Below are 51,115 nucleotides of genomic sequence, written 5' to 3'. Positions count from 1 at the left end.
CCTCAATTTTTGTCTTGTTTTTTTTTTTTTTCTGTTTTGAAGGAATTTTGTTGGGACGATTTATGATGTTTAACCATTTATTTTTCAAATATAACCCCGTGCTATTATCCCTCTCTTTTTTAACGAAATAATGTTCCATAACAAAACTCACCAAAGTTATCAGGTTTGAAATGTGAAGACTTGACATGTGTTTTGTCTTTAAAAGGCTTACCAGTGACGCTAGAATAAAATCAAGTTTAAAAAATACATTATGAAGTTTGAGAGGAGTTATCAAAGGTACCAGGGTTATAATTTAGTAGGCCAGACGGGCGTTTCGTCTTCATAAGACTCATCAGTGACGCTCATATCAAAATATTTATAAAGCCAAGCATTGAGAAAAAATAATCCCAAAAGGTTTTGCAAAATATAGCTAATGTAATGAGGTGGTATGGGCTACATTTATAACAATGCAGAAACTTTCAAAGATATAATAAATATTTGAAAGTTGATTTGTCAGGTAATGTTTTACAGGTACTTGGGAAATGATAGATCAAAAATATTGATGAACTTATGTGTGGCATTAATTCTGTCGTATATACTATTCTTAGCAGGCATAACACGAACAGAAAATAAAGTAAGAAAACTAGGAGAGTAGTCATATAATATATAACTGGTTATACATGTGATTCAAAACTGAAAAAGAGGAAATAAAGGCAACAGTAGTATACCGCTGTTCAAAACTCATAATTCCATGGACAAAAAACAAAATCGGGGTAACAAACTAAAACCGAGGGAAACGCATTAAATATAAGAGGAGAACAACGACACAACACTAAAATGTAACAAACACAGAAACTTGCAGAAAAACATCGCAAATTAATATTCAAAATCATTAATCGAAGCCGGACAGAAGTCTTCGAACAGAAAGCTGGTTTAATTCAACATCCCGAGTGACTTAGTCAATACAGTTGTTAATTCAAATACATATTTTAATCATAAGTGTTCGTATCTGTCAACTACCAAATAGTGACCACATTTTTGCTCATATTTAATAGTTTTAAGTAATTTCTCATATTCGAAACATAGAATGTACTAATACCATTCCACTGGCTGTTTGGCAACAACTTCTCGTGAGGAAACTCCGACATATATTATGCCGATAATTTAAACGTTATTAAGAACAGGAAGATGTCGATTGTATTGCTTTTCTATCTTCAAACATTGGCCACATTATTACATTGTACATGTAGATATTTTGTAATGCTTTTGTTTATGATCTTATTTATAGGTAGTATGCACAGCAATCGCAGTTGCTATGCACTATATTTTCCTGACAGACTTTGCTCTGATGCTTGCTGAAGGTATTCAGATAGTTAGAATGGTAATCATTGTTTTCCCAACCAAATCTATAGTTCATAAACTGTTACCTGCATGTTGGAGTAAGTATTGAAGCCATCTACATATCCATTTCGAATTAAAATGGCAAATCTACCAAAATTATAATTGTTTCTGATCCGGAAATAAGATAAGCAAATCAATTACTATTTTTTTTTTCATTAAATAAATAACAAAAAAAATGGATGACTCATTTGCTATGTCCTATGGAACTTTGCTATTTCATAAACATTGTAGGTACTAAAAGTGTATTGCATACATTTATCTATTTATCTTTTTATTATTATTACAAGAGAAATATCCTAGCTCTTAGTCAGTGTATGACAGGCATCATTACAACAAAATTAAAATCATAAAAAACAGGAAACCTAAACGGGGTGCTTTAAAACATCAAAATTAAAAAGCATGACGCAAATCACGCAGAAGTCCTTATAAAAATGGTGTAAATGCAACGGATGTGTACTATTTTGCCCAATCCGGATTGAAATCTTTACTGTGTAAACAAACTTATAAAGATGGTTAGTAAGTTTCACTATATTCGAGGGGATGTTATTTTATTCCAGTTGTACCTGCTTGTATAGTTGGAATTTCTGCCGTAGTGACTAAACTAAAGGGATATGGCAATGAACAGTTGTACGTATTTATCGGTTTTTATCAATTTGTGCTTTATACAAAGTCCTATGCTAGAAAATTGGCATATATAATGTTTCAAAAATATTTGTAAATAAGAAAATGTTATAAGTATATGATGATGAAAATGACGTGCACATACTGCTGATTTGAGTGCAGTGGCAAATTAATCGCATACCATGGGTGACAACATGTCTATGTGGATATACAATTATGAAACTATTTTCGATTTAACCGATATGCAACGCAAGATTTCCGACTCGCACGGTTGATGTCCGATTTTTTTCTCATACCAAAATACTTATCCATACTCGCTGCTACCGGTCTTTGAATCTACTTAGACAAATTAGAGTATGTCAGCAACGATAAATAAAGGTAAAATTAAGGATAAAAACCGCTCTTGTTTCTTTTTGAATGTAAACAACTTCTGTCGATTTTACTGTTTTTTTTTTATGGATATAACATTCTTATATTGATTAATTCGTGCAATTCTATCCAACTGATAAATATTCCATATTAAGTAAACTGTAGATCAGAAATTGTTCTAAAAAAAAACCATTCTGTACCAAATTCAGCCACAAACTAGCATTCTTGCAATTAACAGTGATTTTCCATCAAACACAGTAATTGTATGCGTTCGAAGCGTTTACTACACCTACATACACCAGAAACACTTTCGTTCATCCATTTTTCTGTGTCCCCTTTCTAAGAGTTTGTAAAATAATAGAAGAATACACAAAGAAATGCAATCATGATCCATATGATGATTGTTTTGATCAATGCAGTTGTTGGTTAACCCTTGAATCTTACCTCATCTGGGCTTTCATTGTACCAGCGCTACTTGTTATTTTGGTATGTGTGGATGTATTTCAATACGATAACATTACAGGTTCATGAATATCATGAAAACTTATAAATTGTAGATGTGACATTAGATAATATTGCTCAACAGTTACTGAACTTCCGTTTTGACATTTTTTGATTTATTTATTATAACGATTGGTTACAACTGTTCGACTTCATTATCGAATTGCAAAATGACTCTTAACACATTTTAAAAAAAATACGAACATAGCTTGTATGCAATAACAAATATCACAGAAAAAAATTTACAACAACATACAAACAACACAAAAAGCCGAAAAAAAACGAAATTACCAATTCAGAAAAATTAAAGATTGAGTAACAATGAGTTATGCACCAAAAAAAACTAAAATCAAATTCTCAGGAGGAAAACCTTTTTTTTTTTGTTAATTATGTTTTCTCAAATAAAATTTCAATTTTCGTCTTCAATATCGCATTTTTTCAGGTTAATTTCATTATCATCATCATTACGGTAAATAAAATGATGACTAGTAGAGGGTTGGCTGCAAAAACACTTAAAGTGAAATCTAAGTAAGTTTGTTATTGGAAGTAAACTTATAAGCATTTTTTATTACCGTTAAAGTTGATATCATCATAATATCGAATCAGTATAATACAGCATGAGTGGTTATTCAACCTCTCAAACGATCATTTCAATATAATGATGACTTAAATTTCCGAACAATATATTATTCAGTCATTTTTAGTATTTCCGTCAATGTTCGGACTTTTTCCGGTGGTAAATTTAGTACGATTAGTCTGCAGTTACGATATAACTGTTTATTATCTTTTTAGACAATACTTTATGAAAAAAGCTTACAGGTAAATCACAACTACTAATCAATCAATACATAGTTCTAAAAGATACATCCAGTCTATTATCTGAGCAGTACTGAAAATATTTGAAAGCCATAGCAGAAAGTTGACAAATTTTATGAAAACTTTATGCTCTCTTTTCATAGGATCGGCTTGAAAAGTGTCTGTGTCATCTTGCCGTTGTTTGGAGTAACGTGGGTACTAGGAGCTTATTCTGTGAATGATGATCTGGTCATTTTCCAATACCTATTTGCAATTTTCAACTCGCTTCAGGTACTGAATACTTTAGATCACGCTGTAAAATGCATATAAACTAAATAAGAACCAATTTCTATAATTTTAATTAAAACAATTTGAATCTCATGTTTTACAATTAGAATATATTCGAAGGTTTATAAACATCAAATTGATTAATTTATTCTATATCATAAATTGATGGAGAGGCGTTATATAAAAAAAAAACATTTCAAACCCAGAAGTCGAACACGAAATGTAATAAAAATGCAAAATCGATGTAAAGACACCAAACTACGGAAGCGTATTAGCGCCACACATTTTTTTTTTTTTTTTTTATTTTTCTTCCTATGTTTGCGTTATAACGCAAACCTTTGCGATATAACGCAAACCTTTGCGTTATAACGCAAAGGTTTGTTTTATCTTATTTCTTATTTAAGATTCAAAGGAAACAGTAGTTTTTAATGGAGGAGGTTGGATATAATAAAATTGATCACCTTTGCAGTAATTGCAAAGTAAACTGCTTGAATAATTAGATCATATCAATGACTAATAATGAGCAGAATAATATAAGAAGATGTGGTATGAGTGCCAATAAGAAAACTCTCCATCTAAGTCACTATTCGTAAAAGTAAACCATCATAGGCCGAATTACGGTCTTCAACACGGAGCATTGGCTCACACTAAACAACAAACTATAAAGGTCCCCAAAAACGATATCCAAGTTACTACTAGTATATATATTACAAAGAAAATTGAGTAAATTGAGGTTATACCTAAGAAAAAAATCAACTGTGTAAAGTAGGTTACATTCAAACAAGCTACCCTTTGGCAATAAATGTATAGAATGAAGATGTTTTATTAATAAAATTATGTTCTCTCTATTCAAATTGTTACCCAAGCATCTTAAAAATACTTCATTATATTGAAATGAAAATTCAATGACTTTCTATCAAAGAATCTTGATCATATTCTGAGATTTAAAAAAAATGTTTCCTTATTAATAATTCATTTTAAAGCAGAAAGATCATTTTGTCTATTTGACTTGGAGGTTTCACAATTGTATGACATTATTTTTGATCTTTCAATTTTGATATGACTATATACTATATCTATTTTCTTGTTAAATTATATACTTTTCTGATGCACAAATCAGTCTTAATTTATGTATAATTGCACTTCAATTATTCCATTATTCCTATGCATATTTATTATAATGATTTGGCCTTGTATGTATGTTTCTTTTTTTATCTACTAGTAAATCACATCCGAAATGAATGACAGACGGACATATATACAAAACTTAATGAATAATTGAAATAAAGATGTTTGCGTTATAAGGTTTGCGTTATATCGCAAAGGTTTGCGTTATAACGCAAAAGGTTTAACGCAAACCTTGCGTTATATCGCAAAGGTTTGCGTTATAACGCAAACATAAGAAGAAAAATAAAAAAAAATGTGTGGCGCTAATACGCTTCCGTACCAAACAGTCAACAAAACTCAAGAAATAAAACTTACGGAATTACAAAAACGAACCAAACAAAAGTTGGAAGTGATGAAAAATGCTACAAAATGGGATTTGGTGATAAGTCTAATTTGATGTTTCATGACAATTGCACATTTGATGAGAAGAAAACGAAATTTTGGAAAAAACAATACAAACAGTGTCTTTGCTATCTGCGAAATATATATGTATATAATGTGATCAGAAACTTGTGATGGCAAGTTGTTAAATATTTTTCTTGAAAGCTTTTGTGTAAGAAGTCACCTTCAATTACAGGAATCATAATACGAAACAAAACCTGTATAATACCGTCTGCGCTGAAATACATGTGTATATCGGACATATATCGGGGCCTCCAAGATGTTGATGAAGTGAACAATTCATCTACAAATCGATTTTTTATCGAAAACTTACAATTAGTACCTTGTCAACAGTTTAAACATTTGACATATCAGTATACTGCTGTTCCACAATCACAAATGAATTTCTCTGATACAAATTAGAGTGACAAACCAAAACTATGGAAAACGCAGGTCTCGCCTCTATTGTTTAAATGCCTAAGACAAGTATAAGGTTTTATGAGAACAAACAGTGTATTACCAGCAAAAAAAATCTTTTAAGATGATAAAGAGATTTATGTTGGTATCAATATCAACAAACACGAATAAAATAATTCATTGCACGTGTTGAGTTAGGAAACTGTTTTATTGTAAAATAGCTGTATTATAATTTTGTTACATATAGTCTACAGTTTTTAATAACCTTTTTATAGGGTCTTTTCATATGTGTGTTCCACTGTTTCCTGAATAAACAGGTATGTATCTTAACTTTAGAATGAAATAACACCAAGCCATGGCTATCATAAACTATTTTTAGTCATATATGTAGTTAAGTACGTTACAGACTGAATCTTTTAATTCCAATAACAATTAAAAACATAATTTGTTTAAACATTATAAACGACCAATTAATCTTACCGCATTCTAAAGGAGTATTTACGTCTTCATGCACGCTGCTAGCCAAATACCTGGAAGATTCCTCTTTTAAGTTAATTGGTATTGCTTTACCAATTATATCAAAAATATGAACTAGCACAGGTGCACCATATGCTATCGGGTAATAGAGGATGAGCATTCTCTACTCCATATACGACACACGTCGTGTTCAACTTATTTGATATGATCATTATAAATATCATATATTATAAAGCATTACACATCTGAAATTTTATCGATAGATGTTCTGAAATTGTCAGTCGCCTTGGTTGTGTATTTTTTCTAATCATGCAACTAATTTTGATGTAAAGGTTAGACAAGGCTACCAACAATATCAGAGACGACGACACGCAAATCGCATGGATTCGAAACATTCTACTGATTTTAGTAATTTGGTAAGTATATACATGTAGAAATTAGATTTAACAACAGTGAAAACAAACTGGATCATAACTATTCCATGAATACAAGTCTTCTGTATATCTTAATATACAGCAGCTTACAAGCCTGTTTATTATTACGCAGTTTAAATATATATGTCTTTTAATTGGTACAACAGTTCTAAAGTAAAAATAACTTTTTTGTTTGGTCCATATATTTGTCTTCATTTATAAAAAATGACACTTCCTCTGGTTTTTTTTCAATCACAAAAGTCGATGGAATCGCCGCCGATCGTTAATTAACTTGCGATGCAATATAATAATCTGTATTAAAATGATTTTGTCTATGGTGAACTGGTTTTCACCATTTATATACTTATAGATGTATAACTGGAAACTTAAATTTAACGTTGAGGACAGTAACTATTGTATGTAGTAGTTATAGTGGTGTATGCTATCTGAATCTTTAGAAAATCTTGATAAGGTTTTCAGCATTTTGATATTTGCATAAAGTGTGTTTATAACTGCAAATCAGCAAATAGGTTTTTTCATTCCTATTTGAACTTATTTAGATCTAATTTCGATGCCGTTGCAATTTACATGTTAGCATTGTGCTGACGCTTCAATAATTTGTTTGTAATAGTAAAATAAACTCTCATGGAAGCGTATCCCGGCTCATTTTTTTTAACAATATTGTCAGATATCGAAAAGAAAAAAATATACTGCACCGTTTTAAGAATGGAACACTTTGTAATATTTGGAAATCTTGTGTATTGTTTTAAAAGTCAAAATTTTGCTCGTAATATTTTCCGTTACAAAAACAAGTACAGGTATTAGTGATTTTGTTTTTAAAATACGTAGCCCCGACAATATCAAAAGCAAAATATCGCTATACTTTCATCAGTACTTTTTAGGGAGAATTCCATTTCAATAATACAATATAATATAACAATAAGAAGATGTGGTATGATTGCTGATGAGACAACCCTCCACAAGACACTAAATAACACATACTATTTAATATAGGACACCGTACGGCTTTCAATAATTAGAAAATCTCAAACCGCATAGTGAAAGATACCGAAATAAAAAATGTTTAACAATTCAAACGAGAAAACTAACAGTTCGATTTATATTTATATTGATCAGCTTACTTTCTTTCCTACTTAAGTATAAATTATACTATTTTTTCCATGTAGGACCGTCCAAAATCCCGACTTAGCATCAACGACAATGTTCGGGCATAGAAGAAATAAAATGAGAGAATATACAAGCCAATAAAGAAGTCAAAACTTTTATATTTGATAATAAGTGAAACCATTCAGCTTATTTGCACGATGAATATAAGGATGTTATACCAAATAACATATTGGTTTTGTACATGATATTTGTAAAACTAGTTGCTAGCTTGAATATTTTATTTATTGTTGTGTTTTGTTATATTGTTCGGATTCACTAAAAAATAAATTAAAGTATGGACTTTGATATTGATGCTATCTAAAAGTTTGAATGATATATTTTTTGTCTTGTTATATCTTTCATTCAATTTTCAAATGTATCCAATGTGGTTAATTCAATTCTTTTTATAAAATTATTTCAGTCAATTCATTCGTTTTTTATGTTATGTTCGATCTCTTTCCAAAAGGATTTCTTTTTTGTGTCTTCAGCAAGTTCAATGTCGACAATATTTGTCTTTCATATAAAAGTTTTAACACAGAACTACATCTAAAATTATATAAAATTGAGCATGGAAATGGTGAATTTGTCAAAGAGACAACACCCCTACCAAAGAGTAGAAAACAGCCAATGGGTCTTCAAAGCAGCGAGAAAATCCCGATATTTTTATGCTTTGTAAAGAATATTACCATGAAATATGGGATGTAAACTACCTGAACGTACACTGTATATGATGTATGCATGTTAATGTATATTTACGAATGATGTCCTTGTACCGATGAAAACAGTTGGTAAATGGTTTGACTAGTTTGTGATATCGAAAACCCTGGTGTAATAATTTTTCAGTAACATCTCTTTTATCATACATTTTGGTATTAGGCTTCCCATGAAAGATATGGATATTAAGAGCCACGAAAGGGCAGTGTTCATTGTTAGTATTTAATTTATTTAAATTCAGTTCTGCAGGTTAATTCTCGTTTGTGTATATACTGAAATCGTCATTATTGAGAGCTCATATAAATGTTTAGTATCCCCTTAAATAGTTATCAAAGGAACCAGGCTTATAATTTAGTACGCCAGATGCGCGTTTTGTCTACCTAAAACTCATCAGTGACGATCATATCAAAATATTTATAAAGCCAAACAAGTTGAAGAGCATTGAGGATCCAAAATTCCAAAAAATTGTGCCAAAAATGGCTAAGGTAATCTATGCCTGGGATAAGAAAATCCTTAGTTTGTCGAAAAATTCAAAGTTTTGTAAACAGGAAATTTATAAAAATGACCACATTATTGATATTAATGACAACACCGAAGTGTTAACTACCGGGCTGGTGTAACCTTTGGGGACGAAACGTCCACCAACAGTGGCATCGACCCAGTGGTTTAAAAAGGTATCAGACTTATAATAACACCCTTCAATACTATTGTTACTATGCCAATTCGAAACGTAAATTTTTTCTCAAACAATATTTAAGATATAATAGTAGAATTATTAATACACATCACACAATCGGTGTTCAAGTTTTTTTACGCCCAAACACATGCGTTGTAGTAGAAAGTCACCATTTAATCTGAATTTTATCTTTCATATGCTTAAGAAAATCAGATAGTCGTTTTCCTAGTTACACCTTTGTGAAATCATGCCGGCTCTCTATAGTAAATTCAAAATAAAGAAGTGAATCAATTATTGAAATATAACTGGATAAATCTCGTTTCTCTTTCAATTTCTTTTCAAGCATACATGAGACGCTGCTGAGCTGCCTCAGGAATCCCCGTCCCGGTCACCACTAATAATTAAAAAAAAATACAGTAATATCTGAAGCGAAAACGTTTATTGTTAATTGAATTCTTGCTAGTATTTTGACGACAATCGTCATCTGAAATTATATAAGACGTTGTTAAAAGTAAAATCACAAAACATTATATTCCAAGAAAAATTAAATCCGGAAAGTCCCTAATCAAATGACAAAATGAAATGATAAAACACATCAAACGAATGGACAACAACTGTTTTTATCCTGACATGGTACAGGCACTTTCAAATGTAGAAAAGGGTTGATTGAACCTGATTATATAGCGCTAAACCTGTCACTTGTATGACAGTCGCATCAAATTTCATTTAACCATTTATATAAAAATATATGACCAACTTCAATCTTATACAGCAAAATCTATTCACTTGTATAGCTCGAATTTTTTTTTTTATTGAGTTCCTTTTTCTTACACTATGTTATCATAGACTGAAGATGACTCACTCACTTCCTTAGGGACTTTTTATTCTTGACAATAAAAAAATTAAATCTTGTAAATAAAGTAAAGAAGACTTGGTATGATTTCCAATGATACAACTCGTCAAAAGAGATCAAATGACATAGATATTAACAGATATAGATCACCGTACGGCATTCAGCAATGAACAAAGCCTATACCGCAAAGGTCTCTAAATCTCAGAAATGTTAAACAATCCATACGAGAAAACTATTTAATATACCAAACAAAAAACATGCTCCTTACGTGGGACAGTCGCATTCATGTACATACAGAATGTTTCCATTTTTCCCTTTAACCAATAACATATCTTTAAAAAATCAATAGCTCTATATAACAGGAGCAAAGACATAATTAGATTAAATCTTTCATCGATATTCATCCCAAGTAAGGAGCATGTTGTGCAGTAGTTATCCTTAGGTCATGTCTCTCTTCTTTTTTGTCGTAAAATGTTTTGTAATAAATCCGTTTGTTTCCTACTTGTTTTGTCAAGGCATTTTTTATTTTTTTCTCATTGTTAAAAGCCGTATAGTTGCCTTAAATTGCTTACATCCATTTGACATGAACTTAGGTGGATAGTTGTCTCATGATGGCAATCATACCACATCTCCTTATTTTTTAACAACATAAGTTCAAGTGAAAAAACATGTAAATGCCAACACAATACTGGTCTCCTGCAAAACATAAATGATTAAATATTCCACAAATATCAAATTGGAAGAACACTTGACCTTGGTGAGTTTGTTTCTCTCCAAAAGCCATGTATATTGCGGGAGGAAATGTGAAAAGCAAACTAATCACAGTGGGGAAACGTCGTAAACGGATGTGTTGGTGCAGTATTAGGGAACAGTTTTGGTAGTTTGTCAAATTTCATTGTTGAAATATACAATTTATTGTGCATGGTATAATACAGGTTGAATTTAAAAGAAAAATAGGAAACTTACTATTATATAAAATAAGAAAATGGAAGAAATGATTGTTTAGGAGGAAACATACCTGAATTTATCTTTAATTAATTGTTCACAAACAAGAAAGTATATCACATTGCATTGATTCAACATGTTCCAAATAATCAATTGCAGCAACCAGAAATGTATGAGGAAAATACGGGAAAAACGGTTTAAAATACATTGTGTATAATACCATGAATACCGAATACATATTTTTTTTTCTAACATACACATCAGATAAACATGTTATATATCCAATATAAACGTAAACATACACGACTGATAAAGACTACGTAGCGTAACAAAATAATTATGATAATTATGAACAGCCAATTGAAGTTAAATTATAAGTGTATGGTTTGTCTACATAGTGTTGTAAAATGATTAACCTCTACAATGCAGTATTTATAACCTAGGAGACAGGTCCATGTATATCTGCGTCCATTCGTTTTTCGTTTTGAAATATCAAAAACAAAAAATAAAAAACGAAAGTGTTTTTATTTTTCGTTTTTGATTTCTTAAAAACCAAAATGAAAAACGAAAGTGTTTTCATTTTTCGTTTTTGATTTCTTAAAAACCAAAATGAAAAACAAAAGTGTTTTCGTTTTTCGTTTTTTATTTCACAAAACGAAAAACGAAAAACAAAAGTATTTTCATTTTTCATTTTTGATTTCTCAAAAACTAAAATCGAAAAATGAAAGTGTTTTCATTTTTCATTTTTGATTTCACAAAAACAAAAAACGAAAAACGAAAAACGAAAGTGTGTTCAATTTATCTTCCCCACACTGTTTTTAATTGTCATTCAAAAAATGACAATGTTGGCATTTGTCATTCATTAAAGGTGCTTCAGATAATGAAATTATAACAATGTTGTCGATTTTTGTTACATACCAAAAGGGTGAACATAAAGTTTTGTATATAATTTTAATTATTTCTCGATTTATAATGTAAAATGTTTTCTTTTCTTGATGTACAGTCATTGATAGTAAATGTTGCTTATGCAAACACTCCGGTATTCATTCAACATAATGTAGACAAAATAGACCGCATGACTTCTGAATTGAACTACGGTGATAAAGTAATCAAAGACTTTCAAATTACCTTGTTTATATCTTTGATAAAGAATTAATTATTATATTTAAATATTAAACGAATCACAAATTTAAATTGTACAATATAATATCATATAAAGGTGGTACAAATAAATAGACAACATCACACTAACAAGGGAGGTAACTACTTTTAAAACTGACACGAAAACTAGCCCGGTCGTTAAAGTATACATGCACAGTGGTTGTGAGATCAATACTACTTAATCGAAGATAATGTCGACGGATGCAAAAGTCTTTAACAATCTGAACAATATGGGTGGGTGAACTTTACTTTTAAGTTTAGAAAGGTCGATCCAAGATTATTAGAATTGAATACCAAGGTCCATCTGCCAGTATTTTACGAACATCGAGGACGATAATGTATTTTGCTTGATCAATTGATTAAAAAACAAATTTCTGCAATTTCACAATTCAAACGGGGATATTAAAGCATTCAATTATTTTGCCATTTGGAGCCTATTCGGTATTAGTTTTGCTTATTTGTGAAGACTATAAGGTGATATTAACTAGAGGCCGTTGATGGGGGATATTGGAATTGAGAATAGTGGACAAAAATATAAATGATAGAGACAATGGACCAAGAAATAAATCAAATAGCTAGAATAATGGTGTTAAAATGTAATGTAGTTTGTCTCTGGGAGATTGTTATTGGTTATTATACGGTTTCTCTTTATTTCTATGTCTATTAATTAAGAAGCGTGCTTTCATTATTTGCCAACATATTACTTATTTTGCAAACTACCATAGATTTCAGGTAATTGTTCTGCATAAAACCACATTGGAGTCCCTGCATTTTTTTTTTTCAAGTGGACCTCAGTTACCCAACCTATCCCATCATTACATAAAAGTTAATAAACAAATTTCTACGGCAATACTTTTGTCCGCACAATGTGTAAAGGGGAGCTGGGAAGCTGGATAAAAAAAAACAAGGTTGCTGTTTGGCTTATTTTTTCAAAGATAGGTCCAAAGTTGGGGTCGAACACCCAGCCCCACCTTTACCGAAAATGTAATAAAAATTGTCCCCACTAGGTGCAAAGGGAAGCTGGGTAGCTGAGGTCTACAGTAGAAAAATCCAGGTTGTTGTTCTGCTTAGTTTTTTTTTCTAAAGTAGGTCTAAAGTTGAGGTCGGATACCCTACCCAACCCTTACCGGACAGTTAATAAAAAAAATCTGCGGCAATACTTTTTTCTGCACTAGGTGAGAACGTAAGTTAGAGATCTAGGGCCTACTTGATCAAAATTACAAGTTAATTTATAACACGGATTAATCTTTTTTAGCTAATAAATAATGTTCTTGCCCACCATACTTCGAATACAAAAAAATAAATCTTTTGTCCAATCATATTTAAGCGGAATCCACTAGTTCAGAGGTAGAATGTTTTGTAAAAACAGTTTTGTGTGGCAAAAAGTTAAAGGTTTCTTTTAATGCAGAATAATTATTATTCAGTTTCATGAGCTATTTGACAGGATGCCGATAATAAGGAAAGTATTTCACACAATAGTGCAATTTTGCCATCATTTAAAAAAAAATCATTATTATTTACGATTCTATAAACACTCAAAAGTGTTGACTATTTAAAACGTAAAGCGGGCAGTACGCTGTGTAATATATCGAAAGCGATTGATTTGATAATATAGTGGTTATTTATTAATTAAAACATTTGAAGTACATTTGAGTCTTATGCAACATTTGTGTTTATACAAATATTTGAAAACTGGCTGCTACCGACTGGCTGATTGAGCCTGGTCTCACAAACTCCGCATTTTCATTACAGCTGATTACATAGAGTGTGTAGACAAAGGTTATATCTTTTGTTTGCTTGCTTGTTAGCTGAACTGTGAAGTCATTATTAGGTAAGGTATACTACCCTCCTGTAGAAGGATCCTAGTCCTACAGACAGATTGATTGGTTATCTGTCGAACTAGCCTACTCTGAAAGGAGGGTAGTTTACCTAATCGAATAATACAAGCAAGCTAACCAAGGATGCTACCTTTGCCTACACACTCAATGCAATCGGCTGTAACTTCTTTACATAAAAGGTTGCAACACCTTGCCAAATTATTGGGTTCCAATAAACGTTTGGAAAATGAAGTCAATGTGCTTTCCCATAGGGTTTTATGCAGAACAATTACCGGAAATCTATTATGGAAGCTTGCGAAAACAATATCAAAATCGAAATCTAACTGAACAATGAAGTTACTCACATTAAAAAAGGTTGAGACATTGAAGGCCAAATAAGTTTTCATATTTCATATTCTTGCCTGTCTTATTTTAATCAGACGGTCATTACAAAGAAATTTAATATTAAGACAAAAATTACTGTAGAGTTTCATTGGTGAAATTAACACTACGATACAAATAAAGGATTCTCAAATGATAATGACTTTGCTTGAAGTAAAATGATCAATCAATCAATCAATCGATTGATCAATCAATAAAATTGAGAATGGAAACAAAAAATGTGTAAAAGAGACAACAGCCTAACCAAAGAGCACAGCCGAAGGCCACCAATGGGTCTTCAACACAACGAGAAAATCCCTCAACCAGAGGCGGGCTTCAGCTGGTCTCTAAATAAAAATATATACTAGTAATGTGAAAATGGACGTCACACTTAACTTAGAAAAAAAAAACACACAAAAAACTAACAAAGACCGGATTCTCCTGACTTGGGACAGGCGCAAAAATGCGGCGGGGTTAAGCATGCTTTGTGAGATCTCAACCCTCCAACTATTCAACTAATGTAAAATAAACAAACACACACAAATATGTACAGAAAAACTCAGTTTAAAAGAAATCCGAGTCCGATGTCAGAAAAGTAAACAAAAGAAACTACGCAAAATAAATATGATTCATAAATTGCCAAAGAACTACTAGCCGTAACTGACATGCCAGCCCCAGACCCCCATTAAACATATCGAAATGACATATAGATATAAGAAGATATGGTATGAGTGCCAATGAGACAACTCTCCATCCAAGTCACAGTTTGTAAAAGTAAACTATTATAGGTCAAAGTACCCTCTTCAACACGATTCCTTGGCTCACACCGAATAGCAAGTTATAAAGATCCCCAAAAATGACTAGTGTAAAACCATTCAAACGGGAAAACCAACGGTCTAAACTATGTAAAAAACGAGAAGCGAGAACCACATCAACAAACGACAACTACTGTTTTTGTGTGTGATTATTTACTAGACCAAATATTTTATGATTTTTTATTATCTAGGACTGTATTTTTGATTAATGATTGATTACCAAGTTTAATAAAAACCTAGTGTGTGTATAGCAAACATATTAACTTTGGCTTGAAAGACGTTTATTTGTTTTTGCCTCGGCCAAATTGATAAGAATAAAATCCTAAGATTGAACGCGTTCGTTCAATAATCTTATTAAAATTCATATCTATATTAATGTTCTCATACACATAAGTATAACGAAATCAGAGATATACCTTTTTATTAGATTAGTTCGTCTAATTTACAAATTTAGTATTTTTATCTGAACTAAATTTACTAACTTCTTTAATAAAGAATTTGAATAAGAATATGTCCATAGTACATAAATGACCCACTAGAACTATCATTTTCCATGTCTAGTGGACCGTGAAATTGAGGGTCAAAACTCTATATTTGGCATTAAAATTAAAAAGATCATATGATAGAGAATATGTGTACTGAGTTTTGGGAGAAATATGAAGACCTACTCAAATCCAATCTATTAGAAAAATCGAGTTATTACAGAAGAGTGTCCACCATGCACTTGCACTGTACTATTATTAATATAGTAAAATAGAATGATATACAAATGGATGAAAATCATATATACAAGATGTAGTAACTGTAATATACAAATATTAATATAACATATACAAACAAACCAGAATGTACTGATTTGTATCACTACAATATACTACAGGACATATACAAGATATTACGTTGAAGTTGATTCCCTGTCATTTATTCACCATACACGCAAGAACTTGTCTCAGAAAGAAAATTTTATCTGTATATTAACCTCACTTTCAGGTATAGAGATGTGATATTTTTTTCTGAAACAAGTGCTGGTGACAATCCAAAAGAACTTGCAGTCATTCGATGTTCAGTACTTCAGTACTTTGATTGTTTGAAAACGATGTATAAATACCCTGCCACATTCGGTATGTGTTTTTGTTAGATGTTTTTTTTTTTTCATCTGTTTTGTATCGATCTCATGCGTTAAGCCCTTTTCCGATGATTTGTATAGTTTGTTCTTATGCTGTGCTGTAACAAACTGTTTCAGGTTCAGGGGAGGAGTGAGCACTCACAAACATGTTAAACTCCGCCATATATTGCATGTGCCTGTTCCAACTCAGGAGCATGTAGTTCAGTGGTTGTCGTTTGTTGATGTCTTCATATTTGTTTTTCGTAATTTATGTTGTTTTGAAATAGGCCGTTATTTTTCTCAATTGAACTGTTTCATATTTTTCATTTCATGGACTATTGTAGCCGACAATACCGTATGTTTTTTTCTCATTGTTGAAGGTTATATGGTTGCTTGTATATAACTGCTTACATCCACTACATTTGAACTTTGTGGGATACATGTAGTTGACTCATTTGCAATAATACCATATCTCCTTCTTAAAAAGTTGAGGGGGGGGGGTGTATTTCTTTGGAAAGTTTCAATGTTTTTCTCCCAGGTCACCCAGTTTGAATAGAATATTTTGACATTTTGCTGTGCTCTTGGATTTGAATTAAGAGCCAACCAGAGCTCACGGCCTGTTGGTGGGTAGTTGATGACTTTGGTAAGCTCTGGATGTCTTTTTGAGTATTACATACATGTACGGTGATTTGGTGATGTCTTCATGTCATGCATTGTCCCATTACTTTATATAGACAGCTTATCAGTCAACCTGATCTATCAAAGTAGCTCTCCTAGCCTTTTGTACAGTCAGACGATAAACAAGATATAAACTGACTTAGCTTGGTATATACATGTATATTTAATATACTCATATAAATATAAAAAAGAAGATGTGGTATGATTGTCAATGAGACAACTCTCCACAAGAGTCCAAAATAACACAGAAATTAACAACTATAAGTCACCGTACGGCCTTCAACAATGAGCAAAGCCCATACCACATAGTAAGCTATAAAAGGGCCTGAAATAACAATGCAAAACAATTCAAACAAGAAAACTAACGGCCTAATTTATGTACAAAAATTGAATGAAAAACAAAAATGTAACACATAAACAAACGACAACCACTGAATAACGGGCTCTTGACTTGGGACAGGCACATACATTTAGAATGTGGCGGGGTTAAACATTTTAGCGGGATCCAAAATTCAAGTCAAATTGATATTTTAAAACAACATAAAAATAAAAAAGTGTAAAAAAAAATTATTTTAATAATTGTTGAAAATATTATTGTGTTTGTGAGTGGAAAACTGCTTGAAATTGTAGAAATATTCGAAAGTAGCTCTCTCGTTTTGTTCTGCAGCTACGTTAAAGGAACACCAATCAAGTAATCGATCTTTATGACTATGGATTCAATATTCAATGGTATAAAATATCATGTTCTGCTTGTCGTACACTCAATAATACTTAAGTTGGAATAGATCTACGAAGACTCAAAAACGGGCATGTGTGGTTTGGCAATTGTACATTTGTACATGCCCACGGCACAGATGTCCAGATATTGCTCGGAAGATGTTTTGAGAAGTTACGATGCTACCGGACATGGAAAATTAAACTGTTACAGTATATTACAGAACACAAAACTGGCTATCTTTGCTGTAAACACAAGTTAAAGCTGACAAGGGTTACATTAAAGCTAAAAATCCCAATCCCACGGCATCAAATAATTTTAAAAAAACATATGACCTAGGCCTTTAGCATTGGAGGGCTAAAACTAGCATTGAGCCGTATCCAGGTTTTAAATAGAAAATAAAGAGATGTGGAGTAAATGTACACGGGACAAAATCGCACACAATATATAGAAAAAATACAAATTATTAATGAACAGGGCTTTTATTCCTGCTCTTCATCTTGAAAGTAGCGGGAGGGTCTTCAACGAGGAACCGGACCATTGATACTCATTATACAAAAGTAACATGGGTTAGTGCATCGGACTACAAAAACAGAAGTTCCTGGTTCCATCCCCGTTCCGGGGAGAACATTGCCTTTCCACTATTAATAAATATGTTTAAACTAACAATAGCCACACACTTGACTATGTAGACTACATTGTTTTTTCTTCATCCTACATATGTATTTTGATATTGCTTCTACATGTAAATACTAAAAGTCTTACACTGGATCTATATATTTTGCTCCGAGACCAGAACATAATAAAATAAATAAGACAAAACTTGCGCTTTAGATTAAGAAAAGGTCCGAAAATTTTGTAAAATTTTTTCCAGTTCTTCCGGGGTCCTTGAGCCTTTCCCTCGCCAAAATATAGTTTGCTTTATTTGTAATAGAGGCTAGTTACGCTTCTATATTATCATCTTATATCAACCTCTCCAAACTTAAAAGTTAAGATCACGCATCCTTAGTGTTTAAATTGATAAAGACTTTTGCATCCGTCGACATTTTCTTCGATTAAAATAATATTGATCTGACAACCGCTGTTCATGTATACTTTAACGACCGGGCTAGTTTTCTTGTTAGTTTTAAAAGTAGTTACCTCCCTTGTTAGTGTGATGTTGTCATCAATCTATTTATTTATACCACCTTTGTATAATATTATATTGCACAATTTAAAATTGTGATTCGTTTAATATTTAAATATAATAATTAATTCTTTATCAAAGATATAAACAAGGTAATTTGAAAGTCTTTGATTACTTTATCACCGTAGTTCAATTCAGAAGTCATGCGGTCTATTTTGTCTACATTATGTTGAATGAATACCGGAGTGTTTGCATAAGCAACATTTACTATCAATGACTGTACATCAAGAAAAGAAAACATTTTACATTATAAATCGAGAAATAATTAAAATTATATACAAAACTTTATGTTCACCCTTTTGGTATGTAACAAAAATCGACAACATTGTTATAATTTCATTGTCTGAAGCACCTTTAAATGAATGACAAATGACAACATTGTCATTTTTTGAATGACAATTAAAAACAATGTGGGGAAGATAAATTGAACACACTTTCGTTTTTCGTTTTTCGTTTTTTATTTTTGTGAAATCAAAAATGAAAAATGAAAACACTTTCATTTTTCGATTTTAGTTTTTGAGAAATCAAAAATGAAAAATGAAAATACTTTTGTTTTTCGTTTTTCGTTTTGTGAAATCAAAAACGAAAAACGAAAACACTTTTGTTTTTCATTTTGGTTTTTAAGAAATCAAAAACGAAAAATGAAAACACTTTCGTTTTTCATTTTGGTTTTTAAGAAATCAAAAACGAAAAATAAAAACACTTTCGTTTTTTTGTTTTTTGTTTTTGATATTTCAAAACGAAAAACGAATGGACGCAGATATACACGGACCGAGACACATCCAAATACGTGTTTAGACACTTGCTTACTATTGTTAATGCACTATTAGTTCATGACACTTTTTTAGGAGTAGAACAAGAAGTTAAAGTCGCTTTTTAAATTGATAATGTTACAGTTATGCGTACTAAATGGAGAAATTTCAATTCAGCAGATTCAAATGTCCTTAGTCTAGTCTTAGGTAAACAAAAAAACATTATGATTTCTGACACCATGTAATTCAATAGCAACTAGTCTTATCAAAGATTAGCGATATAGCCATATTGACGTTTAATCAGTTTACCGTCCTTTTTTAACAAATGTATATTCACATGATATGTTCATGACATTTATGTATTTGTGTATTTGATTTATTACAAAATGTTTTAAGATATGAAAGTGTAGGTCAAATTTCACTGACGTACTGTAATAGTACGTATTTGAAAGGCTGGATGTCTTTGGTTCTTTAATTTTCAAATGATACAACAGGTTTCATGTCTTTTTGAAAATCAATTTGTCGTATTGTTTTAATAAAACAAAACGTTTAGGAACTTTTGGTCCTCAATGCTCTTCAACGTCGTACTTTATTTGGCCATTTAAATATTTTTTTATTCGAGCGTCACTGATGTCTTTTGTAGACAAAACGCGCGTCTGGCGTAAATAAGAAATTTTTATCCTGGTATATATGATGAGTTTATTCGATTGTATGTTCTATTTTAATATTGTTCATATATTTATATCAACAAATAAAAGTTTACATAAAGGCGAGAGGTTTGGCTAGTCGCAAAACCAGGTTCAACCTACCATTTTGCACTAAAAATGTCCTGTACCAACTTAGGAAAATGGCAGTTGTTTTCTTATAGTTCGTTGCTCTGTGTGTTGCATTGTCGTTTTTTTTTTTCTTGCACTTCAGTGTTTCTGTTGTTTTGTTGTTTTCCTTTAAAAATTAATGCGTTTCCTCTAATAGTCACACTTAAAAGTTGCACAGTACGATATCATGAATCATGGAATGACATATTATAACTGAATTGACCAAATGTATTTTGTTTTTTTAAATTTCAGCTTCATTAGTATAATCATAAGTTGAATTTATCTGTATACTTTAAAACGACTATACAATCAAGGGTAGAGCGATTATATTGACATTTCAAATTGATGTTTGATTACAGTGTGCTATGTCTTTAAATTAGGGGAAATTCTTATTTAACTACCAATCTTGCTTGACTCAAATCATATGGCTCTATGCAATAAGATCGATGATACAGTATTATAGACTTTTAAGTCTGTATAAACCTAAACTGTAAACGCGTGATCAGCAGATAATGTAATTAGTAACCTGTTGCATTTACATTGTTTAAATGAAGGTCAAATTTCTCTGGTATACTTAATTACGGTACATACATTTACAGGTCAATGATTATATGTCTTTTTAAATTGTTAAGACGTCTTTTTTAAGTAAATTGTATTAAATCGATATAACTTCAAATTGTTAGTTGGCATTATTTAAAGCTAAATTAAAAACGATTGCACTGACATATTTCAATATGATCACAATGTTTACAATAATTTATCTCTAACTGAGTTGTATAACAAACTTTTGTTGTTTGAAATGATAGTCATAAAAGTAATCAAATATGTTTTTAGTACATGTAGTATTTCAATTTATAGTACATGTAGTAAGGAAATATCATTATAAAACACATTATATAACAATCATTTTAAAACTTGAATTATCATTGCATTATAATATTTTGTTTAATTCTAGCAAACATATCTGAATAAGCCTAGGCATAATGATATAAGAACAAAATCAGATTATTTAGGTTTTTAGTTTTTTTGGGAAGTGTTGCCTTTTCCGGTCCACAACTGTCTACCTAAGGGGCCTTCTACAGTATCCGAATATTATGAATCAAGAATATGATTATTTTTGAAGCATATAACACAATTGATGGTATTCTTATATATTAAGATGAAAATATATCCATTTTTTTTGTATTGTCAAAACAAATTCAAATGGAGTTATTATGCGAAACAAGTATATGATAATTGACCGAATCCTTTCATAAATAGTCATTGAGAAAGTATAAGAAATTCGAAGCTTTGCGAAAATAAATTATAGTTGGCACCTAGGTTTGATTGTGTATGTCATTTGTAAGTTTGAATTATAACATATTCTGATTATAATCATTGTCTCACCCTGAGAGTTTTTACATTGTCACGCAAATTACTTTTAGACCATGGAAGTGAGAACACAAAAGATTAACGTGTAATGGAGATTTATGTAGTTTGCTACTAATTAGACATTCAATACACGGTCATTAGACCATAGGTTAACGTGACGAAACATTTATAGTTCATTCAGTGTTACTGCTCAGATAAAAAAAAAAACTTCGAAATGTTTTTGAAAGGCTTTATCTTTGTTTATATAATATTTGCTAATATGAAAAAATGTGCAACAACACATTTCAGAGGTGGGACGATATCATGGAAATATTTGTATACATCAAATGAGGTAGATATAAGTAAAGTATAAGGAACGCAGGAATGTACTGTGTTTGAAGTTGCATAATTGATTGAATAAAAATAGGTGTTCATTACTTTTCATGTTATCATAGTTATAATAATAGTAATCTTAATCTATATACTACTAGTATGCGGTTATTGCATGAATATTACAATGCATATTATTTTGAGTATAATTTATACGTATTTTATATTGCACTGGTAGCGAAAACAAAACATCTTCTAAGAAAGATCGTATTCACCAATATTCTTGTAATCATCGTTAAAAGTAAAGCAAAGTTAAACAAACTCTTTCATTCTTTTTTTTTTTTTTTTTATTCACCAATGACGTCAAAACTTTGAAGCTATATTTGTACTATCGTCATGTCTTAGTATATTGCATACGAGTTTGTAATTACCTACATTGAGAAATATTACGTTGCTATAGCATAATCACAGTTACCTTATTATTACTATTATGATGATTATTATTATTTGTTATTATTATTATTATTATTATTATTATTATTATTATTATTATTATTATTATTATTATTATTATTATTGATCAGTATTATAATTTTATCATTATTTTTATATAGTTATACTAGAAATATAATGATAGTTTTGTCTATCATTAAAGTTATCAATTTCATTTCTATGTTATCTCATTTTTAGTAATATTTAATTAAAAAAAACATAAGTGCCGATCTTAATATTTATTTGGTTAATATTTCTTATTGCAATATTAATGTATCATTATTTTATTTTGAAACGTGTTCATGTCTATTTTTGATTAATATGTTCATGGACATTTAAATGTATTCACTTTTGCATAAAGATTGATAAATTTTATCGAAAACAACACACCTGCGTCAAGTGTTCAGTTTTGCTTCAACGTTAGCTTTATGGGAAAAAAATCGGTATTTTTTGTCAAAACCTTTAATTGTTGCACATGATTATACACTTCAATTGATGTTGTAATTGATGCAAAGCACATAGAACATAAGATAATTTGTGTATAACCTGCATATTTTATTATCAAATTAGCGGTTTTTAAAAACTTTCTTCCCTAAGGTAGAAATCACATACAGGCTAACGTTTCGTAGAGGAGCATTTGAGAGGCATGAGTGTAATGACAGTACTATTATAAATGGAGATCTAGTTACAGGAGAAGGTTCCCTACAGTGTATTTCTGGGTGTAGTAATATTGCTACCATAGTGCCATCAATGAATTATTACTGTACTGATTATAGTGTTGATGAAGACTGGACTTCTGGACAAGATAGTACGACATATACCTTTTCAGCAACAACAACCAATGTTTTTCACTTTGGGTATTATTTATTCATTTCAGTTTTGACGTAATCTTATATTTTAAAACATGTTATGAATGTGTCATTTATTAATCGAAAATCCGATTTTGTAAAATTGATGTATAGCGAAAAGATAAGAGAGACGAAAGACACAAATGGGGACATGCAAACTCATAAGTCGAAAATAAACTGATAATACTAAGACCAAAAAATACATCATAGAAATGAGCAATACAAACCCCACCAAAACTGGGGATGAGGTAAGATTGAGAAGATCCAGTTCCATTTAAAAAAATTAAGTTAAAACAAACATGCTTTTTATTATTTATTAATGTTTACGCTAACCTTAAATTGTATACATAGGTATCAAGCCTGTTGCTGGATAACACTTGTGGAAGCAAATGACGGTGATACAACATCTGCATATTGGTCCTTATTGACAACTGCAAACCTTACTACACGTATCGACACAGGAAAGATTAATATTTCTCCGATATCTGCCATGCAGCCTATACTTCGTTTAAAGCAAGGATGTTCTTATTCAATTAAGATACCAGGTATATATGATCATAATATTTTTTGTCAATAATCGAATTAAATATTTTTTGTAAATAAAATAAAAGAGAACCCGATGGTCTAGTGGGCTAAGTAGATCTCTTGGATTGTGAGTTCGTATCCACTCACATGTCGTACGAGATATTACGTTTTACGGAAGTCATGATATACATTTTACTTCATCCCTATTTTTTTAGTGGCAGATGATGACGGGGATATTGTCAGATGCCGCTGGTCGACAAAATCACCGGACGACGAGTGTGGAGAAGTCTGCAACACATTGAGTACATCAATAATAAACGAGGTAGGTAACCAATTATGTTTACGATTAACTGGTGTCATATATATATATATAGTTAAAGCTTAACTTACTTTAGACGAGGACATTCATTCCCAAGCAAATTACTGTTGGAAAACATTAGAAATCATAATCTACTATAAATAGGGTCAAATGTTGAACTTTTTCTCATAATAAGAATGGTAAACAGAAACCATATAGGAATATTCTGTTTAATCGTATAGAGACTGATAAGATCAGAATAAATATCATAACATAAATATTGAGGCTACTAACAGGCTTTTGGGTGGCTAAGACCGGACCTTGGACAAAAACTAAACATAAAAAAAGATGTGGTATGACTGCCAACGAGACAACTCTCCACAAGAAACCAAAATGACACAGAAATTAAAAACTATAGGTCATTGTATGACTTTCAACAATGAGCAAAACCCATATCGCATTGTCAGCTATAAAAGGCCCCGAAATGACAATGTAAAACAATTCAAACTTAGACTCTTTAGGAATTTATTCGTGGTTATCATATGTAAAACATGTAGTAGAAGAAACTGATATGGATATGGACAATTTAAAGAAATATTCATAACAAAAGATAGCTAAAATTATAGATTAAAGCATTTTTACGAAAAGCTAGTTGATAATAAAATATCAGATATAAAGGATAAAAGCAAATTCACTAATTATAAACACGTGACACTTACAAATACAGAAGATAAACATGATAAATATCTAACTTGCTCAAAAAATAAATTTTAGAAAAAAATGACGAAATTTAGAATAACTGACCATAAAAGGAGAGATACCTTAAAATGCGAAGAGAAGAAAGATATTGCAAAAACTGCAAACAAATTGAAGATGAAATCCATTTTTTATATTGTAATAGTTACTCCAATAATTGAAAAGTTTACTTTGATTTTTTGATCAATGAGAATATGAACTTTTTATATTACATGACATATAAAACAGTATATATATACTCAGCCCAAAATCACACATTCAGGTAAATAACCTAGGATCTATTTTAAAAATAGACTTCATTTTCTGATGTTGTGTCACATACTATGAATATGTAGTTTTATGACCATAAAATATTTGAACGGAATATACTAAATTTGATGCATCAGACGTATATACTTCTTACGTGATTCGATATGTCACTTTTTTAGAATATCACAACAGTTCTTAAATATGCAAATAGTGTAACGAATTTGTGCTTGCTTTAAACTTGTAGGACGATTGCGTCCTGCAATATACTGCTAGTGGATCAACAGGTTGGTATGCGGTTGCCTTACAAATTGAGGATTATGCAACTTCCATCGACACGAAACCAATGAGCAGTGTTGCATTACAGTTTATGATTTATGTTTTAAATTCAACTGAATTATGCGACGATGCACCAAATGTATTGAATCTTATGAACGACAACGGTACAGTAGCTTCCATTGCGCTAAATTCATCTTTTTTCCAAACGATAATAGCTGACAGTGGATCTACTAGCGTTAGGTATTGTATGTCCAAGTCAAAACAAAATACTCATAATCAATGGTTTGTCTCATCATTTGTTCACATTTCTTCTAGTTTTCCTTTAACTATAGCAATATAGTATGTTTATATGTTGATTTTACAATAATGTTTCCTATCTACGGTAGTAAGTTAAGACAAGCTATGTAAAAACAGAAACTGAATACTTTAACAAAAACTTATATCGTTCGTACAGCTTTTCAGTTTTGTGGCTGTTGTTTTCTTTTAATCTTAGGGTGTCAAGTCGTGAGATACCTTTTCTGTCATCACTTAGCATTCGTTTTATTTCTTAATAATGCCTTCTTACTTTTTCATGCTTAAAAAAACCAAGAGATTCATAGAAACGTTTCAAATGTTTGCTTTACCTTGCTTTAGTAAACTATAAGGCTAATTCTGAAACAGATTGTACAAAACTAAATAAAAGAGATGTGTTACAAGACCTTCTCGGTTTATATCAATATGCATCGTAAAGCAATCAAACATACGTACAAAATTATGACACAAAAACCATGGTCAATAATATTTTTTATGAAAACTAGGGATGAGCGATTTCAATGATTCGAAGGCTTATCAAAAATATTAACATCTAGTTTGCTGTTCGCAGACAGAATGGGTATAAAGTTGTTTTTTTTTTTTTTTTTATCTCTTTCAGTTTTCCAGCGATCTCGAAATCCGGAATTCACGTTTTTTAATGATTTATTTAATTTTGTCAATAACATCAGTCAAGAAATGATATATAATCATCAATATTGATTTAAATGATTGTTTTACTGCAGTATATCCGAAATAACAACAGTATCGCCTATTGGAATGATTAAAACTCACTTATTACCATACGGTTCATCAGGAACTCAGTGGCACATTAATGTAACATGGACACCTTCTGAGAGTCAAACGGGAAGTCATATATTTTGCTACACAGCCGTAAATAATTTTGGGTGAGTTTATTTTATGAGCAAAACAGAGTTAACAATAATTAGATAATATAATGTAGATCATTATGAACAAACCGGCCTTTAACACGTTGACATGCTCAATGGGTATCCAATTTTATAACTAGGGACAAAACAATTATATTTGTTTTTAAAGGATATAGCTGACATCATTTCAGGTTCATGGTCTTTCGAATATTTAAACCATATCACAATTTAGTTTTGTGACTTAGGGTTTATGAATTTGCAATACAATACTAAAATGTATCAAACCGAACGAAATATATTTTTTTTGTTTTTTTTTATAGACAAGCATCTATCCCGACGTGTACAACAATCGAAGTGGATGGTAAGCCAATATATAGAAATTAATATATTTTAACTTTTTTTTTTCTTTATTTAGACTAAATACCAATATGCCAAGTTCTATTTGTAGATTTATAAGAGCTATTGAACTTGTTATTGAATGATAATTCAGTATTCATGCCAGGCAGTGTGCTCAGCGCTAGAAAGAAAACATATATATATATACTTGTTTAATGTATTAAAGTTATAAGGTCGTCAATACACATTATAATTTTAGGAAAATGAATGGGTCTATTATTACCATTGCTTCACCAATCTTAATAGACCAAAATGTGACAAAAACCTCATACCTCCGTGACAAAAATGTTGTTGTCCACGCAGATAAAGCCTCAAACAAAATCGTATATGTGTGTAAATCACATTACATAAACTGCTTGATAAATAAACTAGGTATTGTCGATTCACTTGAAAACTCAATATATACCCTCACTACACTTACAACAGAGAAAATCCTAGATAAACACAGGTATTGAGTCTGTTTAACACAAAACATTACGACTGAGATTGATCGTAAGTATACTGCATTATTCGTAACTTACGATCAATCTTAGTCGTATATTTTTTGGTGAAACCGACTACTGGTTCTTTTGGATATCAACAAAAGATTAAGAACTGGGTCATCTATCACTGTATTGGATACCCAAACTACGTAAGTGTGCTTGCAAACAACGTTATATTGATCGTCTACAAGTGCTCCAAAAAAACTCTTTCTATACCATAAACATTAATTTTATCAAAAATAAAATCCATGTTTCAACGTTGTTGTGAAATTCTAGAGGTGGCGTGAATCAGTTATGGATACTAAAAATTCAAAAGGTCGTTTTGAGTACACATATATCAAATCTCTTTCCTCATTCAATAGTATTAAAACATTTTACACTAGTATTCCCATTTCAAAGCTGAAAGACAAATTGAAACAGTTGTTCCTACTTTATTTCATAAAATAAATGTCCAACCTAGATACAAGTATCTTGTCTAAGGGATGGAAAATACTACTTTGAAAAACATCACTCTGATTCTAATATCAAATTTTCTGAAACTGACATTGTAATGATTATCTACATGTTTGATTTCTTGATTGACACCATATTTTTTTACGTTTAGAGGACTTTTTCGCCACAACCAAGCGGATTTCGTGTTAGAATACACTGTGACCCTATTCTTGTGAACTTGTTCCTTTATTTATTAACTGCTGACTTCAAACAGGAAGTTAGCAGTATCGTTTAACTTTTGCTTATACATATGATGTTCTCTTATATATGCAGCAATATTCAAGGAGTGCCTGCATACAGAGTGTATATCCCCCAGTTGATACGATATTTCAGGGCTTGTATTTACTATCGTGATTTCCTTGGTAGTGGATTGCAACTCACAAGGAAACTGGTGAAATTGAAACTTCGTTAGTTTTACGGACGCACTCACGAATTGGTTGAACGTTATAGAATATCCGTTTAACAGATGGTAACATATACGTTCCTAGTGTTATAACTTTAATCATGTTACCTTTTCCAGAATGTTACCTACCGCATTAGACAAAATGTTAGACTTATTACCGGATTTGCAATAACATTATCAACATGGCGGGTGTCACATGTTAAAGTACCAGTCTTGTATTACAACTCCAGTTTCCGGTGCATGTCAAAACATGGAGGGAAACAAAATAGTGCATTTTTTTCTGAATTTTTTTCTGAGCTCAATTTTTTCTGCTTGATTATAGGTTTATGCTGAATTGAAACATATATATAGACCTTAAAAAAATCTTGCATTTTTTGGAGGATATCAATCCAGGAAAGTGGAAGGATATCATATTTACTGGAAGTGGTGCGGCCTAGTAAAAACATCAAACAGAAAGTAGAAAAAAAATGTTTACACTTCAGTATACGTAACTTTTTATTCTTCGTGGCAAGACCCACCTTTTTTTCGATTAAATCACAATTTTACATTAGTACATACATGATATGAACATGAAAAATTTTTTCTGTGTAGCATTTTTTATTTTTTTATTTTCAAAGATTAACTGTTTTGTATGTAAGCCTATGGAGCAGTCAATTACAAGACTGCAACCTTAAGCAGAATCTGCTTACATATCCGGAGAATCTGAGATCCTAGCTTTTGGTGGGGTTCGTCTTTAGTTTTCTTTATTGTATTCTTTTTTAGTATTGTTTGTCTGTTGTCCTTGTTTTCGCCATGCCGTTGTCGTTTTTTTTTTTACATATGGGTCTAAATGTCCCTCTGGTATCTTTCGCCCCTCTTTAGTAGAATTATGTTAAGCCGAAGAACCGAAAATTAGTGTACTAGTATATTTTTTACTTGTTTTTGTTTAAAATAATCATATTATGGTTATTACCTGTGAAGCATTGATTGCTACATTAAAATTAATATAGACATATTATACTATATCAATGTTTCTTTTGTTTTATATGACCTCGAAGTCATGTTGGTAATGATTTGCACATTAGCGGTTCTTAATGCTAATAAAACTCTTTCCTTTAATTTAATTGACTGAAAAGTTTGAGTGAAAACCAATAAGAAACTGTACACTTTTAAATCTTATGTAATGAATAATAATATCATACCTTATCACTCCAGTATTTAGATTCCGTTTCGAGATTTTCATTGCCATGAGCACAATGTGTTGAAGAAAAAAAAAACAGTTCCGCTGTACTTTTCTTTGAGGAAACATGAACGTACATAGTTTCATTTTTGTTTGTAGTTTGATTACACTTCTTTTAAACTTGTAGAAACATGTCTTTATGCATGTTATATTCTGATAGCATTTTAAATACGTTTTATTTGTGTGCTTAATTAAAAGAGAACTAGTGGGATATGCTCATATACAGGATAGTATAGATGTACATTTAAACGTAATATGTGTGCTGATTTTGTTTTGTAGACAAAATATTGACATTATATACTATTTCTATGTCTTTTAAAATCATGATATATTTTTAGCAAGTTATAAGCACACGTCTTATTCTTATATTTATTTTTAAAAAGTCATCATAAACCTACAGTGTATGTACTAGAATGCATTTTTGTTTTAATTATTAGATGTTGATGACTGTGCTAGCAATCCGTGCAAACAAGGGGGAACTTGTAATAATCATGTCTCCAGATATTCTTGTACATGTCCACTTTCACATACTGGAAAACAGTGTGAAACAGGTATGTGTTACATTCACTTTGTCTTAAATAGCTGATGTTTTCCTTTAACATTGCATACGTAAGGGTTGATTTATCCTACTTTGTAAACAATCACTCGGATTAAAAAAATATTTCTCTCAAAACGGACACCTCTCGTTATTGTAAAAACTAGATGCGTCTTTTGTAGAGGAAACGCGCGTCAGACGCGAATTCAAAATGTCGATCTTGATATCTATGTTGGGTTTATTTTCAGCATTGTCGTTCATTTATATATTATTACTCGTTTGTTTTAATTGCCAATTTCTTTGTCGGGGTGACATGTGACAATGATGAACAGTGTGTAACTGTCCAATTTTCCATACACGAAATCATTGTGAAAAAGGCACATTCAATTTTTTTTTCTTCTAGTTTTTGTTAGTTAATGACAATATTCATATAAAAGAACAGTGTATTAACATTGTTTAAATGCTTAATAACTGTAGAAACATTTAGTTATCACAAATGCCAACGGGACAGTGTTTCAGTTAAATCAAACACTACATATCCTATCGATGGCTCTTCTTGTTTCTTGTGTATATAAGCAATAATCAAAATCTGTTATCTTTTAACAATTTATTGCTTCTTATTACTAGAAATAGATTTTTGTCAAGGCGTACCCTGTCAGAACGGCGGCACATGCATTGATGGCTTGTTTACCTACACGTGTAATTGTGCAGAGTATCATACTGGTGTTCATTGTGAAACAGGTAAATACGTACATTTTAAATTTGAAAAGATGTAATGTATTACCTTATCTGTATTTGACAGAATTTTTAGGAATTTTGGTCCTGAATTCTCTTCAACTTCGTATTTTAAATGGTCTTCTTTACTTTTTTTATTCGAGCTTCACTGATGAGTCTTTTGTAGAAGAAAACGTGCATCTGGCGTGAATATTTTTTTATCTTGGTATCTGTGATGAGTTTATTGTTCCAATTGCACATTTTCTGTCAGAAAGATGGATTTTATTTTAAAATCATATCCTCAAAAATGTTACTAGTTTTCTTATAAAGTATAATTTTAACTTTAAACACATTTAGTAAGAAAAGTCGTGCACGATATGTGCCATTAAGACAAATCTGCATTTATATTATTACCCATGTATATAGTAATTACAAAGCCTCTTGAAATATACTAAATGAATATATATTTTGGGAGTCACATTATTCCATAACGTTTCCCTTGTTCCATAACGTTTCCCTTGTTTTAGAAGTACTGAACGTTTTGCATATATCAAAACTACAAAAATAAAATCAAAAAAGTATCATAATATGCAACTTGTATACAAGATAAATGAAATGCCCCAAAATCAATAGCCATGTACGTTAATATAGTTCCTCTCTATCATTTTGTTGTTTAGTTTGTATAGTATTATATGATATTTGTTAAAGATGACAATTATGAATTACAATTTATCATTTTCTTTGGCACTAGATAAGATATGAAATCGTTCAGATATAATATTATTTCATGTGGCTGTTATAATTAAAATAAAGAATTTGCAACAATGACATTCAGTACATTAAAGAGGTTTAGAAACTAGAAAAAGTTAGTTTACGTTACAATTACCATATATTGTTTCGACTGATATAGTATTCTTTTTCTAGAATTTAACAACCAATGTTAAACTGCTACTGAACTTAACAAGGTTACACATATTTGTATGTGTTTTTTCTTTTGCATCTCGTAAATGTTAAAGTTTGTATGATGTGTGCTCTTACAACAGTGAAAAAAAAAACTCTTTAACATTCATATGACAAAGCTACCTAATAGTAATTTAAACTATTTGTGGATTTTTTTTTTTTTTTTTAGGTTTTAAATGAGTAGATACAAGAACATGTGGTATGAGTGCGAATGAGAAAACCAACGGTACAATCTATATAAAAAAGGGAGAAACATTTATGAACCACACAAATAAACGACTACCACTGAACATCAAGTTCTTGGCTTAGGACAGGTGCAATCAAATGCAACAGGTTTAAACGATTAAATAGGTACCAACCTTCACTCTTACATGAAACAAAGTATAAAATTTCAACATAGAAAGACACAGTATAAAAAGTAATTGAAATGGCTTAACTTAATCAAAAGAAGCTCTTTATTTAAATTAAGTCATGTTCAGACGTTTCACTTCCAGTCAATTAAATGTGTTTCAGTCAATACTCAGACTGTACAGTAGCTGCTATTGACATATAAACATTATACTGCATTGACTACAAGGTAAACTTATCCGTTTTATTTCTTCTTAACAAATAAAAAAAAAAACACACCAATTTTTTATTACTTGTGCTTATTATACATGTTATAGATACAAAATTATGTGACGGAATATCATGTGGAAATGGAGGCACGTGTCTTGATGGTGTGTTAAATTACACCTGTTCCTGTCCAGATTCACATACTGGTATCCATTGTGAGACAGGTGAATTGTCAATGCATTGTTTCTGATATACACATGGAACATTTGCAGTTAGCACTTCTGTGCTGACATGAATTATAATTGATATTGTCATATCTATAAATTAACTTTCGAAATACTTAGGCTTCTCTAGCTCAAAAATATATTACCTTATCTGTATTTGACAGAATTTTTAGGAATTTTGGTCCTGAATTCTCTTCAACTTCGTATTTTAAATGGTCTTCTTTACTTTTTTTATTCGAGCTTCACTGATGAGTCTTTTGTAGAAGAAAACGTGCATCTGGCGTGAATATTTTTTTATCTTGGTATCTGTGATGAGTTTATTGTTCCAATTGCACATTTTCTGTCAGAAAGATGGATTTTATTTTAAAATCATATCCTCAAAAATGTTACTAGTTTTCTTATAAAGTATAATTTTAACTTTAAACACATTTAGTAAGAAAAGTCGTGCACGATATGTGCCATTAAGACAAATCTGCATTTATATTATTACCCATGTATATAGTAATTACAAAGCCTCTTGAAATATACTAAATGAATATATATTTTGGGAGTCACATTATTCCATACTCCTATCTTGAAAAAAAATAATAATACTTCATTCTGAAGCAATACAGCTTATAGAACATACATTTTACAATATTTTTTAAATGCACCAGTGTAATACAAATAACAATAATTATACACAATATATGTATGACGGAGAATGAAAATAAAATCATATGATAAATAAGTAATACAGCTACGATTTTTTTCAATATTAAATAAAATTTTACCTAAATTATTAAGTTCTTTCACATTGTGAACTGATAACAACTGTATACGTTTAACAGTGGATGGATATTGCCAATACATTTTCTTTAATATACATGTATTGTTTTCTAACATTACTATATCTTTTACATTCTAGAAAAACAAGTGATTAATGTCGGAAATTAATTGTACGCTTTTTTTGTTTGTTTTTTTTTTGTATTTTATTTTCATATTAAAGATATAAACTTCTGTAGAAATGGAGGCACATGCTTGACAGAATGTTAAATTTTACCTGTTCCTGTCCAGATTCACACACTGGTAGCTATTGTGAGACAAGCAAATAGCCAGTTAACTGATTTTGATTTACAAACATGACATTAGTTTCCAATTGTACATTTTTTTGTACTCAAATGTGTAATTGAAACTATAAACACACTCAGCAAGTAAAATGCAGGTCATGAATTTCTTAGATTATTCAAGTACATAGAACTATAAAAGCCGTTTAAAGTAAACTAAAATAAGTCCATTTATTTTGGAATTCTATTCTTCAAATTCACCTATCATGTAACCAATTGATTAATGTCGGATTACAATTGTAAAAAGTTGTTTGGAAAGATACATTAATAAAAACGTAAACACAAGATAAATGCATATGATAACGTCAGATCTGAAAGGAATTGTATTTTATTTTTGAAACTCACTGTGACACAGGTAAATACTAGTATTAAATTTAGAGTGAATTTCTTTCTAACAAACAATGCAAACGACTATGCGCGCACATGTTTTGATCATTTGTTTTTAACATACGTTTGCAAAGTTTACGTAGCTTAACTTACCTTAGCTGTATTTGGCAAAACTTTCAGGAATTTTGATCCTCAATGCTCTTCAACTTCGTACTTTATTTGGCCTTTTAAATTTTTTTGGATTCGAGCGTCACGGATGCGTCTTTTGTAGACGAAATGCGCGTCTGGCGTATATACTAAATTTAGTCCTGGTATCTATGATGAGTTTATTTGATAAACTTTGCACTCGCTAGAAATGCATAGTTTGTTAGTAAAAAAAACTACATTTGTTTCTAACTTCAACCTAATGAAACAATGTATTTGTTTCTACAATTGTAAGAAAGGCTATTTCCAACAACATGCGCATGCATCTTTAAAAGTTCAAACAGGGTCAGTAAACACTGATTAAACGATGTATTTATTTTTACTTTGTAGCGTTTAGAAAACACCAACAAACGCCACACAACGTTTATAATTTTTGGTTAGAAAGACATGCACTCTATATTGGTTTTAACATACCAACTTTACCTTTGTTTCTTATTGTACATATGTAACGATAGATTACGGGCAAATATTTAAACAGGCAAGCCTGGCTTTATCTCAGATAAAAACACCATATTATACATCAGAAAGTATTTCATTTATATTTGTTTCATCTTTTTGAAGATGTTTAATTTCTAGACACTTTTTAAGGCGACTTTCGGCTAAAAAGATTAACTAAAAACATTGTTGTGTTTGTTTTTAAAAAAATCAGCATTTACCTATTACGTTTGTTACGTCGAACAAAAAAAAACCATACAAATGTAATCAAATGTAGCGTAGAGCAAACATCGCAGTAATTTTTCTTTTTTTTTCATATCCAAGATATAAACTTCTGTGAGGGAATATCATGTGGAAATATTGGCACATGTCTTGATGGTGTGTTAAATTACACCTGTTCCTGTCCAGATTCACATACTGGTATCCATTGTGAGACAGGTGAATATTCAGTTATTTGCTTTCAATTTGTGCATACTTTGTCGGAAGTATGGGTTTTATTTGAAAACGAGTTTTAAACTCATTTTATAGACTTTGTACTAGTCTTTAAATCAACGGTTGTCATATGAATCGAATATTATTTCTTGAAAATAAGAAATCATTTCTTATTTTTCAAAATTTATAATTTATAAACACTTTTAGCAAGAAGAGTATCATAATGCCTTCCGCTGTTATCTGCTCTATGATCGGGTTGTTGTCACTTTGACATATTCCCCATTTCCTTTCTCAATTTTATTATAAACAATCTGCATTTCTTAGATTTCTCAATTAAACAGTACTATCAAATCCTCTTACAATTAGCGAAAGAAATATATATACATGGACATTCTGATCCCTTATCATGAAAACAAATAATAAAGGTCCGATAATGACTGTAAAAAGCGTTACAAAAGAAACTTAAACAAAATATGGACAATGAACGATAACGACAGATCTAAGAGTATTTTTTTACTCCCTTTTTAGTAAATTAAGATACCACAAAATACTACATGTAATACATAATCCAAAAATATAGAACAAAAGTATTTGCATTAAGTTGATCTTATTTAGCTTGTCATTATCACAAAGCAAGAAGTACTGTATATTGATTCCTGTAAAAAGAAATCCCTATATGTACTTGAGGAAAACAGAAGCGAACTTTTGTTTATTCCTTCATCTTAAAAGCAACGCGAACTTAGATTAATTATAACTACATTTGAAATCAGTAATAACATTCAAAAAGTTGTAAATCAGCCGCAAACCTTGTAACATTTTCGATTATATGACAACTGTTAATTGAAACATGGAAATGTTTATAAATAAATGACAGGCATTATCTGAGGACAAAAAATCATACACATTTTGTACATATGAAAATTTGTCGTTCGCTTCGTTATGAAAATGTGTGCTTTCAAAATTCTTTTAAAGGCTACTTTAAATGAGCAAATACCTATGCCTATTAAGCTTGTTTTGTCGAGCTTATCAAATGAAGCGTAGAGCAAACATCGCAGTATTTTTTATTTTTTTTTCATATTAAAGATATCAACTTCTGTGAGGGAATTTCATGCGGAAATGGAGGCACTTGTCTTGACGAGTTGTTTAATTACACCTGTTCCTGTCCAAATTCACACACTGGTAGCCATTGTGATATAGGTAAATAGATAATAAATTGATATTGATATACAAACATGACATTTGTAACGAGTGTACATATAAAGTAGCACGATGCGTGCTATATAGAGAAATCTGCATTTTTTAGATAATTCACCACATATACTGCAGTAGGTTTTCTTTTTTTTTTCATATCAAGATATCAACTTCTGTGAGGGAATTGCATGTGAAAATGGAGGCACGTGTCTTGACGGGATGTTAAATTACACCTGTTCCTGTCCAGATTCACACACTGGTACCCTTTGTAAGACAGGTAAGTAATAAATTAATTGCCTTGTATAAACAAATATACATATTGTGTTTAGAAGTTAGGTTTAGTTTGAAAATGATACCAACATAAATGTTTTCAATATTTGTGGGGATGTAAAATTCAAACTTTAAACACATTTAGAAAGCAGAGTGTCATGATGCGTACATTGTACTGTAAAGACGAACCTGCATTGCACGTACTTTCCAGCAAGTTTTCTTTTTTTTTTTCGTTTTAAAAATATAAACTTCTGTGAGGGAAGTTCAGGTGTGAATAAACGGGTGTTTACTTACGACGATGCATTCATAACTATGATGCAGTATTCCATTAACTGCATAATACATATAGTCAAAAATACATAACTCTAATAAAAAACGTACAACTCATCAAGTATAATATTGAGACAAAATTCTGATTTCAACCTTATATTACACAATGTGTTTACATTATTTCCAACATAGTCCAGTATTTTCAAAGTTTTGTTTCACTCACTACTTTACTGATAATTCCTGCTATTATTACATGTATCAGGACGATAGAAAGTTCGTTTTCAGTATATTCCTCCAACTTCCAACTTTATGAATATAGTATTTGCAACTTAGTAATAGAAAATATTTTATATTTGCGTCGCTCACTTATTTATGAACAAATCAGAAGTTATCCGAATAACAGTCGTAAGCATTCAATACGCAAAAAAAAGAAAAAAAATCGTTTTTCACGGAGAATATTAAGATTATAACATAATGTTGACTGTTGTTCCCCTATTTTAGCATTGTTACCTTTTATGTCTGTTTTGTAAACACATAATTGTCAATATAATAGAATTGTTGCAACTGTAATACAAGTAAGAGTTTCAGCTAGCTCTAAAACCAAATGCTATCCACTACTATATCAAATCAGAAATATGTTAAACATTTGTCAGAAATAAGCCTAACATGGATCAAAACATTGTCAAATGACTATTTAAAGTGCCAACAAAAATTCACTGGAAACTAGTTACGAGAAATCTTCGTGGTTTAGCAGTGAAAAGAAATCCCATAAAATATGTAGATAGTAAACGAAATGAATCTACGGCGGTTTATGTTTTAGGTTTACACCGACATGAATAACACACATTTGCTTCTATTTATCAGATGTGCACAGGATGATTATTGCCTAAACTAAAGCATTTTTTATCATTTTAATTTTAGATATTAACTTCTGTGAGGGAATAACATGTAGACATGGGGGTACTTGTGTTGACGGTGTTTTAGATTACACATGCGCCTGTCCAGATTCACACACGGGTGGTCATTGTGAAACAGGTAAATCATCGTAAATATACAGATATGCAACACGTTTTAACACATATATTTAACACATGTGAGTCGTCTGAATTGCAAATGTTTTAATCCACAGGATGTATTACTTGAAATAAAAAATATAACAGCTGTTATCTCCAACCGGACTCGATCTTATCGAGCTACATTCAGTGTTCTCTTTTGTTTTGTTATCTTGATATCAATTCCTAATTGATTAAATGACACCGCGAAAAAAATACAACGAAGCCGTTCATAGAAATTAGGGTATATTGTTAAGGGCAGAAATAAATCATGCAACATATGCATGCAGCATGCGGAACTTTCTTCAAATATATGTTACAATGGATCTTAACGTGCAGATTACATTCAATATCTAATCTTGAGGCATTGTTTCTATTGTCTCCATTCTGAACGGACGTAGCTACGTACTTGCGCAGCCCGTACGGAGAAACGAAAGCACCACTTCGGTAGAGGTGTTACTGACATATATTATCGTGAGACGTCTTGATAAAATGGTTTCCTCATTAAGATGGCGACTAGATAACAGTAATTTGTTTACTGTTTTGTACATTGAACATGCAGTTACTAAAAACAGACGCACACCACTAAATAGATTGAAAATATTGATAGAAATGTATGTTCAACAATACTCACTAGTTTATATTCGGAAATGTTTATTCATTCCAACTTCTTTGTGATTCATACATGAAATAGTGTCGAGGAAAATTTTTGAGACATGAAGAATGTAGGCTGGCTTTATTCAGAGCATAAATACAAAAAAATAAGCATTCCCTTATATAGATTACTCCTCCTAAACTTTGATACTATACAGAAACATAACCTGCATTTACTTTTTAACACAATGCATATATTCTTCATTTCCTTATAGATATTGATTTCTGTGAACTTGTACCATGTGAAAACAACGGCACATGTGTCGATGGTCTGTTTAATTGTACCTGCATCTGTCCACTTTCTCACACTAGTTTTTACTGCGAATCAGGTAACCTAACTTGAATATTACAAGACATATAATGTTCAGCTGTTTGAAACCTAGCATAAAACTGAACTAAAGAACACTTAAAAAACAATTAAAAAGTAAAATCACAAAAATACTGAACTCAGAAGAAAATCCAATCGGAAAGTCCATAATCATATGGCAAAATTAAATGACAAAACACATAAAAAACGAATGGACAAGGACTGTCATATTCCTGAATTGGTACAGGCATTTTAAATGCAGAAACCCCGAATAAAATTTATAGTAGACAAACATTGAATACAAACCATAAACTGAATACCACGGGTTCTACTGAAGTGAGACAAAAAAGCTATTAATTCAAAAAAAACCATTAAAATCACATGATGAAGTTCGTTACATTTTTTATATGAAGTCATCGAAAGCATAAAAGTATTAAAGCTTCTAGGAAAAATATTTCCACTTAGCAGTGCATATGTATTATGAGATTGAAATATATATTCAGACAAGTCCATGTTATATTCTAATGCAATTATTTTGTATCAACGATTCTAATTGGATGACAGTTAGCGTAAAATTCTCTATCTCCTTGTCTGTAACTAAGAAAGCCGACATTTTGAATTGCTGAATGTATTGATATGTAATTTCTACAATAATAAGCAAAACAACTCACATGTTACACCTAAAACATTTCTTTTTATCAAACTTTATTACATTCTGAAGAGACACAGAAGCCAGAGAACGCCCGGTGTTTATGTTTGACGCCGGAAGCATACCTATGACGTCATCTAGTGTAGGGACCAAAGAAGATAACATCTTTTCGCGGAATTTTCTTTAATGAAGATTTTACACTGAAATAATGATTGAAATTTAATTTTAACTTGTTTTGTATTAGAATAGAGATAACTGTATTGTATTTGAAGCTTTTGCGGACGTCCATTGGTAGGTAGTTTTACTGTCGCAAATATCCGTTTACCTGTCTCCGCTCCGCGTCGCCAGGTAAACTAAATTTGCGACAGTAAAACTGCAGCTGGACGTCCTTAAAGTTTCAAATACAATACAGATATCTCTAAATTGATTCTGCATATAAATGTGTAAATTTTAGTTGTATTGTCTTCTTAATTTGTATTTGTCACAAAAGTTGATATGGCAATACAATATTTGAATTGAATTCCATTAAATTATATTACAGATATTGATTTCTGCAAGTTAAAGGATCTACCATGTCATAATGGGGGAACTTGTGTAGATGGTCTCTTTTTTTACACATGTATATGTCCTTTAACACATACTGGTGATCATTGTGAAACAGGTATACACGTTAATATAAGTAAAGGCAGTAGTTTGTCCAATCTATTGTTTACACCTGCACATCAAAGGTAATAATAAAAAAAATACAAAACTGAGGGAATCTTATGATTACCGGATTTGTAATGAAATAAACAACACGACGGGTGCCACATCGAAATATGATCTGCTCATCCTGCCGGAGCACATATGATCACCCCCAAGTTTAGTGGAGTTCGTGTTGCTTAGTCTTCATTTTTATATGTTGTGTCTTGTGTTTCATTATTTGTCTGTTTGCCGTTTTGTTTTTTAGCCATGGCGTTGTCAATTTATTTCGATCTATGAGTTCGACTGTCCCTTTGTGCTCTTTCGCCGCTCCTTTATAAAAGATCAAGACATAGCAGATGTATCTGCCATTTGCGAAATGTTTAATAAATACAGTATAACATTGTGAGGACAACATTACATTTGTTAAAAGAAGCATACTAAATTGATTATCATCGTCATGATTCTAAATGATATTTCAATAGGAAAATAAAAAAACTACATACATATTTATTATAAACAAAATTAATGTTTAAATTACTGGTGGAAAGTACCCGATAAGAAATAGTTCAACGCTTCTGAATGTATACATTAATACACAAATACCAAACCGTTGTTCAACATGACCTTACATGTTACAATAATAAAATATAATGGTTAAGAAGAAGGCCTAGTATGTAAAGTTTCTGCAAAAAAAAAGTACTTCTGTTATGTACAAAAATACATACTTAATCGGTTACAGGAAGTTCAAAACAAATGTTACACATTACAGCTACAGAAACCAACGACAGGCAAAAACATTATTTGATAAATATAAAGATGTTAAGCATGACTTTACTTTTACTTTTATGTATATATATTTTGCGTTTTAGAAGCTAATAATACAGGCTATGTACTGAGTGTTGTTTTCGTATCAGTGGGCTTGGTTTTATCAGGAATAATGACTGGAGTGCTGATTAAAAGTTCCGTTTCATACCTTAAAGGAACAGGAGGCTCTATCGATACATACAATCCTCTTTATATGTAATTTTTCGTATTAGGTTGAAATATAGTAAAGCAGTGTGACTATATATTTTATATCATGTATATCTAGTGTTATCTCATATTAAAAAATTGTAGTTATTAGAATATCATTTATTTGCCCGATATTTGTTTTTTGCAGATAGTTTGTTTTCCTCTATGATAATGCTTTCTGTTGAATTAATATACGTGATGCATATTCTTGAAACGGATTATAACGCCATGTCACTGTCGAAAAAAAAACTTAAAATCACAAAAATACTGAACTCAGAGGAAAACCAATTCGGAAAGTCCATAATCACATGACAAAATCAAAAAACAAAACACCTCAAAAACGAATGGACAAGAACTGTGACTATACATTATAGCCCAAGTTAACAGACAATATTTTGATGATCTCACCATGTTTTTTACGTTTTTATATCACTGCTACATTGCAAATGATATTTTTATATCTACAATTAATCAATTGTTTATTTATATCAATAATGAATAATAAAGTATTAAAGATTTAATACATACATTTTAGTTTGCACATTTTTGATAGATGTAAAGTTGTTGTCTTGGCACCGGTTGCATGTTAAGTGAATCCTCCCATTTTTGCTTTCCCCGACAGTCAATAGGAAAAGTTTAATAAAAATATTTGCTTGCGAATTCTCTCTCTAAAATGCTCCAATTAGTTAACTTTTTATGCTGTCTTGGTTTCTTACACTTTTCATAATATATTATTTAATTTTGCTGTAAATCAATATTTGCGGTGTAACCCTGGGATATTTGAGTGCAACATCATATAAACTGTCACGATATTAATCATTGATTGTCTATCGTCGAATATAGTTTGGAAACCGTTATTCTACAACTATATATACTTTAAAATGAAGGCTTAAAAATAGAAAGGGAATATTGAAACGGTATTAAGGATGGCAAAGGTGTAATTGCGTATATAGGATATGTTACGAGAGAAGAATAGATTTAGAAATAGGTGGTATTTAATTAATGTGTATTCAAATTAAAATATCCAAACAATTATATTTTGATAGACATGATTAACAACTATCGGTTAGTATGTAAAATGTAAAGATCCCCCCAGAAAATATAATAATATCACGCCTTCAGAATAAAACAAAATAAGTATAATCAAAAATGATGTTGATGTAGCAAATACAGGTAATATGCATTTCACATTTATTCCTGGAGTTGGTAACAGATTATGCACTGATGATGAGGATTCAAATTTCGAAGCAACTCAACAAATTTGTGAAAAAAACTTATAAATATGTAGCGAAAAATTCATTATACCAGAAAAGTGTAGTATAGATGTAATATTGAATGTATTTTTGGAAAATCTTGACAAATCTGAAGCAACTAGTTTAGATGATGTTAGAGGTTACTCTAAGCATTTAATGTATGTGTCAAATGTATAAATGTTCGAGTATTTTTCAGCTGCAATAGTTTGGCTAATGTTTAAAAGTGGCGATATTTGTAATCCTAATAATTATAAACCAAAAACAACTTCGCCCTGTCTCTCCAAAATCATAGAACGACATATTGCTAATAGTTTGTATATACAGGGTTCAGACTTTTACATTCGTTGACTACTGCAATTACTAAATAAGTAGATGAACGATTGATAAAAATAGATGAAAGGATGATTCGTTTAATTTTATTAAACTAACTTCTGCTTATGATAAGTTTCAACTGTACACTACACTGGTTAAACAAGTAAAGGTCAAGTGCGTCATGCTGATGCCTACATACAAACTGGTGTACCACAAGGCTTTATCTAGTGTCCTCTGTTATTCATTCTACATATCAATCATTTTCCACTGAACATAGACAATGTATTAATAGATTTGTATGCCGATGATTCTATTTTACGTAGTAAATGTTATAATGTACATGAGTTGAATGATAACCGTCTAAAGGATATTATATACATTGTGTAATGTAAAACTTGTGATAGGAAAATTGTACGAAACTAAAAACAAAAAAATATTGTAAATTAATGTTTATTAGTTATTAGGCTTTATTCAACTTGGAACAGTTAAGATATATATATTTCAAATGAACAATTAGAGAAATGTAGATAGTGAAAAATAACTAGGTTTATATATCTTCAATAGACTTAATGAGAATGAGCAATAGAAAAGATGTCATACATGTATGTACACTTTAAAACTTTGCATTTTCGAAAAACTAAGGATTTTCTTATCCCAGGCATAGATTACTAGTACCTTAGCCGTTTTTGGCGCAACTTTTTAGAATTTTGGATCCTCAATGCTTTTCAACTTTGTACTTGTTTGGCTTTATATATTTTTTTATATGAGCGTCACTGATGAGTCTTGTGTAGACGAAACGCGCGTCTGGCGTACTAAATTATAATCCTAGTACCTTTGATAACTAATTAAATAGAATCATTTAATTAAACATGGTAACAATTTGTTTTCTATGTATATATTACGTATTATGTATGTCACCTATGTATATATTACGTATCATGTATGTCACCTATGTATATATTACGTATCATGTATGTCACCTATGTATATATTACGTATTATGTATGTCACCTATGTATATATTACGTATTATGTATGTCACCAATGTATTTATTACGTATCATGTATGTCACCTATGTATATATTACGTATTATGTATGTCACCTATGTATATATTACGTATTATGTATGTCACCTTTGTATTTATTACGTATTATGTATGTCACCTATGTATTTATTACGTATTATGTATGTCAGCTATGTATATATTACGTATTATGTATGTCACCTATGTATTTATTACGTATTATGTATGTCACCTATGTATATAATACGTCTTATTTATGTCACCTATGTATTTTTTACGTATCATGTATGTCACCTATGTATATATTACGTATCATGTATGTCACCTATGTATATATTACGTATCATGTATGTCCCCTATGTATATATTACGTATCATGTATGTCACCTATGTATTTATTACGTATTATTTATTTTTTATAGTTGATGCAATATTAGGTAGTTATATTGAAATTTGAATAAATACACTTAATACGTTATTGAAGAAATCTTCTAGGGTAATAGAAGAAGCTAACACGTTTACATCCTTCCAGATATTGCTTTATGGTTTAAAGAAGTTGTATGTGGAAAACAAATTTAACATGAAATAGCAATAGTTGTTTTTAAATCCTTACAGAATATGGTTTCTAACTATTTTGCGAAAATATATTCATTTTTAAAACGAATCAAGCAATAGGTGAAAAACAAAAATAACGAACTCCGTGGGAAATTATAAACGTAAAATCTCTAAGCAAATGGTAATACCAAAAGCTCAAACACATCAAACGAATGGATAAAAAAACTGACATATTCATGAGTTGGTACAGGCTTTTTCTTGGTAGAATAATTGGAATTAAACCTGCTTTCTGGCTAGTTAAACCACGCACTATAATGACAGTGGCATAAAATTCCATGATGTTGACAACGATGTGTGAACAAAACAAAAAGACATCAAATGTACAAATGTCAAAAAATTATTATTTACGTTCAGCTGAGGAATACTTTTAAAAACTCCAAAGCCAAATTTAAATAACTTTATGACAAACAAAGGAGTTAGACTCACAGTTAAGAAAATAAAATGAATATTACATATTTTAATGATTTCATCCAAAAAAATGCAAGTGCTCTTATTCCCTGAAGAATAGTTCATGTTTTACGTAAGCCTCTTTTTGACGTCAGAAAGGAAGGCCTGTCCATCTCGTCTATTACAAACAACCAGAACATTTTCAAGTTTATCGAAATGAATCCCACGCGGGCAGTTAAGTCCGTTTGATTCAGTAAGAATTTCTCTATACTGTCTACCATCAGCCGATACTACAACTACAGTGTTGGTATTTAAATCAGTTACATAAACATTCCCCTCAGAATCGGTTGTAACACGGCGAAAATCTTGATATTTTTCATTTTCAAACTTCCAAATTAGATTTCCATCTAACGAGCAGCAGTGTATTGATATGTACTCTACGCAGACCAGCCTGTCTCTGTATACCGTAATGTCGAAGATAGCATCTGATGGTAAAGGTATAGTACGTATTACTTTACCTGTCAAATCCATCACATGTATTATACATCCACCAATAACAACGTACAAGTAATTATCGTTATATGATATACCGCGGCAAAGATCACTGGTGTTGATTGTACTAGTGACAGAACGTGTAGATGTATTTATAATCAGTATGGTTTTGTTATAGTTGCAGGATACTGCTACAGTGTTAAAATCTAATTTTGTTATGTAATGTGGTGTATAGGACACAGAAATGTGATGCAGATCAGTACCGTCTGCATTACACAACATAAGTTTATTAAAGTTATAGTCGGTGAACACTAACATATTCCCTATTTTGAGACAGTCATAAATGTTCAGTGCTTCATTCTTTGACAATGTTATACTTAACTGTTGACGAAAAGTGACAGACACAGGAAGGTTATATTTGACGGGTGTTTGAGCTTGGCTGAATGCTTCTGTTTTTGATACATTTTCTAAAATAGATAAAGAACAATAATCAGATGGTAAGATTATTTAAGGAATGGCTGTAATATTTTTTTCTGTCTATGAAGAAATAACATAACATAACGCGCGTAGCGGGTTATTTAACAATGTGCACCACATTTTTTATGTTATTTCGAATAGACTGATAAAATATTACAGTTATTTCTTACAATTTAATTATAAGTTCCATTTTAAACCGGCGTAAATCATGAAAAAAGTTGATGACGTCATGGTCACATGACAAAATTGTGTCTATGATATGATAAACATAACGACGTCAGCCAATCAGAAGACGCGTTACATCCAAAATTGAATTATAAATAGTTATAAAAGGTACCAGGATTATAATTCAATACGCCAGACGCGCGTTTCGTCTACATAAGACACAGTAGTGACGTTCAGATCAAAATAGTTATAAAGCAAAACAAGTACAAAGTTGAAGAGCATTGAGGACAAAAGACAAAAAATTCCAACAAGTTTTGCTAAATACGGCTAAGATTGTAAAATGAGATCTACATGAAGCAAGTTACAAATCTGAACTTCTTTTCAATCTAGAACTACATGTAAGTATTGTAATATTCTTCTTTCATTGATATTTTATCTTTTTGAAGATGCATGTAGTATTTGTGACTTTACCTGACGCAGGCACGCGTTAATCAATTAACCAATCCTGTTCCTATCCGGCCACTTTCATGGATGACCATTATTATAACCTCGATGTGTTTGTGCCCTTCGTTTTTAAAAATGGGAGCGATTACTCATTAAGTATTTTATCATTTACTATAATTCAGTTTGTAGTTGAACAAAAGAAAAATATATAACATAAGCTGATCTGAACCTGTCACTGGATAAGATTCCGTGATTAATTGAGTATACTGTGTCTCTTCTTTTTAGGGTAACTTTCACAACTTGTCCATTGTACTGTCGTAATCACGAACTATTCGCAAAGAACAAATGGTAGCATGGCATATATATATAATTGTTTAAACGCTACAACTTCATATTATCCAGCTGGATACTTATGTAAAGACTATTCTATTTTAGCTAGATTCATAACGCCATCTTGGATTGTACAATCCTAGTACAAAATCGGTCTAATTATTTGCCCAAATCTGCAAATTTGGAGACAGATTTGCAAATTATTGGTAAGACTGTCCATTTATATTAAGAAAACTTGGTGATGTATTGTATAACTAAAGATATTCAAACAAATATCAAATATTGTTTAAAGAATTTATTTAAAAAAAGACATTTAAGGGGAGATTACTCTTTTAGTAAAAAATATATATACTGGACTGAAAGGGAAATTTTAAGTTTTTACTTGAAGCAAGAATACAAGTTCGGTGACCTAAACCTCTCTTCTCACAATTTATTTCAAAATTCTATGTCATATGCACATAAATGTAATTTTTCCTGAACAAACTAACCAAATTTAGACAATTTTCAACGACACATAGCTTGAAAAGTAGCACGGTGACCCATACATTTATTTTAAAGCATAGTAAAATCTTCATTTTTACAAGTATAAGAAAAATCAATCTAAAGAAATATATACCTGTGATCTACCTTAAAACCACGTTATTTTAGATTTTTTTTTCAGGGAGAAGGGAGTTGCGTGAAGTTAATCGCAATCAATATACTACATTAACATTTTGCAGGTGTACTACATATTTACAAATAATAAAATAATAAATATTTACCAAGACAAATTGGTAGGAGTGTTGCAGTAATATTGTTGTATGTTCCGTTTCCTTTTAAATGTTTAGCGAGAGCGTTCGATATCTGTTCTAATTGATCCTCCATTAAATCGTCGTTTTCTAAGAATTGGGCTTCTATATCAAAGTCTAGGTAAACTGGTTCTTCGACTGCTGTTGGTACATTCCATTGTGTATACTCTATAAGGTAGAAATACAGTTCCAAAAAATGCAATTACATTGTAGAAGTTTTGTAAACCATTGATTTGACACCAACCTATTTTCTCTATTCTATGCTTTTTAAATTGCTTACCAAAAATATTTTAAATTGTACACAGTTTCGATAAAAGTGTAAAAAGGTTAATATATTGATTTCATTTGGGATATGAAATATGTTTGATTTTTAGCAATTTGTTTTTGCCGTCAATTGGAATCTTACACTCCTCCTAAATGTTTGGGTCTGTGTAAAAGAGATCAGAGATATCGAAAAATCTATCCACTATTTTGTGTATGCTCATCGTCGTAAATTAGTTGGCTAATACCACTCCTAGCTACATGTTTCAGGATCGTGAATTTTAGCAGTCTTGTTACCGATAATTTTGCTGACTATATCCTATTCCCGATCGTGAAAATATGAGTTTTTAGAGGGCAGGAAAAAATACCCTGTTGGCGAACGCGACTGCGCTAACTTTAGAGTTTTTAAGTCCATATGTTACCCTGTTTTTGTGCGTTGACTTGATCTATTTTGTCTTTCTTGATTGAACATTGTTTACGTCCTGTTTCCTAAATTACGTCATAATACATGTAATAAGAATTTGATACGTTATCAAATGATAGTTCCTAGTTCCGGTTTAGCTTTACATTTCCTATTTCAAAGATTAACAGTACTGTAACGTCTGTATTATATTTTGGACTTTCAAATACTAGTATTTGGCCTTGTTAAAGTTAGCGTTCAATCGGCTCTGTTTGGTGTATAAAGAAGACGCCTCCATTTCGAATGAAGATAATAAATGCAATGCCTGTAGCACGTATAATAGGAGTGACAAGGGTCCACCATGTCAAGTATCCCTGTAGGAGGAGTATATAGCTTGGCTTGTCGAAAGGCATTGCCTTACAATACCCTTTATATCTACATTTTTCATCACCTTCCGTTCTAATCGATCTAATCGATCTACATGTATCTGTCATAATCTACCTTATATGCCTCTTTGGACTCGGCTTACTTAAATTATTAATTTTGCTTGTATTAAGTTTAGATTCATTCCAACACGGTCGGGACCGCTAAAATAAATCTTTCAGGCACATTCATTAAAACTACTGTAGTAAATAGTTGCATAAAACGTGGTTAAGATATCTATAGGACATTAATAACAAACCTTCCTCATGTAACACAACCATTTTAATACTTTCAGTTGTGGAAATCGATATGCGTTCCAAAATCGTACTGAGAAATAAAGTTAGGGTTGATTGAAATAATGCATCTGTTTCCATCATTTCTAGCGGTATATCTACATTCAGAACAATACTCCCTTTGGTGGCAACAACGAACTCTATTCCAGATAATCCTTCATTTATGTTGTCTTTTAGCGAATTCAGGATGTCAATAGTACTTTCGACATCATCTTCGTTCTGAAAGATGATCTGTATTCGAACTTTACGTCTTCCTTCAAAATATAATAACTAGATATACTATCAATCACTTACATTTGTGAATATAAGTGCTACATGTAGGATATACTTGTTAAAATACGTTCAATTGCTACTGCAATAATTATTATTACCTATTATATTATATAATTATTGGGAGGGGAAAATGTATTGTCATTTTTAACAAATAAGTGCTGTACAATTTAATTGTGTTGTATCATGAGTAAGTCATACATACTTCATTTTTTTGTATTTGCTGAGGGATGAGAAAAATCAATAAGACTTTGGATAAATAAACATACACAGTCATTGATTGTCAGAAAACACATTTGATTCTTTTTTATATCAACCAATATCGAGACTAGAAACGTGTTTGTAACTTGATATGTGTGAATGTAATGTTTGCATAACATTTTATGTAGGTGCATTGAACAGTCATAACATAGTTTCAATTTAAAATCGAAGTGTCTGGTTTCGTTATACTTATACTTTCAATGTATGTTGGCGTTTGTTTTTGTTGTCCTCCAGTGTTTCGGTTGTTCCGCTGTTTTCCTTTTTAGATGATGTTTAGTTTACAAATGGATTTGTTTTCTCTCAACCGATATATAAATTTTGAACATCGGTATACCACTGTGGACTTTATTAATGCAGTGTGCTACTACACGAATTAGTACATTAAATATGAAGCGACTTGTTTTCTTTTGAAATTTTGACTAATTACTAAGTGATTCTTCAGTGTATTCGTATTTAAATTTCAATTTCAAAAAAAACAAAATTCCTGATTATGTGCTAATTTTGAGTGACATACTACATTTACACATGATCTGAAAAAAACAATGACTTACCATAAGAACGATGTTTCGATAATTTAGGGTTTTTTTTAAAGACGCGGATTTGTTGAAAAATCTATGCTTTTGTCAAATGATCCTTATTTATTTACTCAAATACGTAAGCAAGCTTTTGATAAGAAAGGATTACAAAGCATTATAAGAGATACATATTGAATGGAATGGACGAAAGAAATGCAGAACGAAATATCATCGCGATTATTTTTATACATTTTTTAATTAAAAAAAATGTTGCAAGATTTGTATTCTCAATCGCTTTAACCATTGCGAAGGTGGACCAGTTTTTATTACAAAATAATAATTACAAACTGATTTTCTCTAAACCTGAGACACAATATATATTTATTCAAAATGGCCATCGAATTTAGGACATAGTTATGTATCTGTTTTTAAATCTGACAGATCGCTAAACAGATAGAAATTAAGGTATCCCGGCAACTTCAAAGTCTGAGGTTCTTCCGTTTACTCCAGTAGATGTGAAACCGAATGTATCAACAAGGTATTTGTAACCTGGGGCCTGGTTTTCGAAAGTATCATAAGATATGTCATAAGATATATCTTTGGACATATTTTATGATCATCTTATGACTATCATATGATATGTCATAGGATTTAAATCAAAGCTGTCTTAAGAGAGTCATAGCTGTGACGCTCTTATGACTGTCATAAGTGAACATTATTTTCTATCATTTTAAATAATGATTAAAGAGTGATAAATATAAAAATGAAAATGAAAAGTATGAACTTATCCATTATTACCATACTTCATATTTACGAATAATCTATTTTTTTCATTATAATGAACATGACCTTTTATACAAAAAGGAATTGAAATATAAGTTGACAATTTGTTTTAATTTAGTTTGTAATATATGATAAATCTTGAACTTCGCTTTCGTG

The 51,115-nt window shown here is 30.9% G+C and overlaps 1 protein-coding gene across 3 annotated transcripts; it reads left to right on the top strand.

Moving 5' to 3' along the window:
- Positions 1-22,163: 22,163 nt before the first annotated feature.
- Positions 22,164-43,047, top strand: LOC143042452 (uncharacterized). Of its 3 annotated transcripts, XM_076214740.1 has the most exons (17): positions 22,164-22,291; positions 23,359-23,618; positions 23,961-24,154; positions 24,350-24,456; positions 25,682-25,953; positions 26,748-26,909; positions 27,212-27,252; positions 30,321-30,434; positions 31,046-31,159; positions 32,758-32,871; positions 35,268-35,381; positions 36,459-36,572; positions 36,730-36,843; positions 38,028-38,141; positions 39,028-39,141; positions 40,310-40,429; positions 41,322-43,047. In XM_076214740.1, exons 1-17 carry the CDS (start codon positions 22,175-22,177, stop codon positions 41,474-41,476), a joined length of 2,340 nt encoding a protein of 779 aa, XP_076070855.1. In that variant the 5' UTR covers positions 22,164-22,174; the 3' UTR covers positions 41,477-43,047. The 3 variants fall into 3 exon arrangements, with proteins under 3 accessions (XP_076070855.1, XP_076070858.1, XP_076070857.1); XM_076214743.1 differs by lacking the exon at positions 26,748-26,909; XM_076214742.1 differs by lacking the exon at positions 36,459-36,572.
- Positions 43,048-51,115: the final 8,068 nt, after the last annotated feature.

This window comes from Mytilus galloprovincialis, chromosome 8 (assembly GCF_965363235.1).
Source record: "Mytilus galloprovincialis chromosome 8, xbMytGall1.hap1.1, whole genome shotgun sequence".
Classification (NCBI taxonomy): Eukaryota; Metazoa; Mollusca; class Bivalvia; order Mytilida; family Mytilidae; genus Mytilus; species Mytilus galloprovincialis.
Note: the sequence above shows the minus strand (reverse complement) of the source record. Positions and strands in the feature narration are given on the sequence as shown.

What these genes read in the sequence shown, in the direction of transcription:
- LOC143042452 (XM_076214740.1), top strand. Translation starts at nt 22,175, where the DNA reads ATGTTTTTGAAAGGCTTTATCTTTGTTTATATAATATTTGCTAATATG. An exon ending in ACAGCCGTAAATAATTTTGG is followed by an intron (nt 26,910 to 27,211) that starts GTGAGTTTATTT and finishes TTTTTTTTATAG; the next exon opens with ACAAGCATCTATCCCGACGT. An exon ending in TAGTTTTTACTGCGAATCAG is followed by an intron (nt 39,142 to 40,309) that starts GTAACCTAACTT and finishes ATTATATTACAG; the next exon opens with ATATTGATTTCTGCAAGTTA.